This window comes from Impatiens glandulifera, chromosome 1, assembly GCF_907164915.1.
Source record: "Impatiens glandulifera chromosome 1, dImpGla2.1, whole genome shotgun sequence".
Classification (NCBI taxonomy): Eukaryota; Viridiplantae; Streptophyta; class Magnoliopsida; order Ericales; family Balsaminaceae; genus Impatiens; species Impatiens glandulifera.
Window position 1 is genome coordinate 61,041,765 of NC_061862.1, and position 72,089 is coordinate 61,113,853.

The 72,089-nt window shown below is 30.3% G+C and overlaps 1 protein-coding gene across 2 annotated transcripts; it reads left to right on the plus strand.

The window, feature by feature from the left end:
• The first annotated feature begins 35,495 nt into the window (after nucleotides 1-35,495).
• Nucleotides 35,496-41,632, plus strand: LOC124916519 (U-box domain-containing protein 13-like). 2 transcript variants are annotated; one of them, XM_047457259.1, is made up of 5 exons: nucleotides 35,496-35,948; nucleotides 37,939-38,055; nucleotides 38,333-38,794; nucleotides 39,682-40,785; nucleotides 41,369-41,632. In XM_047457259.1, the coding sequence occupies exons 1-5, from the start codon at nucleotides 35,679-35,681 to the stop codon at nucleotides 41,378-41,380; spliced, it is 1,965 nt and encodes a 654-aa protein (XP_047313215.1). In that variant the 5' UTR covers nucleotides 35,496-35,678; the 3' UTR covers nucleotides 41,381-41,632. The 2 variants fall into 2 exon arrangements, with proteins under 2 accessions (XP_047313215.1, XP_047313209.1); XM_047457253.1 differs by lacking the exon at nucleotides 41,369-41,632 and having other exon boundaries at nucleotides 39,682-41,123.
• The last annotated feature ends 30,457 nt before the right edge of the window (nucleotides 41,633-72,089 follow it).

The following is a 72,089-nucleotide window of genomic DNA, read 5'->3' on the forward strand; positions in this document are numbered from 1 at the left end:
CAAATTTGTTAGTAAAATTATATTTATATATATATATATATATATATATATATATATATATATATATATATATATATATATATATATATATCATATTTGTTATTTGAACTGAACAAAAATTAACAAAGATACCATTTTACATGTATGTTTTGATGAATAAGATTCCATTGAAGCATCGACAATATGATCTTTACTGCCACGGTTCTTCAAATGTCTAGGTAAACTCTGCCTCTTCAATCACCACGTATCATGGGCTTCACTTCCATCAAAAACAATTCTCCAACTCAATTTCTTCTGTAATTTGTCCTTCTGGTAAGTTTCAATTTATACTCAGAAATCATAATCATCATCGATCCACAAGAAGTAGGACTAGCTAGTACGAAACAATGATAAATACCTCCAATGGAAAAATAAACCGCAACACTGGATTTATAATTAGATGCCGATTGTACGCATGTTTTGAAAGTAATTTGAACGGAGACAGTTTGTCACATTCACCATAAGCTGTACATAGAAGATGATCAATTGATCATGAAGTCATGAATTGATTGAGTAGTACTACTGAAACTTCAAAAAACAAAACAGTACCTGAGCTGAGCTTTGGAAAAGTGTACGTTTGATCATGCAGTATTTATGGCCTTCAAGTGTGATGAGTCGTACTTTCTTGTTCGTATCAGATATTTAAATAACCTAAAGGGAGAAAATAATGATTATGGGTGATGATTTTGAAAAAAATGATAGATTTTTTTTTTGGTAAAAGAGCTAGTCATATATATAATAAAATTAATAATAATAATTTAAAATAGAAGATATTTTAGTATTTTGGTTAATGAATTGATTGATTTGATGGATGAGAGAGGGGGGTGATGTGATAATTGATTTTGTTGGGTTATTTGAAAAACCCGAATAAGAACAAGGCCTAAGTTGTATGTATGTTACAGGATTGACAAATTTCAGGTTTTCGGGATCGAAGTTGCCCCCGAAAAATCAAGTCTATGATTGACCCAAACTTGATTGATTCCGACCCGACGGGTACCCGACCTGGATCCAATTATTTAGATTTGAAGTTCAGATTTTTTTAAACATTTTTTAATCTACTTAATTTTTTTTATTCAATTAATAATTTAATATTTATTTTCACATTTTAAACTATTATTTTTACCCCTTTTAAAATAAAATAAACTAAAAATTAATTTTAAGCAATCTTATACACAAATTTAGAGAAAACTAATACATGTTACATCTATTGGTTTGAGTCAAATAGACATAAACTAGTTGCTTAACAATTATAGAATCAAATTTTCAATCTATTTAGAAAAGTCCAACAATAACATGAAATATATGTTTCTACTATTTTGGCACAAAATTACATATCTATCTAATATAGTAATATAACACAACTTAAATCCCCTTTTTTCATACCAATAGATCCAAAATCAATTTTAGCAAACAAAATATTAGATCTAGCCCAAACAAAATATAGATCTCTAAATATATCAAATTCAAAATATTATACTTAACCTAAACAAAATAATAGATCTCCAAAATATATCAAATTCAAAATACTAGATCTACCCAAATAAGAATAAGTCTCCAAAATATATCAAATTCAAATACTAGATCTAATCCAAGCAAAATAATAAATCTCCAAAATCTATCAAATTCAAAATACATTTTCTCAAAAATATATCAAAAATCTTGAAATCTTCATTCTACAATCCTCTCCTCAACGTCATCTACATCTGTAAAAATTCAAAAATAATTAGCTAAAAACATTTACAAATTATGATCGCAAATGATAAAATTATACCAAAATCTTTATCGCAATCTAGGTTCAAATCTATATCTGCGTCCATGAACGATTATTCATTTGGAGGTTCACCTACACATTATAATAATAATAATAAAAGTTGAATAATAATATAAGAAAAGAGAATAAGAACTTTATTGTTTTTCAAAATATTATTAACCATACCTGATAATCAACTTTTTGCACACATAAGAGCCTCCACCATCTCCACATTAAGCCTACTCCGATGATGACCAACAATTTTACCACTAGTACTAAACATAGACTCTGAAGGAACTGTTAACACTGGAATCGCCAACAAATCTCTTTCAATTGCTCGTAACATGGGATATTTAAAGTTACCATTCCAATAAGAGAGAACATCAATATTCATGATTGTTGGGAGTAATTTTTCCTCCAACTACATATCTAGCTCAGATTTCATTCGTGTGCTCATATATTCGTCGCTCTCACAAAAGATAGTAAAGTCCTGCAAGATAGATAGTACTCATTAATCGAGAATATTTGTGTGTCAGCTCGTGGTTAGTGGGGCAATTGGAAATATCATTGTAATATTCCTTCACAAATGATAAAATTTTTGACACACTTTATCTACTTGTGTTTTGCAGGCACTTGGGTAGAAATATGTAAAATAACATGAACCAAATTCAATTTACTTCCGGATCCATAATACAAGCAACAACCATCAAGATATGTGTATCTAACCAATATTGTCAAACTTTGACATCATTAAAATTGTCATATCTTGGATCTTTTCAAAGGGAGACTCTATCTATTAGCGAAGTCAGTTTAATCTCACATATTTTAGCAAAACCTATATGGACGTAGGATATTTTGTTGAAGAAAATATTTCAATCGCATTGAAAAATAGTTCAAGTCTTTCACATAATTCTTGGACAAGATCCCATTCATTATCATTGACTCAGTTTGTATTGTCTATCCTGAAGAGAGCATCGAAAAAATCAACTTATATTGCAAAGCAATTCTTAGATGAAAAAAGTTGAATTCTATCGAGTTGGACAATCAAGAAACAATTTATTACCTATGTGAATTACAAGTTGGCCTTACATTATCTTCAAATTCCTCATCCTTCTAGGCGAAGCCAACCTATACACGACATTATCACACACTTTCTCAATTGACGACTTAAATCACATCTAAACCCATCTTTCACAATCAAATTCAAATAGGTGCACAACAACGCATATGAACATAACCGTTAATAACAAATGACTTTTGTGTAACCTACCACCACATTTTGAACCATTAGATCATTTGTAGAGCAATTGTCACGGTGATGGTTGACAATTTGAAGTCCAAATTCCATTCCAACAATGTATTCGTTAACACATTAGCCAAGTTTTGTTTTTATGTGGATATGGTACGTATGTATGTGTATGTGTTTACCATATTATTATTCGTTATTAAGTTGAATCAACACATGAGATTCCTTCTGTATATGAATGAGAATAAGAATGCAATATTGATGAATTAATGTTTTCTCTTTAACCAGTTTATGCATTGTTTATCTCTTCAACTAATTTACACTACATTGGAACAAAAGTTATCTGCTTCAATCAAAAGACGAAAGGGCGGACTGATTTAGCTTAAATCGTCATTCAGATTTATGGCTTCGATTGAGCTAAGAAAGGGGATCCTTGCTCAAACTGGACTGACGTTCTTTGTCGGAGTGACCGTGTCATGGGATCCATATTTCAGGGTTTAAGCGAATGAGAATTGGTAGTCAAAATTTTCAATTCATTGTTGATGCATTATCAAACTGACTTTACTAGAATCCTTTAATGCTTCTAATTTTCTTTTCCGGTTCATCCCGACTATTCGGGCAACGCATTTTGTCTCTAAAGGTTTTTCGATTTTTGGTGTAGTACGAAGATAACTAGTTACAAAGAATTAGTGACATGAATTATTTATTTATAATATTATGTAGATAATAAGTTAACGACGTTTAAAACCGTTTAAGGCAAATCTTATTTGTTTAACTTTAAGAATAAAGAGTTTCAAATTTTGAGGTTTAAAAATAGATCCAAATCTCAATTGATCTAAGAGTCCTTAATTTGACAATTTGATTGGTATAAAATTATAACGAAGATTTTTTAGTTTAAAGCATGCGAGAGAAAAGTTAATAAAAAAAATTATAACTTGAATATTAATACTATTCAATGAACATGGAAGACTTTTTTTTGTAAAGAAATGAAAGTTTGGTAAATATAAAAAATTATAACTTGAATATAATACTAATTCATGAAAATGGAATCTTTTTTTTTTAGAAATGAAAGTTTGGTAAATATCAAGGGATTAGTAGAGTTAGAATACAAAAATGCACTTGAAATATACGTTTATTTTAAAATCCTATGTCTATTACAATTTTTTAAAATTGAATACATAAATATTAGTTTTCTTATATGGTTTTATATTTAGTACAATATCTAGATGGATCGGTCATTAATTATCTTTTATGCATAAACAAAAATATATAACACATGCAAATTCTTGTGACGTAATAATATGAAAGAAGTAAATATTCTTTCTGAAAAAAATGACTTTTAATAAAGAACTTTAATTTTGGCATTTAGAATTTATTTTTGTTTTGAAATTTGAATAGAGTTTGGTGACATTTCTTATGGAGGGTTTCATCTTTAGTTGCAAATGGTGTTTACATGGTAGGTTTGTAAACATGGCTTGTTGTTGGATTGACAATGAAAAAATAAATTGTTTTATTAATCATGGACTTGTTCTTCAATTAATTTAATTTTTTTTTGAAAACAATTACAAACTTTTCATTAAAATTCCAAAAATGGGAGGGTTAGAAATTAAAACTAGACAAACCCTAGCTATGATTAAAGAGGACAACTAAAATACCCTAAAAAAAACTGATTATTAGCATCTACATTCTAAAAAACAGAGATACAAAAGAAAAGACTACATTCAAACTTAACCATCCCGCATGGGCTTTTCGCATACCATCTATTTTTATTGAGATGATTCTTCCCCTTCCTTCTCCTTCCTCTTCATCTTCCTCTAACGATAAAGGAGAATGTATTGAAGAGGATGATGAGTATTGTTGATTCTCATTTTGAATTATCTCTTTGTACGAACCCGTTCTGATTTGATAAAAAAATTATTTCTAAGAATTTCAGGGCTTTTACCTTTGTTATTTTCAACTTGAATTTCTGTATTCTTGTCTTCATTATCTTCAGCTTCGACTTCAGACTTTCACATCGGTTTTGGAATCTTCTTTATCGGTTTTAGAATTCTCTATTTCAACTTTGAAACTCTAGGTGTTTCCTTTGAGTTTCCTCAACAACAACTTGATGTTCATATTCCATTTTCATCATAATCTTTTGCATTACAAAATTTTTTTTTCCTCTTCAACATGATTCCCTTTACTTTCTTTCTTTCGTTGTTTTTATTTTTCTCAGAATCCTTCTGCTTTCTTCCTCTGCGTTTTCCTCATTTTTGTCATTTTTTTATCACTATCCTTAACTTCCACAATATGCTATTCCATTCTTGATTCTTCCGTTTCATTTTATTTGCCTTTTTACTTCCTAGGCTTTCAAGATTTTTTGTTTTCCTCATTGTTTTTACACATTTAATACTAACATGTTGGAAGTATTGGCAGAAAATTACACATGTTTTGACCTCCATTCATATGAGATTTCCATGACTGTGGGCTTTCCATTCCTATCAACAATTGTCAGTTCTTTGACAGTGTACTTTGAGGATGCACTTCAATGTTTATTCTAGAAAAAATAAGGTGCTCTCCTCCTCGGTAATTGAGATCCATATATAATAGTTTCCCCAATCGACTAGCAAGTGGACTTAGAGCTTCTGCATTATACATGTGAGCTGGGCTGTTCCTAAGTTTGAACATATTTGGGCTATTTCCTTTTGTTTTGCTTAGAAGGTTCAAATCTTCAGGACCATCTCTCCAACTTCATACAATTGGGATCCAATATAAGTATGCCCAATTTTCAGATATCATCCAAGTTCGTTCCTTTTTGAATTGTAGAAAATAGAGATCATGGATGTTTGCAGAAACCTTCTCCAGTCCTTTCTGCTCTCATTGTTTCATTAAGTGATTCCTTAGTGTTTGAAAAAGATACACGGTTCTTTCCTATGTAGTTCCTAACAACTACATTTTCCCATTCTTTTACGCATTTCTCCTACCACTTTAGTGGGCAATTTAAATTCAAAAGGAGAGTTTAAAATCTCAACTTTTGTTTTAAACTCACCCAAGTAAATTTGACCTTTTTATGAATGATCTTCTGCTTTTTTTCTGCATTCTTTTTCCAAACTTCATTTACCTTCCAGTTGGAATTGCTCATAATAGTATAGGTCTTTGATTTTGGGGACTTCATTAGCTCCCTCATTGTTTTCAATGACCAGTTTACTATCTTTTCGTATTCTTCATTCTTTAGAAGATTCCAATCTTGAAGATAATGTATATTCAATTGGACGGTTGTTTGCTGTATTTTCTTTTTGTTGAGCAAAATCTCTCATTTCTTTGCATGCATCAGTAGATTTGTGATGTGATTTTTAAGTCCAAAGAGGTTTTCTCTTTCATTATACGCAACCTTCCATATCCTTCATTTCCCCTCTTTTCCTGCTGCATTTTCTTCAGAATTTATATCAGTAATTGGTTCTTAATTTTCCTGCATTTTTGTTTTTCCTGGATAATTTTCTTCAGCAATCATATCGATTTCTTTTTTCAGCTCCCTCCATTAAATTTTCCATTACAAATTCTCTAACTTCCTATTCTTCTTGCTTTTCTTTCTTCACATTTTGATGAATAGCAGAACATAACAATAATACAGAGCAATAAAGAATATGGTAACTAGAAACCCTAACTATTACATAACAGAGTAAACTAGAAACCCTAACTTTCCAACCAAGATTTGCAGATGAATAAACGACCTAGTTATTAGAGTCGATACTGTGTCGTTCGTGCCAATTGTGTCGACCGTGCCGATAGTGGTCGATTGTGCAGATGTGCCGGAATCGTGCGATTGTGGGCACGTTCTTGAATTGACAAGCTACTTTGAGCGACTAGCAATCGCGACCACAACAAGCAAAACCGGTGACCTTGATACCGTGTTGATCGTGTTGTTTTCCGTTTGTGTTGATCGTGCCGATCGTGTCGTTTTGTGCCAATCGTGTAACATATATTTTAATATTGGGTTATGTTACTAGATTATGATAAAAAAAATATTTCAATTAGAAGTGAAATAGATTTTTTCATTTTTGATGCTTCACATTGGGTATGATGACATACATTTCTTGATGTTTTCGTTTGTCCTGTCGATTAATATGCTTTTCATGGATTAGGGACTTTTCTGGTGATTGTACTGAAATTCTTTTTTTCTTTGAAATACATAAGAAAATGAAGAACACTCTAATCTCCTTTGTCTTTACTTGATGTATATATGAAATTATGAATGTCTTCTTAATTATTTAATTGCATAAGCCTTAGAAATGAAACTAATTAATCTTATTATTATTATTATAAGATTGTAGACGGCAAAGATGACCTCTAAGTTCCAAACACAACCATGTGCCACGGTTTCATCAAATGGGGACCTACTTTCAATCCTCCAATACCCCTATTAAGGTCTTGATTGCTTTCATATTATTTGATAATAAGAGTTTACTCTTTCAATTATAATAAGGGCATAATGGAATGAGTGAAAATGGATTTGTTTATAAAATTTTGCATCTTAAGGTCAAATTCTCAATAGTGTGAATAAGAGCATAGACGGATACACCCTAGGGCTGCCTTGGCTAAGCCTTATTCCAAAAGATGGAATAAGAGCAGAGAGATATCGAGATATTTGACATTAGGATTTTGAAATTAATTTTGTTTTAATTAAATTATATATTATTTTATTTATTTACTCTCTTTTATTTTGTTAAAAAAATATTTTATTAATAATTTAAAATTAATTTTTATTCAAGATAGATAAAAGAAATTAAAATAATTTAATATTTAATCAACACCAAACAAAAAAAAATACTGATTTTTCTAAAACTTTGATTAAACAGGAAAACTAAAAAATTTAAAATTAGACCAGGTTTATGATTATTTTGATTTCAGTTATTTTTAGGATTTGATTTGATAGGTTATTTGATGATTTTTATAATTTTTAAATATTTTTTTATCTCTTAGTTTTTTTTTTTTTCATATGTTTAATAATATTTTACAATAAAAAATTAAATTTTAAAATAATTAACAATAAAGTAGCAATATATTTTTCTAAACTTTAAAATAATAATAGTGATTCGTTTTACCTATATATTATTTAATTTTTTTAATTTTTTTTAATGAATTTAAAATATTTTTTTTAAGCCCACTCTAACGCTAATTTTTGGATCCGGTCCTGAATGAGAGTTCTCATAATTATTTTGAAAGTTTCGAGTATCATACCATTGTGATATGTTGTCTCCTTTATATTCATTATTATCATTGAAGCTTTTTAAAGATATGATGGTGTTTGAAAAAAAATGCGGGACTTATTCCTGGGGTAGAATGTGGGGGGCAAGAAGGACTTCATTCTCTGTATCTCATAAACTTTTTGTCCAATAATTCGCTATGCATGACTTAAGACACTAACATGAATTTCAAGCACTTTCCTTACATCATTGGTTATTCAATGCCTGCTTTGTCATACAAGTGAATCTTAGTAAATCTATTAGGTTTTCTCGGACTTGCCAATATTATGGGTTTCGATATCGGTGTCCTCTCATTGTTATATCTTGGTGAACCTTTAGGTACTAAAGCCTTTTGAGACCCGATCATCACTAAGATGAAAGGTAGTTATCAATTTAGAAAAACAAATTGATCTCAAAAGGGTGGTTCTCATCAAAAGTATCTGATATTTATGTCGATGTCTTTATTTGTTCTCCCAAAAAGTGTCCTAAAACGTGTGGCAGTGATATTAAAGAGAACTATGTGTAAATTTCTTTGAGGATCATCTAATCTTTATTCGATCATTTGGTCAGTTGGGATAAGGTCAAGCGATACAAGGACCGGGATGGTCTAGGTATTTAGGGTCATGTTTCTTTTCATAAGTCTTTCTCTCAAAATGATGTGGTAGATTTGCATCTGAGCTGGAAAGTTTTTGGGCATCTGATCAACGTAAATATGGTTAGAATTGGTCTAGATTGTTCACCAAAAAGCCTAATCGTCCTACGAGTTGTAACATTTGGAGTGGAATATATATTCTTTATGGAAGAGTTATCGCAAACAATCTAGATTCACCAGGGGATGATGCCTCAATTAACTTTTAGGATAATGCATGGTGTGTTGGGATTTTCTAAGAATATGTCATACATATAAGATAAAATTGCGAATTTAACATTTAAATTTTATGAAAACTATAATCCCTCCTTTTATTGATCGTCACAAGTTTCACCCGTTTATAAATTAATTAAACGCAACCGTATGGTGTTTATAGAATTACGATATTTTGTTAACATTTTAATGTTACGAAGATGATTATGATTCGAACTCCTTACGGTTTCTGGACTTCTCAAGAAGTGTTTGAAATACCTTCTCGAATCCCCACGAACAATCCGATGATCAGGACTTAGTTGACCCCTTCGTCTTCTAGTTCACAAACGCCTTTTTAGTGTTTATGACGTGATCCACGCGAAGACCAATTTACTAGAAAGACATTTACAAAAACAATTGATTAAACAATAGAACATGTTAATCTTCTTATCGTTTGTCAAATAAATAAAAAATGAGAGGAAAAGAAAACTCCAGGAAGAAAATGGAGATATTGAAATGAAAATGGATGGAATTACTCTCCAAAAGCATTCATTATTTATTCATCATCACAACTATTACAAATAATCACGATTGAAAAAACACCAAATCAATCATTATGCATATGACCATCAATACAATTCTTTGAATTTAAAATATTTGATTATATTTTATTAATAAATTATATAAAAATTATCATAAATAACTTATAAATATTCAATAATACCTTATAATAACATCTATTAACAGATTCAAAATTCATTTCTCGTTTTACATTTTCTATTGCGTGTGACTCATTAGGGCCCTAAAGTTTTTAGCTGATTATAATCAACAAATTAATTATAATTCAGTCACGAGGATATTATTAGCAAAACGCTTGTGACTCGTAATACTCTAGAAAGTTAATTAGTACTAATTTTGACGAAATGTCGAAAATATTTTCTACTATTTATCTGTGAATATTTATCTCATCACACCTTATACTCAACTGATCAGTTATTTGAGTATTATTATTAATTGTCAACTCACACTAGACCGAGATATCGCATCCAACCCAAAACTTTTTTCTTGCCATCCCAAAACTTATTACTCTTGCAATCTATTTTCAAGAGACCATCAACCCGAGAAGAATGTCATGGTCATGGACTATTGAGTAAGGTTTTGGCAAGAGGCATTTGAGTATATTCATTCTTGTTTCTGTTACAAGAGTTGTGATTCTCATATTGGCTACTCACAATAAAATCATATGTTTCACAAATACCAACCACCAACTCTTGAACGCCCTTTTACAGATCACTGTTGTCAAAGTATATGACTAACTTGAGCACCTCAAGTCTAGGATAATTCATAATAGTCTCATGCGGGACATTTCGGTGCGTCGTTAACTCATTTACAATCACCCGTATGTTCATTCAGATTATCAAATATAATCTCGAGTTATATGAATAGTCGTTTGATTAAATCAATTAATGTAACTTACACTAATCTTATCGATTTAGTGATGTCATATTTCATTATACCTATGATTAGGGATTATTTATATATGAACGTTATGACATATAATAAACGGCTTACTTTTATGACCACTGTCATAAACGCTTTTATACTAGTAACATATCATGGACATCCATTGATTCATATTAAGAAAACACTTTTCACCATTTCTCTTAAATACAATAGTATGAAACAAAGAAGATGCATATATTAATTCGAAATAATAATATTCAATTATCATAATTGGGTGTGAAGGTGATGGTCATGGAGCACTTATATCTAGCATGGTGCGGGTCTAAATGTATCGCTATGACGTTTCATGAACTTGCCTTCACTGCCATTTGTAGGAATGTCACTATTAAGGTCATGTTCGATTCTCGGACTAGCAATTTACTAGCCAAATATGATATAGAGGGAGGTTAAACACAATTGAGAGCTCTTCTTATTCTAGTGTTTTTATCATGGTATGGCATAAAGTGGTAAACCCGATCATACATGATGTTATGCGGTGACAATACATGAATTATTTCATGTGATGAATTATTATAGCTTGTATGTTGAGTTATTTCTGTACAATTACTGTTGGAAGAAATGATGGGAGTCCAAAATTCTTTATAAGATTTCGTTCTTTGGCTAGAGTGTTATTCATGGTGAGATTTTGACAGACGATATATGCATGAAAAAGGGTTGTATTATTATTAGTCGTTGTCAGATTTTCCTCATTGAGGTTGAAACGATGTCGCACTTTTTTCTGCATTGTTATGAGGTGACGAGTATTTATAGTCTTCTTTGGAGCATTACTATAATTCGATAGATATTGAAATGTTTGGATCGATGCAATTAATATGGCGGGTCTGAATCTTTGGGTTACTATCCTTATTATATTTTGTGGACTATTTGGCTAAAAATGAATTGTCATACTTTTAGTGATTGTATTATGATACTATCTGAAATTTGTTCTAAAAGTCTGTAAAATCGGTTAGGAAGTTAATCGTCCTTTTAGAAAACCTTCGTGCACATTATTTTACATCAATTTAATATGGATGTAAATACATTTAATTAATGTATAAGGTTGTCAATATTATAATTATAATTTATTTTATTAAAACTATATATTTTATATAGATTATTTACAATTTTATAAGATTAGCGTGTTTATAATATTTTTTTAAGCATACATAATAACCAAAATTGTTGTGATTGGACACAAAATTATTTTATAAATTTAAAAATAAACAAACTTTGGTACAAAAAATAATTATTATAACTTATTATTTATTTAATTATATATTTATAATATTTATATAACTGTTTATCTATATATAAATATTAATTAAAACAATTGTATTATAAACATTTATATGCATTTGATTTTAAAATCAATAATCTATATCCATACAAAGTTTTACAAATGTCTATGTTATGGTTTTATTTTTATTTATTTATTTTAACATTAAAAACCACAACTTAAAGTGTATGGCGTATTTTTCATATTTTAAAACCACTATAGCTAGTTATTTATTTATTTGTTTATAAATTATTTATAAAATTGAGAGTCTTGAATAATAAACTTAATTAATTATTTAATATTAGTTATTTTTTAAATATATGTTTAATTTATTTAATTATAAATATTAAAATCTATAATATACAATTATTTATATATATAAGTAATATCTTCTAGTATTTATTATTATGTTAAAACTTTTACTAGCCCTACAACTTATTGTCTAATCTAGATAGTGTCAATATTTTATTTGTTTTGCATAAATATGTAATTAAATACTTAATGTTTATTTCATTTTAAAATTTGTTTCCAACTAGACTAGACATATTGGGGGAGTATACCATCTGTTATTTAAAAAAAAATTTTTTAACACAAATATAGTTCAAAATTTAAAGAGTGATTCTTAAAAGACTAAAAACCACGAGTTTTATTCTCACTAACGTCCTAAATGAAATAAAAATGACGATGGTTGGGTGTCATTTTATTTTTTTACATTAAAAAAAAAATAAAACTAAATAAATTATAATATTATAAAATGTTAAATATAAATATAAAAATTCTAATTTAATACAATAATTATAATTATATAGTATAATATTTTTATATATTAATATATAATATTTAATTAAAATAATAGTAATATTTTATAAATAATTAATTCTCGAATTGAGAGTTACATATATTAAATAATACAAAATAATATCTCCAAAGTAAAAATAAAAATTAATAATAATATCAAATTGCATCAACAATTCAAAAAAAAATAAAAAAATAATTAAAAAAATATATTTGTTGATAATTACTCTAAAAAAACTTGAATTTGTAAACATTGAGTGTTGTAATAGAGTTACTCATAAATGATGAGAGGATACTTATAAGTTGAGGTGTTTATGTATTTGACCGGAATTTCATTTTGATTTTTGAATCGAATTTTAAACCAATTCGAATTTAAATATGGTTTTCGAATTGATTTTTGAGTTGGATTTAAACTCGAAGATCAAACCGAAAATCGAATTCATTTTTATTATTTATTTTAATTATATATTTGATTAAATATTATATAATTTATTAGGTATAACTAAATTATTATATACTAAATTATGTAAGTCTTTTAAGACACTAATCTTTGAAATTTGTTGATAGTGAAGGTAAAAAAAGTGTAAGTGCAATTATTATAATAAATAGTACAATTTTATAGGGGTGTTTAATATTTGTCTGTATTGAATATCCAATCTATTTGAATTCACCGAATTCGAATAAATCGAATTTTAATTTTAATATTCGGTTTGATTTTCAAATTGGCTTACAAAAAAATAAAAATTCAAAGGACCCGAACCGAGGAACTTTAATAACTCTAAAACCGAATCGATGAACACCCCTACTTATAAGAGGGCCTCCATATAAAGATCAAATTCAGTAACTCTTTATTGAAAAAATGTAAAAATAACTCCAGATCTTATAATTTCATCTCATTTGTTGCTAAAAATATGACGGACACAAATTCGAGAAAATAATACTAACGCAATCGGAGAGTATGAACAATAAACGATCCACCAACGACTGAAAAAGTATTATTCAAAGGAAAAAAATCGAGACAAAATATTCGAGCAAATTAAATATGATGTTGAACCAATAAAGAAAAAAAAATAAGACATTCACTCTGTTTTATCAAACTTTAGAAAGAAAAAAAAATTCTGCTTTGTAACATGCTATAGACATAGTACATCAGGATTTAATCTTTTTTTTCATTGCTTGTCTAATAATTCTTTTATACTTTCTCATTAATTTTAATATAATTTATTGTTTTAATTTTAAGAGTGTCAAATTATTTGAACTTTCTCATTAGTTTTAATACAATTTATTGTTTTAATTTCAAGAAAGTGTCAAATTCTTAGGTAATTCTTCAATTTCAATACAAACTCAATTAGATTTGTATAATTCTTCAAATATGGGAAATAAGGAAGAAAAAAAAACAGTTGCAAGATATAAATTAGAAGTCAAAATAGAGGGAATGGATACAATATTAGAAAATATGAAGAAAAAAAAAACACCTTAATTATTTGGAACATTTGAAAAAATAAAATAAAATACATTTGTAGCTTTGAAATTGTTAAGAATTCTCCAATTTCAACACAAAACCATTGATTTTGTCGAACATGTCTTTAGACATCTTTTAACACTCATGACCCATACACCGACATTGTCATGTTTTAATATAATAAATGATTTTTTTATTATTATGGAAAGAAGAGAGCAAGTACCTTTTTTTAAAAAAAATATTCTTATTGATTTAAAATAATAAAAAAAACAGTATAAGATGAATTAGTATAAGAAAATAATTATATTTCTATGCTCTAAAATATTTTGAAAATTCTCTTCTTACAATTCATTTCAAACCAAACAAGCTTGAGAATTAGCTATCAAGAGTTAATTGGTTGGTTAGTTTAGCGCAGACCAATATAGACCAACTCATTAATCCTCAGCTTTCACAGAGCTACAGCTGAGCCGATTTTTAAACTCCAGCCACACTCGTGGAACTATTTCTCTCCTTTTAATTAATATATATATTAACGTTAAAATAGGGCGGCAATTAAGACCATCCGAGCTCAAATAAGTTCGAGCTCGACTCGATTAAGTATTTATTAGCTCGAATCGAATGATTTTATAAATTTGAGTTCGACTCGACTTAACTATTTACCTACAAACTCGGTTTGACTTTAAACTTGAACAAAAATTAAATTTGCAAATATTTGTGAAGAAAAATATTTGTTTTAAATTTTAGGTTGTAATATTAAAATAAATAAAAATATATATTATTTATTATCAAGCAAAAAAAAGCTCGATAAACTATCGATCAAGTATATGGGATCGAACTCGACTCGAACTTGATTAAAGTTAAACTAAAGTCGAGGTTTAATCGAACAAATCGCGAGCGACTCCGAACAACTTAACTCATTTACCATCAAACGTTTAAATGATAAAGAAATATTCTTAAAAATAAATAAATAAATAAATGATCTCGGTCTGTTCTAACTTTCTATATTTGAAAGTCTTATTATTTTCAAACCATCTTTGATAAACATATTTAATTGAATAAAATACTTGACTGATTCAACTTTTACAGCAAACTTTGTCCAAAAGTCTTAAGAACAAATTAATTGACTTTAAATAGAAAATTGACAAAGCAACCGAAAGAACTTTGCTAAATTCACCACGGCATCGTACACATCATCGGGAAGTAGGCCACGTGTAGCTAGTGGAAGGAGATATTGTAATAGAATGTGACAATCGTGACTCTTCAATCCTGATATTTTTTTCTCCTCCATGTTTACACACGCCCCAATATTTGAACAAAAACCGTCGGGCATTTAATATCTTTCAAAAACTGACATAAACGTTTCTTATGTTCTGAGGGACAATGCATAGGGGGCCGGCGGACACCGAAGAACACCATCAACTTCAACCGGATGTAAGGAATGTTTTATGTTCATTATGACCAAATCTTTCCTTGCTTTAATTCCATCCTTGGTCTTTTCTTTGAAATTCATTAAAGTTCCCAACAAACTATCACATATATTCTTCTCAATATGCATTACATCCAAATTATGTCTCAACATCAAAGATTTCCAGTAAGGCAATTGAAAGAATATACTGAATTTGTTCCAATTATCACCTCGGGATTCATGTATAACTTTCGTTTTCTTAGGCAGGTACTTTGTCAAACAAATTCCTTTAGATCTCGCGCTTGCAATTGAATTTCGAAACCCGATAATAGTACAGGAGGATCTCTATGCTCCGTATGCCCGTCAAACGTATCGGTCTCTTTGCGCCATCGATGATTAGACGGGAGGAATCGTCGATGATTCATGTAACACTCCTTCTGGCAATTTGTTAACCTCAAAGACGCGGTGTTCTGATTACAAGACGGACATGCCAATTTACCCTTTGTACTCCATCCAGACAAATTTGCATAAGCCGGAAAATCATTAATAGTCCACATAAGAGCTGCCGTAGATTAAAATATTGTTTTCTGCTTGCATCGTATGTCTTCACACCGGTATTCCACAATTCCGTCAACTCTTCAATAAGTGGCTCTAGAAATACGTCAATACAATCACCGGGACTTTTTGGTCCTGGAATGAGCATTGAAAGAAGAAATTGTTTTTATCCATACATGTGGTAGGAGAGACGTTGTAAGGGATGAGAATAACTGGCCAAATGCTGTACGATGTTTTTCCGCTAGCAAAAGGTTGAAAACCATCACTAGCCAAACCAAGTCGCACATTTCGAGGTTCAGTTGAGAAATTTGGGTACAAGTTATCAAAGGTCTTCCATGTCATTGAATTAGCAGGATGCCTCAACACATCATCTTCGGGATTGTTATCTTTATGCCAAGTCATGTGTGGAGCAGTTTTGGAACACATGTATAATCTTTGCAACCTCGGTTTTAATGGAAAATAGCGCAGCGACTTGTTGGGTATATACTTACCATTCACCTTCGTTCGAATTGCACCATTAGATTTATTGACATTCCACCTAGAAAGCCCACAAACTTTACATTGCTGCAAATCCTTATCTCTTTACGAAAAAGCATACAATCATTCTTACACGCGTCAATTGTTTCGTACGATAGACCCATGTCTTTAATGAATTTCTTGCACTCATAATACGAATTCGGTAGTTGATTATGAATTTGCAGTATTTCCTCCTTCAATAAACTCAACAATAAATCAAATGACGTGTTTGTCCACTGACCTACATTCTTGATGTGAAGAAGTTTAAGAAGAGTTGAGGCTTTGGAAATGCGAGAACCTTCATACAAAGGTAGTTTCGAATCGTCCAACAATTTGTAAAACGTATTAGCATCATCAACGGGAGACTCATTTTCACTCGGCCGTTCATTATCAATGTTGACATTAGGGTACAAATCAGCAATAATATCTTCCATTAGATGATCCTCAGCAATAATATCTTCCATTAGATGATCCTCACAAACTTCAACAGGTTCGTCTTCCATGATATTAGTCGCGTTAGTTGTTGGTTCATTGATCGGTTCGTCTTCAATTTCATCATCTGATTCATCTTCCTCCACATTCTCGGTAACAGCATTTACAAGTTGATGTCCAATTGATCTCTTTTCACCGTGAAAATACCAAAACCCATAATTTTTTCTTATTCCGTATACAATAAGATGGGATCTAACCACACTCTTATTCTCATATACTCGATTTGCACACCTTACACAAGGACATGCAATCGATGATCTACCCGTAGACCTTTCAGCAAATTCTATGAATTTGTCAACCCCCTCACTATATTTAGGATCGGTACGAAATATAGTCATCCATGTTTTGTCTGGGATTTCCATCTAACCTAACATACAAATTAATAATCCAACAACCTAACATCAATAATCAAACATACAAATAATTAATAATATACTAATCCAAACATGGAATAACCTAATAAACCAATAATCCATCAATCCATCAATAATCTAACTTAATTAATCTACCAATCCAACAACCTAATATCATTAATCAAACATACAAATCATTTATTAATCTAATAATCCAAATATGCAATAATCTAATAAACCAACAATCCATCAATAATCTAACTTAATCTACCAATCCAATAATCTAACAATCAAATAATTTAACTTAGCATTCAATATTATCTAACCTAACATACAAATTATCCACTAACCTAACATCAATAATCTACTAACAATCTAACATTGAAGAACTAACCTGGATTTTGAAGTGCAAACTACAATCCGCGACAGCAAAGACAATGGCCAATTCAAACCCCGATAGAATTAAATGGATGCAACCTGATTCAACAGTTCAAATGCAAAAGTGATAATGAAAACCTGATTCAACAGTTCAACATATATAAGAAGTAACATGATTGAATACCTGATTATACCGTTCAAACGGCAGTGAAGAACGAATTCAACAGTTCAAAATCTAGGTCTGGGATTGGACAAGAAAATGTCAGTAAATTTCTTTCGAAAAACTCTTTCTTCTGTATAATATTTGTTAGATTCAGCACCAAAAAAAAATAATATGTTACCTTTAGTGATTTGCACTGTTGCTTGTTGACACTTAAGCAATCACGTTTAATATACCAAAGCACCCATAAAGAACCAGATCCTCAAAATATTGGAGTTTTAGGACTGCTTTCCAAGAAGTATTTGTGATCTGCAGAACAACAGAATCAAATTTTGGTTTATATGTTTCATAATAAACATTTTCTACCAATAAACAACAACAATGAATACAATAATAAGTCCTGCCTAATATCTAAGGTCATAATTAAGACATTAAAAATGCAACAAGTTGTACAGTAGTACAAGGTTTACTCATAATAATAAGACATTCAAAATGCAGCTTTTCATTGATCATATATAGCAGCGCGCATCACTAGTCCTAATCCTTGAGAGTAATGCAATCAGTGATAAGAACAAATGCTTTTGATTGGGAATATTCTAGAACAGAAGATTAAGTTTGCTAGGGTACAAATATTACATCTTCAATTTTCAGGATTAAGAAGAAACATAAATATGTTATTTTTCCACAATCAGATTGTATTCCAATATATAGCTAGAGAAGATAATCCATGATTATATCAACGGGCAGCGGATGATCGGAAATAATAATGTTTCAATCTGTAAGGGGGAAAGAAGGAAGGGCAAAATGTTTACCTTTCGTCAACGGCCGGCGGCGGCAATGAACTAGCGGCAACGGCGAAGAATGAACCGGGCGAGGCAAACAGCGGCGATGAAGGAAGCAGGCCGCGGCCGGCGGATTGCGGATCAAGAAGAGGAAAGAAGAAGGGAAGAGAGAACTTACTTGATGATCGGAGACTTCTACCGGCGGCGTATGATCGGAAGAAAAACGCAGGATGATCGGAAGAAAAACGGGAGCGCGCGGAAGAAAACGGAAGAAGAAAAGAAAGAAAGAAAGAAAGGAAGAAGGCGCGGGTTATTAATTGATATCTGTAACGGTTATTAAAAAACCGTTACAGATACAAGAAAAGAAGTTAAAAAGTCGGCTCACCATCTGTAACGATTATTCATAAACCGTTACAGATATGCAACACAAAGAACTAAAGCTGAAGGCTTATCTGTAACGGTTATAGTACTAAACCGTTACAGACAGTATATCAGTAACGGTTATGGTGGAAAACCGTTACAGATATGCAACAAGAATAACTTAAGCTGAAGGCCTATCTGTAACGGTTATCGTGGGAAACCGTTACAGATACTAGTTAAGAAGTTAAAAAGCCGGCTTCATATCTGTAACGGTTATATAGAAACCGTTACAGATAGTATATTAGTAACGGTTTTAAGAGTAAACCGTTACAGATACGCAACACAAAGAGCTTAAGTGAAGACTTTTCTGTAACGGTTTATATAAACCGTTACAGATATATTAATAACTGTAACGGTTTTATATAGCCGTTACTACTAAAAACTTTTAGTAAGGGCGTCCGACCGCCGTTACTAGAAGACATTACAGATGACCTATTTTCTACTAGTGAGAGGACGTCGTCGATGTTTCAGGGGCTTTTCATCGTCGTCGTCGTCTTCGGCTTGATCGATCGTCTTCGGGGGGTAGGGGAAGTTGAAAAGAGAGAGGGAGGGAAAGGAGAAGGAAAGGGAAACCGAAAAGAAAATCAATTTTTTTTTTTAAATAAAGGGAAAAAGTGAAAAAATGAAAAAATTAGTAAAGACATGCTATATATGGTAATAACCCTCTTATGAGAGTTATTTCATCAAATTTTCCCCTTACTCAAAATAACAAACAAACCCAATACTAGATTAATTAATTTTAAAAAAAATGTAAATTTTATTGATAAAGTTGAAAGGAAGTAACAAATTTGTTAGTAAAATTATATTTATATATATATATATATATATATATATATATATATATATATATATATATATATATATATATATATCATATTTGTTATTTGAACTGAACAAAAATTAACAAAGATACCATTTTACATGTATGTTTTGATGAATAAGATTCCATTGAAGCATCGACAATATGATCTTTACTGCCACGGTTCTTCAAATGTCTAGGTAAACTCTGCCTCTTCAATCACCAAGTATCATGGGCTTCACTTCCATCAAAAACAGATTCTCCAACTCAATTTCCTTCTGTAAATTTGTCCTTCTGTAAGTTTCAATTTATACTCAGAAATCATCATCATCATCGATCACAAGAAGTAGGACTAGCTAGTACGAACAATGATAAATACCTCCAATGGAAAATAAACCGCAACACTGGATTTATAATTAGATGCCGATTGTACGCATTTGTTTTGAAAGTAATTTTGAACGGAGACAGTTTTGTCATCATTCACCATAAAGCTGTACATAGAAGATGATCAATTGATCATGAAGTCATGAATTGATTGAGTAGTACTACTGAAACTTCAAAAACAAAACAGTACCTGAGCTGAGCTTTGGAAAAGTGTACGTTTGATCATGCAGTATTTATGGCCTTCAAGTGGATGAGTCGTACTTTCTTGTTCGTATCAGATTATTTAAATAACCTAAAGGGAGAAAATAATGATTATGGGTGATGATTTTGAAAAAATGATAGATGTTTTTTTTGGTAAAAAGAGTATTCATATATATAAATAAAATTAATAATAATAATTTAAAATAGAAGATATTTTAGTATTTTGGTTAATGAATTGATTGATTTGATGGATGAGAGAGGGGGTGATGTGATAATTGATTTTGTTGGGTTATTTGAAAAACCCGAATAAGAACAAGGCCTAAGTTGTATGTATGTTACAGGATTGACAAATTTCAGGTTTTCGGGATCGAAGTTGCCCCCGAAAAATCAAGTCTATGATTGACCCAAACTTGATTGATTCCGACCCGACGGGTACCCGACCTGGATCCATTATTTAGATTTGAAGTTCAGATTTTTTTAAACATTTTTTAATCTACTTAATTTTTTTTATTCAATTAATAATTTAATATTTATTTTCACATTTTAAACTATTATTTTTACCCCTTTTAAAATAAAACAAACAAAAATTAATTTTAAGCAATCTTATACACAAATTTAGAGAAAACTAATACATGTTACATCTATTGGTTTGAGTCAAATAGACATAAACTAGTTGCTTAACAATTATAGAATCAAAATTTTCAATCTATTTAGAAAAGTCCAACAATAACATGAAATATATGTTTCTACTATTTTGGCACAAAATTACATATCTATCTAATATAGTAATATAACACAACTTAAATCCCCTTTTTTCATACCAATAGATCCAAAATCAATTTTAGCAAACAAAATATTAGATCTAGCCCAAACAAAATAATAGATCTCTAAAATATATCAAATTCAAAATATTATATCTAACCTAAACAAAATAATAGATCTCCAAAATATATCAAATTCAAAATACTAGATCTAACCCAAATAAAATAATAGATCTCCAAAATATATCAAATTCAAAATACTAGATCTAATCCAAGCAAAATAATAAATCTCCAAAATCTATCAAATTCAAAATACATTTTCTCAAAAATATATCAAAAATCTTGAAATCTTCATTCTACAATCCTCTCCTCAACGTCATCTACATCTGTAAAAATTCAAAAATAATTAGCTAAAAACATTTACAAATTATGATCGCAAATGATAAAATTATACCAAAATCTTTATCGCAATCTAGGTTCAAATCTATATCTGCGTCCATGAACGATTATTCATTTGGAGGTTCACCTACACATTATAATAATAATAATAAAAGTTGAATAATAATATAAGAAAAGAGAATAAGAACTTTATTGTTTTTCAAAATATTATTAACCATACCTGATAATCAACTTTTTGCACACATAAGAGCCTCCACCATCTCCACATTAAGCCTACTCCGATGATGACCAACAATTTTACCACTAGTACTAAACATAGACTCTGAAGGAACTGTTAACACTGGAATCGCCAACAAATCTCTTTCAATTGCTCGTAACATGGGATATTTAAAGTTACCATTCCAATAAGAGAGAACATCAATATTCATGATTGTTGGGAGTAATTTTTCCTCCAAATACATATCTAGCTCAGATTTCATTCGTGTGCTCATATATTCGTCGCTCTCACAAAAGATAGTAAAGTCTGCAAGATAGATAGTACTCATTAATCGAAGAATATTTGTGTCACTCGTGGTTAGTGGGGCATTGGAAATATCATTTGTATATTCCTTCAACAAATGATAAAATTTTTGACACACTTTATCTAACTTTGTTTTCCATTCACTTGGGTAGAAATATGTAAAATAACATTGAACCAAATTCAATTTACTTCTCGGATCCATAATACAAGCAACAACCATCAAGATATGTGTATCTAACCAATATTTGTCAAACTTTGACATCATTAAAATTGTCATATCTTGGATCTTTTCAAAGGGAGACTCTATCTATTTAGCGAAGTCAGTTTAATCTCACATATTTTAGCAAAACCTATATTGGACGTAGGATATTTTGTTGAAGAAAATATTTCAATCGCATTGAAAAATAGTTCAAGTCTTTCACATAATTCTTGGACAAGATCCCATTCATTATCATTTGACTCATGTTTGTATTGTCTATCCTGAAGAGAGCATCGAAAAAAATCAACTTATATTGCAAAGCAATTCTTAGCATGAAAAAAGTTGAATTCTATCGAGTTGGACAATCAAGAAACAATTTATTACCTATGTGAATTACAAGTGTCCTTACATTATCTTCAAATTCCTCAATCCTTCTAGGCGAAGCCAACCTATACACGACATTATCACACACTTTCTCAATTGACGACTTAATCACATCTAACCCATCTTTCACAATCAAATTCAAAATATGTGCACAACAACGCATATGAACATAACCGTTAGATAACAAATGACTTTTGTGTAACCTACGCACCACATTTTGAACCATTAGATCATTTGTAGAGCAATTGTCAACGGTGATGGTTGACAATTTGAAGTCCAAATTCCATTCCAACAATGTATTCGTTAACACATTAGCCAAAGTTTTGTTTTTATGTGGATATGGTACGTAATGTAATGTGTATGTGTTTACCATTATTTATTATTCGTTTATTAAGTTGAATCAACACATGAGATTCCTTCTGTATATGAATGAGAATAAGAATGCAATATTGATGAATTAATGTTTCTCTTTAACCATTTTATGCATTGTTTATCTCTTTCAACTAATTTACACTACATTGGAACAAAAGTTTCTGCTTCAATCAAAAGACGAAAGGGCGGACCTGATTTAGCTTAAATCGTCATTAGATTTATGGCTTCGATTGAAGCTAAGAAAGGGGATCCTTGCTCAAACTGGACTGACGTTCTTTGTCGGAGTGACCGTGTCATTGGGATCCATATTTCAGGGTTTAAGCGAATGAGAATTGGTAGTCAAAATTTTCAATTCATTGTTGATGCATTATCAAACTTGACTTTACTAGAATCCTTTAATGCTTCTAATTTTCTTTTTTCCGGTTCCATCCCCGACTAATTCGGGCAACGAATTTTGTCTCTAAAGGTTTTTCGATTTTTGGTGTAGTACGAAGATAACTAGTTACAAAGAATTAGTGACATGAATTATTTATTTATAATATTATGTAGATAATAAGTTAACGACGTTTAAAACCGTTAAGGCAAAATCTTATTTTGTTTAACTTTAAGAATAAAGAGTTTCAAATTTTGAGGTTTAAAAAATAGATCCAAATCTCAATTGATCTAAGAGTCTTAATTTGACAATTTGATTGGTATAAAAATTATAACGAAGATTTTTTAAGTTTAAAGCATGCGAGAGAAAAGTTAATAAAAAAAATTATAACTTGAATATTAATACTAATTCAATGAAAATGGAAGACTTTTTTTTGTAAAGAAATGAAAGTTTGGTAAATATAAAAAATTATAACTTGAATATTAATACTAATTCAATGAAAATGGAACTTTTTTTTTTAAGAAATGAAAGTTTGGTAAATATCAAGGGATTAGTAGAGTTAAGAATACAAAAAAATGCACTTGAAATATACTGTTTATTTTTAAAATACTATGTCTATTACAATTTTTTTAAAAATTGAATACATAAATATTTAGTTTTTCTTATAATGGGTTTATATTTAGTACAATATCTAGATGGATCGGTCATTAATTATCTTTTATGCATAAACAAAAATATATAACACATGCAAATTATTGTGACGTATAAATATGAAAGAAGTAAATATTCTTTTCTGAAAAAATGACTTTTAATAAAGAACTTTAATTTTGGCATTTAGAATTTATTTTTGTTTTGATATTTTGAATAAGATTTTGGTGACATTCTTATGGAGGGTTTCATCTTTAGTTGCAAATGTGTGTTACATGGTAGGTTTGTAAACATGGGCTTGTTGTTGATTGACAATGAAAAAATAAATTGTTTTATAATCATGGACTTGTTCTTCAAATTAATTTAATTTTTTTTTTTGAAAACAATTACAAACTTTTCATTAAAATTCCAAAAATGGGAGGGTTAGAAATTAAAACTAGACAAACCCTAGCTATGATTAAAGATGACAACTAAAATACCCTAAAAAAACTGATTATTAGCATTCATACATTCTAAAAAACAGAGATTACAAAAAGAAAAGACTACATTCAAACTTAACCATCCCAGCATGGGATTTTCGCATACCATCTATTTTTATTGAGATGCATTCTTCCCCTTTCCCTTCTCCTTCCTCTTCATCTTCCTCTAACGATAAAAGGAGAATGTATTGAAGAGGATGATGAGTATTGTTGATTCTCATTTTGAATTATCTCTTTGTACGAACCCGTTCTGATTTGATAAAAAAAATTATTTCTAAGAATTTCAGGGCTTTTACCTTTGTTATTTTCAACTTGAATTTCTGTATTCTTGTCTTCATTATCTTCAGCTTCGACTTCAGATTTCACATCGGTTTTGGAATCTTCTTTATCGGTTTTAGAATTCTCTATTTCAACTTTGAAACTCTAGGTGTTTCCTTTTGAGTTTCCTCAACAACAACTTGATGTTCATATTCCATTTTCATCATAATCTTTTGCATTACAAAATTTTTTTTTTCCTCTTCAACATGATTCCCTTTACTTTCTTTCTTTCGTTGTTTTTATTTTTCTCAGAATCCTTCTGCTTTCTTCCTCTGCGTTTTCCTCATTTTTGTCATTTTTTTATCACTATCCTTAACTTCCACAATATGCTATTCCATTCTTGATTCTTCCGTTTCATTTTATTTGCCTTTTTACTTCCTAGGCTTTCAAGATTTTTTGTTTTCCTCAATTGTTTTTACACATTTAATACTAACATGTTGGAAAGTATTGCAGAAAATACACATGTTTGACCTCCATTCATATGAGATTTCCATGACTGTGGGCTTTCCATTCCTATCAACAATTGTCATGTTCTTTGACAGTGTACTTTGAGGATGCACTTCAATGTTTATTCTAGAAAAAATAAGGTGCTCTCCTCCCTCTGTAATTGAGTCCATATATAATAGTTTCCCCAATAGACTAGCAAAGTGACTTAGAGCTTCTGCATTATACATGTGAGCTGGGATGTTCCTAAGTTTGAACCATATTTGGGCTATTTCCTTTTGTTTTGCTTAGAAGGTTCAAATCTTCAGACCATCTCTCCAACTTCATACAATTGGATCCAATATAAGTATGCCCAATTTTCAGAATATCATCCAAGTTCGTTCCTTTTTTGAATTGTAGAAAATAGAGATCATGGATGTTTGCAGAAACCTTCTCCAGTCCTTTCTGCTCTCATTGTTTCATTAGTGATTCCTTAGTGTTTGAAAAAGATACACGGTTCTTTCCTATGTAGTTCCTAACAACTACATTTTCCCATTCTTTTACGCATTTCTCCTCCACTTTAGTGGGCAATTTAAATTCAAAAGGAGAGTTTAAAATCTCAACTTTTGTTTTAAACTCACCCAAGTAAATTTGACATTTTTATGAATGATCTTCTGCTTTTTTTCTGCATTCTTTTTCCAAATTTCATTTACCTTCCAGTTGGAATTGCTCATAATAGTATAGGTCTTTGATTTTGGGGACTTCATTAGCTCCCTCATTGTTTTCAATGACCAGTTTACTATCTTTTCGTATTCTTCATTCTTTAGAAGATTCCAATCTTGAAGATAATGTATATTCAATTGGACGGTTGTTTGCTGTATTTTCTTTTTGTTGAGCAAAATCTCTCATTTCTTTGCATGCATCAGTAGATTTGTGATGTGATTTTTAAGTCCAAAGAGGTTTTCTCTTTCATTATACTCAACCTTCCATATTCCTTCATTTCCCCCTATTTTCCTGCTGCATTTTCTTCAGAATTTATATCAGTAATTGGTTCTTAATTTTCCTGCATTTTTGTTTTTCATGGATAATTTCTTCAGCAATCATATCGATTTCTTTTTCAGCTACCTCCATTAAATTTTCCATTACAAATTCTCTAACTTCCTTATTCTTATTGCTTTTCTTTCTTCACATTTTGATGAATAGCAGAACATAACAATAATACAGAGCAATAACAGAATATGGTAACTAGAAACCCTAACTATTACATAACAGAGTAAACTAGAAACCCTAACTTTCCAACCAAGATTTGCAGATGAATAAACGACCTAGTTATTAGAGTCGATACTGTGTCGTTCGTGCCAATTGTGTCGACCGTGCCGATAGTGTCGATTGTGCAGATTGTGCCGATCGTGCCGATTGTGGGCACGTTCTTGAATTGACAAGCTACTTTGAGCGACTAGCAATCGCGACCACAACAAGCAAAACCGTGACCTTGATACCGTGTTGATCGTGTTGTTTTTCCGTTTGTGTTGATCGTGCCGATCGTGTCGTTTGTGCCAATCGTGTAACATATATTTTAATATTGGGTTATGTTACTAGATTATGATAAAAAAAATATTTCAATTTAGAAGTGAAATAGATTTTTCATTTTGATGCTTCACATTGGGTAATGATGACATACATTTCTTGATGTTTCGTTTGTCCTGTCGATTATATATGCTTTTCATGGATTATGTGACTTTTCTGGTGATTGTACTGATAATTCTTTTTTTCTTTGAAATACATAAGAAAATGAAGAACACTCTAATCTCCTTTGTCTTTACTTGATGTAATATATGAAATTATGAATGTCTTCTTAATTATTTAATTGCATAAGCCTTAGAAAATTGAAACTAATTAATCTTATTATTATTATTATAAGATTGTAGACGGCAAAGATGACCTCTAAGTTCCAAACACAACCATGTGCCACGGTTTCCATCAAATTGGGGACCTACTTTCAATCCTCCAATACCCCTATTAAGGTCTTGATTGCTTTCATATTATTTGATAATAAGATTTTACTCTTTCAATTATTAATAAGGGCATAATGGAAATGAGTGAAAATGGATTTGTTTTATAAAATTTTGCATCTTAAGGTCAAATTCTCAAATAGTGTGAATAAGAGCATAGACGGATACACCCTAGGGCTGCCTTGGGCTTAAGCCTTATTCCAAAAGATGGAATAAGAGCAGAGAGATATCGAGATTATTTGACATTAGGATTTTGAAATTAATTTTGTTTTAATTAAATTATATATTATTTTATTTATTTACTCTCTTTTATTTTGTTAAAAAAAATATTTTATTAATAATTTAAAATTAATTTTTATTCAAGATAGATAAAAAGAAATTAAAAATAATTTAATATTTAATCAACACCAAACAAAAAAAAAATACTGATTTTTCTAAAACTTTGATTAAACAGGAAAAACTAAAAAATTTAAAATTAGACCAGGTTTATGATTATTTTGATTTCAGTTATTTTTAGGATTTGATTTGATAGGTTCATTTGATGATTTTTATAATTTTTAAATATTTTTTTATCTCTTAGTTTTTTTTTTTCATTATGTTTAAATAATATTTTACAATAAAAAATTAAATTTTAAAATAATTAACAATAAAGTAGCAATATATTTTTCTAAACTTTTAAAAATAATAATAGTGATTCGTTTTACCTATATATTATTTAATTTTTTTAATTTTTTTTAATGAATTTAAAATATTTTTTTTAAGCCCACTCTAACGCTAATTTTTGGATCCGGTCCTGAATGAGAGTTCTCATAATTATTTTGAAAGTTTCGAGTATCATACCATTGTGATATGTTGTCTCCTTTATATTCATTATTATCATTGAAGCTTTTTAAAGATATGATGGTGTTTGAAAAAAAATGCGGGACTTATTCCTGGGGTAGAATGTGGGGGGCAAGAAGGACTTCATTCTCTGTATCTCATAAACTTTTTGTCCAATAATTCGCTATGCATGACTTAAGACACTAACATGAATTTCAAGCACTTTCCTTACATCATTTGGTTATTCAATGCCTGCTTTGTCATACAAGTGAATCTTAGTAAATCTATTAGGTTTTCTCGGACTTGCCAATATTATGGGTTTCGATATCGGTGTCCTCTCATTGTTATATCTTGGTGAACCTTTAGGTACTAAAGCCTTTTGAGACCCGATCATCACTAAGATGAAAGGTAAGTTATCAATTTAGAAAAACAAATTGATCTCAAAAGGGTGGTTCTCATCAAAAGTAATCTGATATTTATGTCGATGTCTTTATTTGTTCTCCCAAAAAGTGTCCTAAAACGTGTGGCAGTGATATTAAAGAGAACTATGTGTAAATTTCTTTGAGGATCATCTAATTCTTTATTCGATCATTTGGTCAGTTGGGATAAGGTCAAGCGATACAAGGACCGGGATGGTCTAGGTATTTAGGGTCATGTTTCTTTTCATAAAGTCTTTCTCTCAAAATGATGTGGTAGATTTGCATCTGAGCTGGAAAGTTTTTGGGCATCTGATCAACGTAAATATGGTTAGAATTGGTCTAGATTGTTCACCAAAAAGCCTAATCGTCCTACGAGTTGTAACATTTGGAGTGGAATATATATTCTTTATGGAAGAGTTATCGCAAACAATCTAGATTCACCAGGGGATGATGCCTCAATTAACTTTTAGGATAATGCATGGTGTGTTGGGATTTTCTAAGAATATGTCATACATATAAGATAAAATTGCGAATTTAACATTTAAATTTTATGAAAACTTATAATCCCTCCTTTTATTGATCGTCACAAGTTTCACCCGTTTATAAATTAATTAAACGCAACCGTATGGTGTTTATAGAATTACGATATTTTGTTAACATTTTAATGTTACGAAGATGATTATGATTCGAACTCCTTACGGTTTTCTGGACTTCTCAAGAAGTGTTTGAAATACCTTCTCGAATCCCCACGAACAATCCGATGATCAGGACTTAGTTGACCCTTCGTCTTCTAGTTCATCAAACGCCTTTTTAGTGTTTATGACGTTGATCCACGCGAAGACCAATTTACTAGAAAGACATTTAAAAACAATTGATTAAACAATAGAACATGTTAATCTTCTTATCGTTTGTCAAATAAATAAAAAATGAGAGGAAAAAGAAAACTCCAGGAAGAAAATGGAGATATTGAAAATGAAAATGGATGGAATTACTCTCCAAAATCATTCATTTATTTATTCATCAATCACAACTATTACAAAATAATCACGATTGAAAAAACACCAAATCAATCATTAATGCATATGACCATCAATACAATTCTTTGAATTTAAAATATTTGATTATATTTTATTTAATAAATTATATAAAATTATCATAAATAACTTATAAATATTCAATAATACTTATAATAACATCTATTAACAGATTCAAAATTCATTCTCGTTTTACATTTTCTATTGCGTGTGACTCATTAGGGCCCTAAAGTTTTTAGCTGATTATAATCAACAAATTAATTATAATTCAGTCACGAGGATATTATTAGCAAAACGCTTGTGACTCGTAATACTCTAGAAAGTTAATTAGTACTAATTTTGACGAAATGTCGAAAATATTTTCTACTATTTATCTGTGAATATTTATCTCATCACACCTTATACTCAACTGATCAGTTATTTGAGTATTATTATTAATTGTCAACTCACACTAGACCGAGATATCGCATCCAACCCAAAACTTTTTTCTTGCCATCCCAAAACTTATTACTCTTGCAATCTATTTTCAAGAGACCATCAACCCGAGAAAGAATGTCATGGTCATGGACTATTGAGTAAGGTTTTGGCAAGAGGCATTTGAGTATATTCATTCTTGTTTCTGTTACAAGAGTTGTGATTCTCATATTGGCTACTCACAATAAAATCATATGTTTCACAAATACCAACCACCAACTCTTGAACGCCCTTTTACAGATCACTGTTGTCAAAGTATATGACTAACTTGAGCACCTCAAGTCTAAGGATAATTCATAATAGTCTCATGCGGGACATTTCGGTGCGTCGTTAACTCATTTACAATCACCCGTATGTTCATTCAGATTATCAAATATAATCTCGAGTTATATGAATAGTCGTTTGATTAAATCAATTAATGTAACTTACACTAATCTTATCGATTTAGTGATGTCATATTTCATTATACCTATGATTAGGGATTATTTATATATGAACGTTATGACATATAATAAACGGCTTACTTTTATGACCACTGTCATAAACGCTTTTATACTAGTAACATATCATGGACATCCATTGATTCATATTAAGAAAACACTTTTCACCATTTCTCTTAAATACAATAGTATGAAACAAAGAAGATGCATATATTAATTCGAAATAATAATATTCAATTATCATAATTGGGTGTGAAGGTGATGGTCATGGAGCACTTATATCTAGCATGGTGCGGGTCTAAATGTATCGCTATGACGTTTCATGAACTTGCCTTCACTGCCATTTGTAGGAATGTCACTATTAAGGTCATGTTCGATTCTCGGACTAGCAATTTTACTAGCCAAATATGATATAGAGGGAGGTTAAACACAATTGAGAGCTCTTCTTATTCTAGTGTTTTTATCATGGTATGGCATAAAGTGGTAAACCCGATCATACATGATGTTATGCGGTGACAATACATGAATTATTTCATGTGATGAATTATTATAGCTTGTATGTTGAGTTATTTCTGTACAATTACTGTTGGAAGAAATGATGGGAGTCCAAAATTCTTTATAAGATTTCGTTCTTTGGCTAGAGTGTTATTCATGGTGAGATTTTGACAGACGATATATGCATGAAAAAGGGTTGTATTATTATTAGTCGTTGTCAGATTTTCCTCATTGAGGTTGAAACGATGTCGCACTTTTTTCTGCATTGTTATGAGGTGACGAGTATTTATAGTCTTCTTTGGAGCATTACTATAATTCGATAGATATTGAAATGTTTGGATCGATGCAATTAATATGGCGGGTCTGAATCTTTGGGTTACTATCCTTATTATATTTTTGTGGACTATTTGGCTAAAAATGAATTGTCATACTTTTAGTGATTGTATTATGATACTATCTGAAATTTGTTCTAAAAGTCTGTAAAATCGGTTAGGAAGTTAATCGTCCTTTTAGAAAACCTTCGTGCACATTATTTTACATCAATTTAATATGGATGTAAATACATTTAATTAATGTATAAGGTTGTCAATATTATAATTATAATTTATTTTATTAAAACTATATATTTTATATAGATTATTTACAATTTTATAAGATTAGCGTGTTTATAATATTTTTTTAAGCATACATAATAAACCAAAATTGTTGTGATTGGACACAAAATTATTTTATAAATTTAAAAATAAACAAACTTTGGTACAAAAAATAATTATTATAACTTATTATTTATTTAATTATATATTTATAATATTTATATAACTGTTTATCTATATATAAATATTAATTAAAACAATTGTATTATAAACATTTATATGCATTTGATTTTAAAATCAATAATCTATATCCATACAAAGTTTTACAAATGTCTATGTTATGGTTTATTTTTATTTATTTATTTTAACATTAAAAACCACAACTTAAAGTGTATGGCGTATTTTTCATATTTTAAAACCACTATAGCTAGTTATTTATTTATTTGTTTATAAATTATTTATAAAAATTGAGAGTCTTGAATAATAAACTTAATTAATTATTTAATATTAGTTATTTTTTAAATATATGTTTAATTTATTTAATTATAAATATTAAAATCTATAATATACAATTATTTATATATAATAAGTAATATCTTCTAGTATTTATTATTATGTTAAAACTTTTACTAGCCCTACAACTTATTGTCTAATCTAGATAGTGTCAATATTTTATTTGTTTTGCATAAATATGTAATTAAATACTTAATGTTTATTTCATTTTAAAATTTGTTTCCAACTAGACTAGACATATTGGGGGAGTATACCATCTGTTATTTAAAAAAAAAATTTTTTAACACAAATATAGTTCAAAATTTAAAGAGTGATTCTTAAAAGACTAAAAAACCACGAGTTTTATTCTCACTAAACGTCCTAAATGAAATAAAAATGACGATGGTTGGGTGTCATTTTATTTTTTTACATTAAAAAAAAAATAAAACTAAATAAATTATAATATTATAAAATGTTAAATATAAATATAAAAATTCTAATTTAATACAATAATTATAATTATATAGTATTAATATTTTTATATATTAATATATAATATTTAATTAAAAATAATAGTAATATTTTATAAATAATTAATTCTCGAATTGAGAGTTACATATATTAAATAATACAAAATAATATCTCCAAAGTAAAAATAAAAATTAATAATAATATCAAATTGCATCAACAATTCAAAAAAAAATAAAAAAATAATTAAAAAAATATATTTGTTGATAATTACTCTAAAAAAACTTGAATTTGTAAACATTGAGTGTTGTAATAGAGTTACTCATAAATGATGAGAGGATACTTATAAGTTGAGGTGTTTATGTATTTGACCGGAATTTCATTTTTGATTTTTGAATCGAATTTTAAACCAATTCGAATTTAAATATGGTTTTCGAATTGATTTTTGAGTTGGATTTAAACTCGAAGATCAAACCGAAAATCGAATTCATTTTTATTATTTATTTTAATTATATATTTGATTAAATATTATATAATTTATTAGGTATAACTAAATTATTATATACTAAATTATGTAAGTCTTTAAGACACTAATCTTTGAAATTTGTTGATAGTGAAGGTAAAAAAAGTGTAAGTGCAATTATTATAATAAATAGTACAATTTTATAGGGGTGTTTAATATTTGTCTGTATTGAATATCCAATCTATTTGAATTCACCGAATTCGAATAAATCGAATTTTAATTTTAATATTCGGTTTGATTTTCAAATTGGCTTACAAAAAAATAAAAATTCAAAGGACCCGAACCGAGGAACTTTAATAACTCTAAAACCGAATCGATGAACACCCCTACTTATAAGAGGGCCTCCATATAAAGATCAAATTCAGTAACTCTTTATTGAAAAAATGTAAAAATAACTCCAGATCTTATAATTTCATCTCATTTGTTGCTAAAAATATGACGGACACAAATTCGAGAAAATAATACTAACGCAATCGGAGAGTATGAACAATAAACGATCCACCAACGACTGAAAAAGTATTATTCAAAGGAAAAAAATCGAGACAAAATATTCGAGCAAATTAAATATGATGTTGAACCAATAAAGAAAAAAAAAATAAGACATTCACTCTGTTTTATCAAACTTTAGAAAGAAAAAAAAAATTCTGCTTTGTAACATGCTATAGACATAGTACATCAGGATTTAATCTTTTTTTTTCATTGCTTGTCTAATAATTCTTTTATACTTTCTCATTAATTTTAATATAATTTATTGTTTTAATTTTAAGAGTGTCAAATTATTTTGAACTTTCTCATTAGTTTTAATACAATTTATTGTTTTAATTTCAAGAAAGTGTCAAATTCTTAGGTAATTCTTCAATTTCAATACAAACTCAATTAGATTTGTATAATTCTTCAAATATGGGAAATAAGGAAGAAAAAAAAACAGTTGCAAGATATAAATTAGAAGTCAAAATAGAGGGAATGGATACAATATTAGAAAATATGAAGAAAAAAAAAACACCTTAATTATTTGGAACATTTGAAAAAATAAAATAAAATACATTTGTAGCTTTGAAATTTGTTAAGAATTCTCCAATTTCAACACAAAACCATTGATTTTGTCGAACATGTCTTTAGACATCTTTTAACACTCATGACCCATACACCGACATTGTCATGTTTTAATATAATAAATGATTTTTTTATTATTATGGAAAGAAGAGAGCAAGTACCTTTTTTTAAAAAAAATATTCTTATTGATTTAAAATAATAAAAAAAAACAGTATAAGATGAATTAGTATAAGAAAATAATTATATTTCTATGCTCTAAAATATTTTGAAAATTCTCTTCTTACAATTCATTTCAAACCAAACAAGCTTGAGAATTAGCTATCAAGAGTTAATTGGTTGGTTAGTTTAGCGCAGACCAATATAGACCAACTCATTAATCCTCAGCTTTCACAGAGCTACAGCTGAGCCGATTTTTAAACTCCAGCCACACTCGTGGAACTATTTCTCTCCTTTTAATTAATATATATATTAACGTTAAAATAGGGCGGCAATTAAGACCATCCGAGCTCAAATAAGTTCGAGCTCGACTCGATTAAGTATTTATTAGCTCGAATCGAATGATTTTATAAATTTGAGTTCGACTCGACTTAACTATTTACCTACAAACTCGGTTTGACTTTAAACTTGAACAAAAATTAAATTTGCAAATATTTGTGAAGAAAAATATTTGTTTTAAATTTTAGGTTGTAATATTAAAATAAATAAAAATATATATTATTTATTATCAAGCAAAAAAAGCTCGATAAACTATCGATCAAGTATATGGGATCGAACTCGACTCGAACTTGATTAAAGTTAAACTAAAGTCGAGGTTTAATCGAACAAATCGCGAGCGACTCCGAACAACTTAACTCATTTACCATCAAACGTTTAAAATGATAAAGAAATATTCTTAAAAATAAATAAATAAATAAATGATCTCGGTCTGTTCTAACTTTCTATATTTGAAAGTCTTATTATTTTCAAACCATCTTTGATAAACATATTTAATTGAATAAAATACTTGACTGATTCAACTTTTACAGCAAACTTTGTCCAAAAGTCTTAAGAACAAATTAATTGACTTTAAATAGAAAATTGACGTGATAAGAAGAGTCAGCCGAGCCGTATCCTTTCCAGCTTAAGCTAAGCTGGATCCACTTGCAGCTAAGTTGTAACGGCGAATCCTACGGTTAACTCTTAACCATGGTTCACTTTCTTCTTCTTCTCTTATTAGCCGCGCCATGACCGAGAATTCTCTTCTCTCTCTCTCTCTCTATCTAATGGAGATGGCGATTCTGTCTAGCTATTCTTGCTAGATTTCTGCTTTTGTCCACCACAATTAGCAGAGATACGTAGCTAAACTAACAAAGACTCAATCTGAGAAGTGTATATTGTATCAATCCTTAGACTCCAGAAGCTATGGAAGAGGAGAAAGGAGCTCTTGCACAGAATCTGGTTGAAATCATCGATGAGATATCTTCGATATCAGACTTCAGAAGTTCGGTGAAGAGACAATTCTGTAATTTAGCTAGAAGACTGAAGCTATTGACGCCGATGTTTGAGGAGATACGAGATGGCAAGCAGTCCTTGCCGAAGGAATCCTTAGAGGCCTTGAGCTCCTTGAAGGAATCGCTTGAATCGACTAGAGAATTGCTCAGATTCGGAAGTGAAGGAAGCAGGATTTACCTGGTAGAGAAACATATACGCATATCTAAACACACACACACACACACACACACACCACATGATTGAGGATTATCCGATCGATTCATTTTCTTCCTGATTTGTTTGATCTGCTTAAGTTAGAATGATTTATTTCTCTATTTGGCAATTGATACTGATTTTCTCTTAGAAAGATCTGTTTACTAGTTTGAAAGCTCCGCCGATTGCAGAAGAAGATACACCAGTTCGATTTCTCGAGAGAAATCTCCAACTTCTTAATACCTGACAACAATTGTAGAAGAAGATACAACAGTTGACCGCGTGATTTCTTCTCTATATCTAAAATGATATTTTCATTTGATTTCCTTGATCTGATCTAAAACGTTGAGTATAGAATCACACTTTACTATAGATTGCCTTATTGCATTAGCAACTAGGAAGAGTAATCTTTTGAGGAAACCTTAGAGGTTTGACTGAGGAGATATTGAATTAGGTTTGCCTATTTGGTTCTTGGACCAGCTTTTATTAGTATTTGAGAAAGTTGAACTATTCCAAATGCATTAAAATCTGGTTATGGTCAAGAGTTGTGTAGATCAAATTGGTGATTAGCAGTTACTTGTATATGCTGCTGCCTTATTAGATGTCTCATTGTTCTCAAATTGCACTTTTTCGGATCACTTACACAAGTCTCTCCTAATGTCAAACAGTATCTTGAGAATAATCACAGTTGGATTTACCGCGCTTAGCAACATAGTTCTTACATTTGAATTCATAACTGTCCTTGTATATATGTGCTAGACTGTTAATTGTCACTATATATATAGTGGCGATTTTTGCTCAATTGCAGTGTGTTATGGTTTAAATGTTATAGCTTGGATGGTATTTAAATGAAAGATAATATGTTGCACTTTATTTTAATTTAGTTGTATAAACTAGGGTAAATATACAATACTATTTGTTTCAAGTTGACAAGAATGTTTTTCTCTATTCGGATTTGCGATGAAAACATTGACGTCAAACTTTCTTCTTTTTCCTTAATCAAATTGGTGATTAACAGTTACTTGTATATGCTGCTGCCTTATTAGATGTCTCATTTTTCTCAAATTGCACTTTTGGGATCACTTTCACAAGTCTCCTAATGTCAGCAGTATCTTGAGAATAATCACAGTCGGATTTACCGCACTTAGGAACATAGCTCTTACATTTGAGTTCATAACTGTCCTTATATATATGTTGTGTAAATCAAATTGGCGATTACAGTTACTTGTGTATGCTGCTGCCTTATTAGATGTCTCATTTTTCTCAAATTGCACTTTTGGGAATACTTTCACAAGTCTCCTAATGTCAGCAGTATCTTGAGAATAATCACAGTCGGATTTACCGCACTTAGCAACATAGTTCTTGCATTTGAATTCATAACTGTCCTTTATATATATGTGCTAGACTGTTAATTGTCGCTATATATAGTGGCGATTTTTGCTCAATTGCAGTTTATTATAGTTTAAATGTTAACGCTTGGACGGTATTTAAATCAAAGGTAGTATGTTCACTTTATTTTAATTTGGTTGTATAAACTAGGGTAAATATACAATTCTATTTGTTTCAAGTTGACAAGAATGTTTTTCTCTATTAGGATTTGCGATGAAAACATTGACGTCAAACTTTCTTCTTTTTCCTTAATAGTACCTAGATGAGCATGATCATCTAGTAAATGCTTGTTTATATGTCCACTTCTAGTGGTGGATGTTTGTAATGGCTTACAATTTCTCTCTAATTCAACCAATCCCACCTTTTGGAAACACTTAAAATTTTTGTTTTTTCATCCGGATCCAGATGTAAAGCAACCATAAACTCTTGAAAGTGTGCCTGATTTAGTTTAGTTTTCAAACATAATCTCATTCATATATGTTTCTGGATCATGAATTTTCGTACTCAGGTGTTACCATAAAATCTATCCAACTCAACAATTATTTGTGTTCATGCTTGATAAATTTCCAAAATCCAACTCTACTTGCAGGTTCTAAAGATGGAAGAAACTATGAATAGATTCCAAGAAATAACAGCTAACCTTGAACAAGCTCTTGGTGGAATTGCTTATGAAAAACTTGATATATCAGATGAAGTTACGGAGCAGGTGAGAGGTCATCCTCATAATGATTTAACTGTAGTTTTCAGAAAGATATGCATACCCATTTGGAAACACTTATTGTTTCTGGATCCGTTTTCACACATAGGAACATCAATAAAAAAAATTATGTATCCAGATACAAAAATAGTAAGTGTTTCCAAATGGGTAGATCAATCAGATTTGGTCCTGATATATTATGTGCGATTTGCTAACGAATTATCATCTGAACTGTATTATTTCAATTTTCTTTTTGTAATTCATTTGCCTTTTGATGTATATCCAGGTCGAGCTTGTCCTTGCTCAGTTCAAAAGAGCAAAAGGCAGGATAGATGCCCCCGATGTTGATCTACAAGAGGATCTTGTATCCCTTTACAATAAGATCAATGATCCATCTACAACAGATCCAGCTGTCATAAAGAGAGTGGCTGAGAAACTTCAGTTGATGGGACTGGATGACCTTACACAAGAATCAATAGCTTTGCATGAGATGGTGTATGCCAGTGATGGGGATCCAGGGGAGAGCATGGAAAAGATGTCCATGCTACTTAAGAAGGTCAAAGATTTCGTGCAGACTGAGAATCCTAACTTTGACGCTTCTTCAAGGTGTAAGTCCTCCAGCCCAGCCAGCTGTAGCGGTCAAGCTTCATTAGATGAGAGCAATACATCTATTTTCATACCCAATGATTTTCGTTGTCCCATATCTTTGGAGTTGATGAGAGATCCGGTCATTGTCTCCAGTGGGCAGGTATGAACATGTTCATTTCCATTTCTATTGCTAGAGAATCTTGCATAAGAATGTTGTTTCCAATGCCACCATAATTTACCCATATGCCTGTTTCTATTAGATGAAATGCCCAATTTGAAAACACTTCAATTTTTTTTGTTTCGGTTATCTGGATACAGATTCAAATCCATATGAGAAACAACTAAATTTCTTAATCTGTCTTTCACTAAGACTGAATTAAGTGTTAGAATGTTCCATGCTGAATCTAAGTGCGTAATGAGTTAAATCTAGACAATAAATGTTGTATAATCCAAATGAAAATATCTAAATTTTAAATACTTTATATATAATTTGTTTTGATAAAGTTGAAACTAATATCGAAAAAGTACTTATTAAAAAAATATCAAGGTTAAAGGTGTTGTTTAAACGCTCTTACTAGATTTTCGTATTAAGTCATTCATATACTTTAGCGTGTTAAGTAAGATATTTTAGCTTAAAAGGAACTAATGTTTTACTCTTATAATAACATAATTTGATTAATTTATTGTGGTTAAATTTGAATTTTGCATGTTCATACTATATTACCTTGTTAAGTCTTTTATAGTTGCCAAACTAAGTTAGATTTTCTAGTTTAATTTTTCTAACTTTCATATTAGTCAGTTTGCTTGTCTGAATACGGCTAGGTTCAGTTCAATCTGGGATTGACAGCTTTGGCGTGCATGAATGAATTGCTTGAACTTAGAATACTCTTTTTCTTCTTTTCGAATTCTACCATTTAATCAAAAACTCAGATGATTAACTTGCTTTTGATTCTTTCTTTTTGAATCGATGAAATTTTGAGTTGATTCTAAATTGTTATTTCGGTTGAATATCCTTTAACTGCCTGAATTTGTTTTTCTTTTCTGTAGACATACGAGAGATCCTGCATTGAGCAATGGCTAGATCAAGGACACGGAACCTGCCCGAAAACTCAACAAACTCTAGCCAGCACGGTCCTCACTCCCAACTATGTCTTACGTAGCCTCATAGAACAATGGTGCGAATCAAACGGCATCGAACCGCCAAAGCGCCCCACAAACACATCATCAACTTCCTCGCCGGAAGAAACCAATCTAGAAGTTCTATTACGTAAACTCTCATCCCACAGCCCCGAGGACCAACGATCTGCCGCAGGCGAAATCCGGCTTCTTGCCAAACGCAACGCCGATAACCGCATCGCCATTGCCGAAGCCGGCGCCATTCCCTTTCTCGTAAATCTCCTCTCCACCCCCGATTCCCGAACCCAAGAACATGCCGTAACCGCCCTTCTCAACCTCTCCATATGCGAAGACAACAAAGGAAGCATCGTTTCCTCGGGGGCAGTCCCGGGTATCGTACACGTCTTGAAGAAGGGAAGCATGGAAGCTCGAGAAAACGCAGCTGCAACTCTATTTAGCTTATCGGTTATCGACGATAATAAGGTTACGATCGGGGCTTCGGGTGCGATCCCTCCGTTGGTGACCCTTCTGAGCGAAGGAACGCAACGTGGGAAGAAAGATGCAGCGACTGCGTTATTCAACTTGTGTATATTCCAAGGGAATAAAGGGAAGGCGATTAGGGCCGGGGTTGTTCCAACATTGATTCGTCTTCTGACGGAACCGCAGGGCGGGATGGTGGATGAGGCGCTTGCGATTTTAGCTATATTGTCGAGCCATCCCGAGGGTAAGGCAATTATAGGAGGTGCGAAGGCTTTGCCGATTTTGATTGATGTTATTAAGAATGGTTCTCCGAGGAACAAGGAGAATTCGGCTGCAGTTTTGGTTCATTTGTGCGGTGGGGATCAGCAGCAATATATGGTTGAGGCGCAAGAGCTTGGTTTGATGGGGCCTTTACATGATTTGTCGCAGAATGGGACTGATAGGGGTAAGCGAAAAGCGATTCAGCTGCTGGAACGGATAAATAAGTTTGTTGAGCAACCGAAGGGTCAAAACAACAACAACAATGAGGTTGAAGCTGAAATAGTGAACCAGGAGGTACGTAATACAAACTTGGACAATGTTGTTATTGAAAGCCGAGTAATTGCATAGTGTTCTAATCTATTTGAGTGTGTTTTCGTTTGATTGATAGAGGAATGAATGAATGAACGAACTAATGACACACAAATATAGCAAACAAATTATAGAGAGAAAGAAATCTGTGTTTATTTGTATTATTGCTGCGTGTACTTAATCAATCATCTATCTATCTATGATCATCATGTTCTTCATTACATTTTAATTTTAATTGGAGAGGATTATGATTCTGTATATGCTTCAAAAATGTTGGATTTGGTGAGCTAAACAATTTTAGTATCATCCTTTATTTTACTATATTTGCACCCTGTCCCAATCTAATGATTATTTCCTTTAGTATCTTTGAGGATGATGGTATTCTCTTCAGTGTCATATTTTTGGTTAAACAATTTTATATTTGTGGTTGGAAAATCCAAATTAAAATGGCTATGACGGTGTGGTGTCGTTTGAACTGAACTGTGAGTATATCATCGACGACGGGAAAATGAGCTTTTTAGCCATAGCACCTAAACAGATTTTTGAAATGGTTTTGTTCTTTCTTTAGGTCGCAGGGTAGGAAGCTGGAGTCGAGGCTATATTTGGAGGGATGATTTCTTGATCTGACACATTCACAAAAGCTAGACCAGGGAGAGGGATCATCAGGAACAGCAACTAGAATTTTTCCAGTCATTTGAAAATTGAATTCCAAAGGTCCCCACCAAATAAGGCCAACTCAAAATAATAATTTAAATATATATATCTATCAAAATTTGAACTCCTAATATTATAAAAAATAAAATAACTGATAAATTGTTATTATTTTACTCAATTTTTTTTTTTTGCATCAAACCCTGATCACTCTATCCTTCCACTGACGAAAATATACTGACATTCATGGAGGAACCTGAGAATTTTTCAACGATTTTACTCACAGAATTTGAGATGAAACTAATAAACGTAAAAAAATTGATAAAATTAGTAAACGTCAAAAAAAATTATTGAAAGAAGAAAATATGTAGAACAAAATTTAGTAACATCGTTTTTCATCGTTTTTATAAAAGTAAACATGTTAATTCGGTTAGAAATTGTTATTTGTGTCAAAATAAATAAATAAATAAAAATGGACAGATATTTCATTTGAATTTGCGACAATAGTTTCTGTCCGGGTTGTTGGGTTTTGCAACAACAAAACTATGGATCTTCTTAGAAATCAAAACCTGTAGCAAATCAGATTCCAAATCGTTTATGACGATAAACAGATTACCAAGAACTGAAATAGCACAAAGCAATAAACGACAACACAATATACGTGGTTCGGTCAAAATCGACTTACGTCCACGGGAGGGATAAGTTTCACTAAATCAAACAAATGTCAATAGTAGAAACTTACATGCCCTGCTCTCAAATGAAATAAGTGATTACACTAGGAATGATTGGACTACTCCACAATCAAAAACTCCCCCAATCTCTCACTCTGGATCAGCCAAAGAACAAGAAGAAGAAGGAAACCAGAAAACCCTAGATCTGTAATTCACTCTCTCTCTATTTACTCTGTTATGAGAAAAATACCCAAAAAAAAGTATTTATACTCTAACCCGTTTTCATAAGAGAAAACCCTGATCCGTTTACCCGGAATTTAAAACCCGCCCGCAATGGCAAGGAACACCAACAATTCTCCCCCTTCCGAGCCATGGGAGAATGTTGCTATAAACATTCATCATCGTGACGCTTCTGCCAGAACCATTCCGGCTTTGGCACAACATATCTCATGCTTTCCTCTTGGCAAGCCCTTTGTCATCATATCTGACCCGTTCTCATCTGTGTGCACTTTCTCCAAGTATAACTCCTTCTTCTCGAGCACTTCACAGATCCAATGGTACCTTCTTTGGATGTGTTTTGAACGTGAATGGAAACTTGGATTCTTGCTCACATGTATAGCACTCTGTGAGTCACTAAACACCACAAACCTGTCTTGTGCAATGCCAATTTCTTTCAACAATTCTTTCATCCATCTCATTTCTTTACAACATTCAGTAATGACAATATATTCAGCTTCTGTAGTAGAAAAAGCAACACATTTCTGTAGACGAGACTGCCATGATACAGCTCCTCCTCCAAAAGTAAACAAATACCCTGAAGTTGATCTCATTGTGTCAATATCACCACTCATATCTGAATCAGAAAACCCTTCAACATGTGACTTTCCAGTACCATAACACAAAGCGTATTTGGATGTCCCTCGAAGATATCTCATTAGCCACTTAACCACTTCCCAGTGTGTCTTACCAGGATTTGAAAGAAAACGACTAAGTACTCCAACTGCATGAGCTATATCCGGTCTTGTACAGACCATTGCATACATCAAACTGCCTATTGCTGAAGCATATGGAACACTGCACATTTCTTGTCTTTCCTCTTCATCCTTGGGAGACATTGCCTTGTTTATTTTCAAGTGTGTAGCCAATGGACAAGCAACTGGCTTTGCCTTGTCCATACAGAATCGTTTTAGAATCTTCTCAATATATCTCTCTTGAGATAACCATAGCCTTTTCTTCACCCGATCACGAATGACCTGCATTCCAAGAATTTGTCTTGCTTGACCCAAGTCTTTCATCTCAAAGACTTAGCCAAATCCTTTTTCAACTTGGCAATCTTGAGCTTGTCTCTCCCAGCAATCAGCATGTCATCAACATATAGGAGAAGTATAATAAAATCATTAGAAGAAAACTTTTGCACAAAGACACAGTGATCTGTAGACATCTTCATGTACCCATGGATGGTCATGAACGACTCAAACTTAAGATACCACTGCCTTGGTGCTTGCTTCAAACCGTACAAACTTTTGACAAGTTTGCACACCTTGCTTTCCTCACCTTTCTTATTATAACCTTCAGGTTGCTCCATATAAACATCTTCATCCAAATCACCATGGAGAAATGCAGTCTTGACATCAAGTTGTTCAACCTCAAGATCCATACAAGCAGCTAGACTTAACACCACCCGGATAGAAGTCATTTTCACTACCGGTGAGAAAATCTCATCATAATCGATTCCATGCCTCTGGCCAAAACCTTTGATAACCAGCCTAGCCTTGTATCTTGTCTTGCTATCATCACCTTCTTGCTTGATCTTGTACACCCATTTATTTTGTAATACTTTTCTGTTCTCTGGTCTTTCAACTAGATCATATGTGCCATTTTTCAGCAATGACTTCATCTCTTCATCCATGGCAGCTAGCCATTCTTTCTTATGAGCATCCTCAAGAGCCTCCTTATAGCATATAGGCTCCCCACAATCAGTTAGAAGAATATATATACTCTGTAACAGGATACTTAGAACTTGATCTTTTCTCCCTAGTAGACCTCCGAAGTACCTCTGTTTGTTGATTCTGTTGATTTCCATCTTCTTGTTGAACTTCAAAATCAACCTCAACATTATCACCAAGATCAGTTTCAGTATTAGTATCATTTCCATGGCCTACAGCTTGACCCTGAGGAACATCATCATCACTATCTGAGTCTGAAGCTACATGTGGCCTTGTCTCCTCAACATCATGAGACAACTCAAGACCAGAAAAGTCACGTATGTATGCATCAAGCTTTTCACCATCTTCAAAATTCTCAATAGTCTGATCTTCAAGGAATACCACATCCCGGCTTCTCAAAACCTTCTTATCAACTGGGTCATAACACCTGTATCCCCACTTTTCATCACCATACCCCAAAAATATGCATTGTCTGGTTTTTGCATCTAGCTTAGACCTCTCATCTTTTGGAATATGCACAAAAGCTCTACAACCAAAAATACGTAAATAGTCATAATTAACATTTTTACCTGACCAGACGCTTTCTGCACACTTATTATTCAATGGCTTGGAGGGAGAACGGTTGATCACATACACTGCAATGCTCATGGCTTCAGCCTAGAAATGCTTAGCCAACCTGGCATGAGAGAGCATACTCCTCATCCGTTCCAACATTGTTCTGTTCATCCTCTCTGTCACACCATTTTGTTGTGGAGTCTTGGGCACAGTCTGTTCATGTCGAATACCCTGCTCTTTGCAATAATCATCAAATGAGCCTATGTACTCTCCCCCATTATCTGACCGCACCCTCATCAGTTTTCTTCCTGTCTCTCTTTCAACCAGCTTGTGAAAGACCTCAAACCTTGCTGCAACCTCATCCTTGGACTTTATAGCATAATCCCAAACCTTCCTAGATGCATCGTCTATGAAGGTTACAAAATAGGAAGCACCACCTATGGATTTAATCTTCATAGGACCACAAACATCTGTATGGACCAGTTCAAAGACATTCTTTTTCAGTTCAACTTTTGACTTACTGAAGGAGACTCTGTTCTGCTTACCCTTCAAGCAATGCTCACAATTTTCAAGATGAGCATCCTTAAGATTCAGCAACTCATTCCTCTTGATCAAAACATTCAGCCCCTTTTCACTAATGTGACATAATCTCTTGTGCCACAACTCAGAGGATGATTCCATCAAAACAGAATATGCTGCATCATAGACAATTTTCAAATTTGTCTTGTATAAGGAACAACAATTCTTACCTCGTGCAACGACCAATGAACCCTTGCTTAGCTTCCATGCTCCACCACTGAAAACATTATGGTAGCCTCCATCATCAAGCATACCTGCTGAAATCAAATTCATTCTCAAATCAGGAACATGTCTTACATCTCTCAATGTTAGGAAGCAGCCCATGTTTGTCTCAATTCTAACATCACCCAGACCAACTATCTTGGACACACCACTGTTACCCATGCGAACCTCACCATAATCACCAGCTTTGTAGGACTGGAAGTAACCTTTGTGTGGAGTTATATGGAATGAGGCACCTGTGTCAACAATCCATGCTGTTTCATTTGAAGATGTGCTAAGACATGAGTCTTGATAGTTAGAAGCATATGTCAGTTCACCATCTGAAGCATAAACAGATGTATCTGCACTCTGTTCTTTCTTTTCTCTGGGCTTCATTGTACCCTTCGCTTTATCATTTTTAAATTTCCAGCACTCATTTTTCCAGTGACCCATTTTGCCATAGTAATGGCAAGCACCATCCTTCTTTGGAGCTCTAGACTTGCTTCTAGACTTTCCCCTGCTCGAACCACTTCTATTATCTTTTGATCTTCCTCTATCAGCCACAAACATATCAGACTTAGAGGGTTTATCCCCCTTTCGATTCTCCTCATCAAGTAAGGAACTGGTGACAAATGCCATGTTGACTTTACCATTTGGTGCTGAGTTGCTGAGAGTGATAATAAGTGTCTCCCAACTTGCAGGAAAAGATCCAAGGACTAAAATTGCTTGCACCTCATTATCAAAGTTTATCTTCATACTACTCAGCTGATTCAAAATATTTTGAAATTCATTCAAGTGCTCAGCAATTGATTTATTATCAATGTACTTCAGATTCACCAGCCTTCGTACCAGTGCTGCTTTATTCCCTGCTGACCTCCCAGCATAGAGAGCTTCAAGTTTGCTCCACACACCATACGCTGTAGTCTCATTCTCAACATGGTGCACAACATTTATACCAACCCAGGAACGAATAAAGCTGCAGGCCTTTCTATCTATCTTTTTCCAATCAGCCTCTTTTATAGTCTCGGGTCTAACACCCTCATTTTCAATTGCTTCATTCAAATCATCTGAAACTAACAAATCACTGATCATCAGTTTCCATTGCCTGTAGTTTGTACCATTTAGACTCACCATATCAGGTCTAGATTTCCCCATTATTATTGCCTTAACAACTGACAAAAACACCAGCAAAGAAACCAGTTGATCTCTTCTATGAATTTCGCCAAATAACCAGCAGAGCACTCTGCTCCAATGTTAAAACAGATAACCAATTAATACTGCTCTGATACCACTGTTGGGTTTTGCAACAACAAAACTATGGATCTTCTTAGAAATCAAAACCTGTAGCAAATCAGATTCTAAATCGTCTATGACGATAAACAGATTACCAAGAACTGAAATAGCACAAAGCAATAAACGACAACACAATATACGCCGTTCAGTCAAAATCGACCTACGTCCACGGGAGGGATAAGTTTCACTAAATCAAACAAATGTCAATAGTAGAAACTTACATGCCCTACTCTCAAATGAAATAAGTGATTACACTAGGAATGATTGGACTACTCCACAATCAAAAGCTCCTCCAATCTCTCACTCTGGACCAGACAAAGAACAAGAAGAAGAAGGAAACCAGAAAACCCTAGATCTGTAATTCACTCTCTCTCTATTTGCTCTGTTATGAGAAAAATACCCAAAAAAAAGTATTTATACTCTAACCCGTTTTCATAAGAAAAAACCCTGACCCGTTTACCCGGAATTTAAAACCCGCCCGCAATGGCAAGGAACACCAACACGGGTCGCTAACCTAATTTTTCCTTATGATTCAACTTGGGTCTATTAATAGGTAAGAAATCATCAATATCATATTTATGTTATTATTTTACAAACTAAAATGTTCAATTAAAGTATTTTGTTATAAAGTTGCAAACTAAAATGTTCAATTAAAGTATTTTATTGTTTATGTTATCATTTACTTATTTTCCATTTTTCTCTCTCCACACCAAAATAAATAGAGTTTTCCGAAGATACCTCCTAAGGATAAGAGACATAAGACTAAAGAGAGCGCCAACAATGAATCTTTTGTGTACTACTTTTTTTTACTCAGAATTGTCTAATGGTCTCGTTACATATGGATTCGACCCGCACTAGTGATGAAAGCGGAGCTTTTTAAGCGAGGATAATCAATTTATGTCTCGCTTTGATACCGCTTTCGTTCCCCTTGGGCATAGTTGAGGGTACCATTATCTCTCGTTATCAAATCAATCAAATTTTTAGCACGAGATTTTGAGTCTCGCGTGTCTACTATTTCACCACCAAGGCATATTAAAAGTTAATCTTATACCATGAATATGATCTATCTATCTTGTTAAGACCATATGAATTGATGAAAACCCCAGATTCAGACTGCAACCACAATGATTCAATAAAAACCCTAAATAGAGTCCAATAATTCTCTAAGTAAGAATTATTGGATCATCACTTATTTGATGAATAGTTATAATCACTAAGAATAAAAAAAAATTGTCTTTATGGTAAAAATAAGCATAAATAAGAATTTGAAAAACTCACTTTTTTACCATTACAAGGTTCATTCGAATATGAAATCCAATCCTGGAAATATAGCATCCTCTTTTTTTTACTTGAACTGCTTACACCCGATAACTTAAAAAACTTAAACTCCTAATCCACCCTTTACTTTCAGTCGATTTATCCCCCCTTTCTTTCAACTGTCTTAACACTTCACGATTCTTCTTAAAAAAAGAGTAAAGAAGAAAAACTATGAGATAAAATTGGTCAATTTCACAAGATGAAAATAACGCATTCTTATAGAGATTTTCAGGGCGGTTAGTTTCCCGTTTATTGAGACCTGAAATAATGATGTTTCCATAAAGTAGAGATTCAGAAACAAGTTCACGAATACCATCAATATATAATAGAGGAGCAACAATGAAGGCAATAATAAATACAGAAGTTGATAATGAGTATTCATATATTCAATACCCGTGGATATCCGATGATTGTGGTTCGAGTATTTTAAATTGGGATCAGGTTTGAAGTCGAGAATGAGAAGGAGAGAAGGTTACCTGATTGAGTCCGGGGATGAAAAGTGTGCGAAATTTAAACTACTATATTAATATTAAAAAAATAGATTTTTTTAATGCTTAAGGTGACTTTTGATATTCAACATCATTTCACTTCATTACAATTAATATATATAATTTATGAGAAAAATACTAAATTTATTATTAATGTTGTGGTAATTTTATGTTGTTTATATATGCTTAATGTTGGTAAAAAATTTCAAATTCGATAAGTTGACAATGAAAAAAGACGGTGTTGTTAGAATTTTGCCATGTGTCAATCAGTCATGTATGATACACACGTGGCTTTATTTAATTTTAATAATTATTAACTAAAAAAAACTAATCAAACATGACTTATCTCTAATTAACTCACTCATTCACCATAACTCTTCCTCTCCCCCCTCACTCTTCATCTTCTTTCTTCTTCACCCTCTCTTCTAGTATCTTCTTCCCACCTAGATACATGCTTATCTAATAAGGAAATTAATCCTCTCCTTTAGCCTAGCGGAAACAAGAGGTGGATATCCTCAGTTTTCTTGGAGGTCCTGAGTTCGAGCCTGTCAAGCAGTAAGTTTTGCGCCTAGTCAAATACGTCAACGGAAGGGATAATTTCACTAAATCAAAAAAATGTCAATAGTAGAAACTTACATATCACGATCTTAAATGAAAAAAATGATTACACTAGAATAATTAGAATACTTCACAATCAAAATCTCCCCCAACCTCTCTCTCTAGATCAGCCAAAGAACAAAATAAGGAACTAGAAAAACCCTAAACATGTTCACTCTCTCTCAACCTTACAAAATACCAAAAAATGTATTTATACCCTAACCCGTTTTCATAATAGAAAACCCTGACCCGTTTACTTATCCATAAGTTAAAACCCGACCCAATGACAAGGAACACCTCAACAATTCCCCCAATTCTGAGTCATGGGAGAATGTTGTTATATTCATCATTGTGACACCCCTGCCAGAACTATTCCGGCTTTGGCACAACATATCTCATGCTTGCTTCTTAGCAAGCCCTTTGTCATCATATATGACCCGTTCTTATTTGTATGCACTTTCTCCAAGCATAATTCCTTCTTCTCGAGCACTTCACGAATCAATTATTACCTTCTTTTGATGTCTTTTGAACGTGAATAGAAACTTGGATTCTTGCTCACATGTATAACACTTTTTGAGTCACTAAGCACCACAAACTTGTCTTGTGCTATACTTGTTTCCTTCAATAATTCCTTCATCCATCTCATTTCCTTACAACATTCAGTAACTACAATATATTCAACTTTTGTAGTAGATAAAGTAACACATTTTTGTAGACGAGACTATCATGATACAACTCCTCCTCCAAAGGTAAACAAATACCCCAAAGTTGATCTCATTGTGTCGATATCATCACTCATGTCTGAATTAGAAAACCCTTCAACATGTGGCTTTCCAGTACCATAACACAAAGAATACTTGGAGGTCCCTCGAAGATATCTCATTAGTCACTTAACTACTTCCTAGTGTGCTTTACTAGGATTTGAAAGGAACCGACTAGCTACTCCAACTACATGAGCTACATTCGGTCTTGGCAGACTATTGCACACATCAAACTACCTATTTCTGGAACATATGAAACCTTGCACATTTCTTGTTTTTCCTCTTCATCCTTGGGAGACATTGTCTTATTTATTTTCAAGTGTTTAGCCAATGGATAAGCAACTGACTTTGTCTTGTCCATACAAAATCTTCTTAGAATCTTCTCAATATATCTCTTTTGAGACATCCATAGCCTTTTCTTCACCCGATCACGAATGACCTGTATTCCAAGAATTGTCTTGCTGGACCCAAGTCTTTCATCTCAAAAGACTTGGCCAAATCCTTTTTAAACTTGACAATCTTGAGTTTGTCTCTCCCTACAATCAACATGTCATCAACATATAGAAGAAGTATAATAAAATCATTAAAAGTAAACTTTTGCACAAAGACACAATGATCTGTAGACGTCTTCATGTACCCATGGATGGTCATGAATGACTCAAACTTGAAATACAACTACCTTGGTGCTTGCTTCAAACCGTACATACTTTTAATAAACTTGCACACCTTGCTTTCCTCACCTTTCTTATTGTAACCTTTAGTGTGATCCATATAAACATATTCATCTAGATCACCATAGAGAAATGCAGTCTTGAAATCAAGTTGTTCAACCTCAAAATCCATACAAGTAGCTAGACCTAACACCGCCCGGATGAAAGTCATCTTCACTACAAGTGAGAAAATCTCATCATAATCGATTCCATACCTCTAGCCAAAACCTTTGACAACTAGCCTAGCCTTATATATTGGCTTATTATCATCACCTTCTTGCTTGATCTTGTACACCCATTTATTTTGTAATATTTTTTTGTTCTTTGGTCTCTCCACCAGTTTATATGTACTATTTTTCAGCAATGACTTCGTCTCTTCATCCATGATAGCTAGCCATTCTTCCTTGTGAACATCCTTAAGAGCCTCCTTATATCATACATGCTCCCCACAATTAGTTAGAAGGACATACTCTATCGTCGGGTACTTAGAACTTGATCGTTTCTCCTTAGTAGACCTCTTAAGTACTTCTGTTTGTTGATTTTATTGATTTCCATGTTTTGTTGTACTTCAAAGTCAGCATTAAATCACCCAGATCAGCTTCTGTATCATTTCCATGTCCTACAACTTGACCCTGAGTAACATCATCATCACTATCTAAGTCTGAAGCTACATGTGACCATGTCTTCTCAACATCATGAGACATCTCAAGACAAGGAACATCGCGTATGTGCACTTCAAACTTGTCACCATCTTCAAAATTCTCAATAGTCTGATCTTCAACGAATACCACATCTCGGCTTCTCAAAACCTTCTTGTCAACTGGATCATAAAACTTGTATACCCACTTTTCATCATCATAACCTAAAAATATCCATTTCCTGGTTTTTGCATCTAGCTTAGACCTTTCATCTTTTGGAACATGCACAAAGGCTCTACAATCAATAACATGTAAATAGTCATAACTAACATCTTTACATAACCAGACGCTTTCTACACACTTATTATTCAATGGTTTAGAGGGAGAACGAATGATCACATACACTATAGTGCTCATGGCTTCATCCCAAAAATACTTAGCTAACCTGGAATGGAAGAGCATACTCCTCATCCCTTCTAATATTGTTTTGTTCATCCTCTCTGCCACTCCATTTTGTTGTGGAGTCTTGGGTACAGTCTATTCATGTCAAATACTCTACTATTTGCAATAATCATAAAATAAGTCTATATACTCCCCCATTATTTGACTGCACCCTCATCAGTTTTCTGCTTATTTTTCTTTCAACCATCTTGTGAAAGACCTTGAACCTTGTTGCAAGCTCATCCTTGGACTTTATAGCATATGCCCAAACCATCCTAGATGCATTGTCTATGAATGTTACAAAATAGAAGCACCACATATGGACCCAACTCAAGTACATTCTTTTTCAGTTCCAACTTCGACTTATTAAAGGAGACTCTATTCTGCTTACCCTTCAAGCAATTCTCACAACTTTCAAGATGAGCATCCTTGAGATTCAGCAACTCATTCCTATTGATCAAAATATTCAACCATTTTTCACTTATATGACATAGTCTCTTATGCCACAACTCACATGATGGATCGATCATGACAGAATATGCTGCATAATAGATAATTTTCAAATTTGTCTTTTATAAGGAACATCATTTCTTATCTCGTGCAACAACCAAAGAACTTTTTCTTAGCTTTCATGCTCCACCACTGAAAATATTATGGTAACCTCTATCATTGAGCTTACCTACGAAAATCAAATTCATTCTTAAATCAAGAATATGTCTTACATCTCTCAATGTTAGGAAACAACTCATGTTTGTCTCGATTCTAACATAACCAAGACCAACTATCTTGGACACACCACTGTTATCTATACGAACCTCACCATGATCACTGACTTTGTAGGACTGAAAGTAATTAACCTTTGTATGGAGTAATATAGAATGAGGCACATGTGTTAACAATCTATGCTGTTTCATTTGAAGACATGTTAAGACAAGAGTCTTGATATTTAGAAGCATATGTTACTTCACCATCCGAAGCATAAACATATATATCTGCACTATATTCTTTCTTTTCTTTAGGCTTCACCATACCCTTTGCTTTATCATTTTTAAATTTCTAGCACTCGTTTTTTCAATGACCCATTTTTCCACAATAATGAAAAGTACCATCCTTTTTCGGAGCTCTAGACTTGCCCTTACTCAAACCACTTCTATTATCCTTTGATCTTCCTCTAACAGTTACCAACATATCAGACTTAGAGGGTTTATCCCTCCTTTTATTATCCTCATCAAGTAAGGAACTAATGACAAATGCCATGTTGACTTTACCATTTGGTGTTGAGTTGCTGAGAGTGATAATGAGTTTCTCTCAACTTGTAGGCAACTTTCTCTAAAAGAGGAGAACACAAGAAAAAAATAGCTTAACAATGACTAAAAGTGCTTGCACCTCATCAACAAAGTTTATCTTCATACTACTCAGCTGATTCAAAATATTTTGAAATTCATTCAAGTGCTCAACAATTGATTCATTATCAATGTACTTCAGGTTCAACAGCCTTCATACCAGTGTTACTTTATTCCATGCTGACCTCTAGGCGTAGAGAGCTTCAAGTTTTATCCACACACCATACGTCGTAGTCTCGTTCTCAACATGGTGTACAACATTTATACCAACCCATTAACGAATAAAGCTACACACCTTTCTATTTGTCTTTTTCTAATCAACCACTTTTGTACACTTAAGTCTAACACCCACATTTTCAATTGCTTCATTCAAATCATTTAAAACTAACATATCAATAATCATCAGTTTTCATTGCTTATAGTTTGTACCATTCAGACTCACAATATAAGGTCTAGATTTCCCATTATAATAGTCTTAACAAATGACGAAACCCTAGAAAAAAAACTAGATGATCTCATCTTTAAATTTCGTCGAGTAACTAGCAGAACACTCTACTCTAATTTTAAAAAAGGCAACCAATCAATATTGTTTTGATACCACCATTGGGTTTTACAGCAACAAAATCACAGATCTTCTTAGAAATCAAACAAATAATAAATCAGTATCCAAATCTTCTATGATGAACAAAAGATTTACCAAAACTGAAATAACACAAAAAAAGAACAAGACAATATACGTGGTTCGATCAAAATTGACATACGTCCACAAAAGGGATAAATTTCACTAAATCAAAGAAATGTCAATAATAGAAACTTACATACCCTACTCTCAAATGAAAGATGTGATTGCACTAGGAATGATTGAAATACTCCACAATCAAAAGCTCGACTAACCTCTCTTTCCGGATCAGTTAAAAACAAAGAAGGAACCATAAAAACCCCAGATCGTTCACTCTCTCTCAACCTTACTGTCATTAAAGAAAAATACCAAAAATTTATTTACACATGTAGACATGGAAATTCAACATACCCAAATTTATAATAAAATTTATAATTTTAAAATGTTATTTTGAATTTTTTTAATTCAAAATAACCTAAGGGAATAATTAAATCCTAATTAAGAGTCAATTATTGTAATAATTAAATCCTAACTAGGAAAATTATTTAAAATTCCAAAAATAATTTAAATTTAAAATATTGTATTTATTTTACCCAAATTAATCCAAAGAATGGGTTAAAAATATTTAATTACGGTTTAATCATGACTTATGTATAATTTATGACTTAATTCTTTTTAAATAAATACCCCAAAATTCCAAAATATATCAGAAAAATTAAAATATGAACATATTTTTTATTATGTTGATATAAATATTTTTTGTGAAATTTTTGGTGAAGAAAAACGTGAAAATGGATTTAAAATAATTTTTTTATAAGAATTAAATCTGATAATCCGGTGTGGCCAAAATTTTATTAAATTTCTACAGCAGGAACATGGACCATCAGATGAGTTCTCATGCATCATCTAACAGTCCAGACACTCCCACGCAGCTCGTTATAACGAAGTCGCACGTGCCCGAGACGCAACAAATCAACTAACGGGACCTTACGTCCGTTAGCTCAGCGCCAATGGAACGCTGAAGAAACAGAAACGGCACCATGAAACGACGCTGTTTCAAGTCATCTTCTTCGTTGGAATAGGCCGCTCGTCAGAATCACGACTCGTCGCCGCGTTTCTTACAAAAGGGATAACTCCGTTATTTCTCCATCTCATCCCTTCATTTTTCTTTCTACGTGCTCGTCTTATCCTCTCCATCAATAACCTTACAGCTAGGAAGGACACCTCAGCCTATATCTAGGCTGTCACGAAGAAGATATGATTTAGAGATAAGAACTAAAATCGACAAATTCAACTCGAATTACCCCTCTTCAACCAACCTAGCTCGACTATAAATAGTTCATAAGTCCTTCTACATCAAATCATCAAACAATTACAGCCTATCCCAATCCAAATCAAAACTTTGAAGATTCTGACGAATTGATTTTTTTGAAAACCTGCTCTAACGATCCAAGTTTCAACCCAAGCTTCGGGAAAGCTTCCAACACATCCAAGGAGTGTTCTCCAATTGTTGGTATGCATCCATATCATTCGTATCATGATCTGTAATTGAAAGTTTGAATTTTTCAAAATTTTCAAGTTTGATCGGTTTGAACTGTTTTAGGACTTAGTTATGTGTGTTTTTTTGTTTAGAGTCACTCCCTATATCATTTATGAACTTTCCGTTGAAAGAAATCAGATCAAATATACCTAAATAATTTTTTTGAAAAGTTAGTTTGAAAATCTGGATTTTTAAAATTCATGTTCTTGAGCTTTAATCTTTAATTTTTTATTCAAATAACTGCTAAACATGTTTGTAAACATGTTGGGATGAATTTCCAATGACTGTAACATCATTTTGATCATGTTTGATCAAATTTTATTTTTGAAATTTTTAGATTTTGATTCCATCTTTAAAAATTGTTTTAATGATGTAATGATGTTCTTGTTTTGGTTATGTTCAACTACGTTCATCATTTCAAAGCTAATGTAACAAAAATCAGGCCTAGAAATAACCTAATTTAAAAAATCCCAAAATTTGTAAAGATCCAATAATCGTGATTTATGTTAGGGTTTTTGTTCTTCGTGATCATATGAACCAACTATAGCTTACAGATCATGATCTGAATCAAAAGCTATGGGATATGAAACTTTTGATCAAATTAAGAACACGCCGCTCTTATAGGACTAAGTATTCTAAGACTAGGACCGAGAGACAGGACCGGTACTCTTCGGTCCTGACCGAGAGCAAGGGCCAGTAAAATTCACCTAGGATTGAGACCAAAGACTGGTGTTCTTGAGTCAGGACCGATAACTAGGAATGATGTTCTTGAGTAAGGACCGATGATTCCAATTGAAGATTCTAGCCCAGGACCGATGAACTCGACTGGGACCGAGAATCCCAGGTCCTTCGACCGAGAGGACCGATGCTGGGACGAAGCCTCCCAAGATCAGGATCGAGTCGCCTGACCTCCGACTGAGTCTTCCTCGACCCAGGCCGAGCCCTTCCGGTCTAAACCGAGCCCCATGAGCCTAGATCGGCTAAAACCAAACCCAGATCCTAAGACCCCGGTCCTAAGGCCTGTTTGGTTCCACTTTTCAAAATCCAAAATTATTTTTGTAATTTTATGACCCCAATTCATTTTCAAATAATCCTGAGGTATGAAAATGATTTCAAAATATTTCTGGGATGTTACCCAAACAAATATTTTGATGAAGGCCCCATTTTGCGTTTATGTTTAAACCCTAATCTGATTTTTGATATTTTTAGGTACTTATCACCCGATCTTATATCTCAAATCCTATATCTTATATTATACGCAAACGCTTACAGATATGCATGTTTTAAATAATTTTATATAATTATTTATATTTCCATACCGACCCTTGCCTATGACCCCCGGACTAATAATTCGAAAATAAATATTATAAATAAATCTTCAGCCAGACAGAATTTATGAAAAATAAAACTATTTTTTAACGGGCATAGAGGACATAACTCGAAAGCACTTTCCTAAGTGTAATGAAACAACGAATCCCTTTTACGAAACTCTAGTGCTATTACGATTTTACACGTAAACCCAATGATTTTATTTTTAAATCTCCAAACCATGCGCCAATGATACATTTTTGTACAAATCATTTTCGTAAATAATGTTTTATTTAAAAGTGATTTTTGGCGTATAAACCGAGGCTATATTTTTATACCTTTGACAAAGCTCAGTACAAGTTTGACTTTTAAAACCTCTCGTCTCCCAATTCACGAGGGGAGGGATTTAGGGACACGATGACTTAAAAGTAAACATAACGAAAGAGACATTTTTGGACCCGCACAATATCCTAACCTGTTTTCATAATAGAAAACTCTGACTTATTTATTTACTCGGAAGTTAAAACCCGGCCCAATGACAAAGAACACCTCAACAAGATTAAGCAATATTTCCATTCAAAATCAAGATATTCAGCCAAAATAGAAACTAATCAAATAACTAAATCATTAACAAATTCCCTATTTTAGCATTTATTTACACATGACCGAAGAATTCGATTAGAAGAGAACACATAGGCGCGTCAACAAATCCAAGCTTGATGCAATTTGTAGAAGATTGAGCCCGATCGTCGTCAGGCCATTGCAACTCAGGGGAGGATGGGTATATGATTTGGGCTATGGAGGTGAATAAGAGAGAGGAGTATAGAGAGAAAGAGAAAAGTTTGAGGGAATTATGAAGGCTAAACGTTCTTATCTGTATACTCGTCTAAATGAATTGTTAATTAATTGAATAATAATAATAAGATTAGGTTTTGACATAACTTAAAAGATGAATATGTTGGGATTTTAAATTAATTCATAAATTTCAATAATGAATGGAAATGAGAATTTGGGCAAATAAAATCAAATAAAATTCAAACGAAATTCAAACGTGAATTAAAGTAAAATTTGATCCAAATAATTAAATTATTATAATTAATTTGTTGTTTATAATTAACATTTAATGACTCGAAGAACAATGATCAAATTAAATATATTTAATTTTGTTAATTTTCATTATAACCTTCATGATATTATTGCTATCAATTTATTAGCAATTTAAAAAATGATTTGACGTGTTTTTTCTATTGAAAAAAAAAATGCAAACGACAATGAAGAGGCAATCAAAGTTAACCGTTGGATCACAGATTAATGATTGTGTTTATTTTTATGAAACTTTATCTTTTCAACAATATAAAACTCTAATCTGTAATTTCAAACCACATTATTATCTTATTCTTTTTCACTCTAGAATTCCAAAAGTCCTATCCTTATTTTGTGAGTGATCTTTGAGTTCTTTGAGTTCTTCGTTCGACATTTTTTGTTGAAACCCGATGATAGTTCAAGTACGTTGGTCAAGTTCGATGCGTAGTGATTTCAATGTAGAATCACTACTAGATTCGTTGTACCCTGAGAGACAGTCATCTGCGATAAGCTCCAGCACAAACGGAAAACGATGAAACTGTTTTAAGAAAAATGTGTTAAACACGTGCCTCGAATCAACCATCTTAATCGGTGATTTCGTTTTTTTTAGATTGTATTTAATTAATTGATTTGTAACATTATTCTATTATGATTATTTGAAGACAAAATAACTAATAGAATAAAGATAAATTCTACCATTTGACCTGCAAACTCAATTAGGGCATTAGAAGAATATTAAAATAGAAACTCAAGAACATAAGAGATTATGTTGAATATGATACTAGAAAGAAAGAAAGGGTGAAGAATAAGAAAGAAGATGAAGAGTGACGGGGAGATTGGGGAGAGGAAGAATTACAGTGGATGAGTGGGTTAATTAGATATTTTAATGTTTAATCAGTTATTTTAGTTAATAATGGTTAAAACAAAATAAGGCCACATGTACCATACGTGATTGACACATGCCAAAATTTTAAGTTTAACACAATTTTTTTTTACCGTCGTTTAAGTATATAAACAACATATTTTTAGGTCAACATCACATTTTTAACATTTCTCTCTTATTAATCTTTATCTTCACATTTTTTTAATAACAAAATTTTATTTATCTATTCTCACTTTTCATCTTCAATATTTTTCTTAACTTGTTTATGTAAATTTTATTTTCTCTAATTTTTCTTTAATTTTAATAACAACAAAATTGTTGTATTCTTTAACCATTACAACAAAAATATGTAGACAAGTAATGTTTTTTTTTTATTTTGGTATTATTAATTTTAAATTTATTTATGATTTAATAAAGTTATATTTGTTTTTTTTTTCAACATTTATAATTCTATACATATTTATTCGGTAATGAAGTATTTGTCGGAGATTAGATACCCGATGAATCGAGGACGATGATACAAATAGAGATACGCGTTGAGTTCGAGTTCGGGATCGGATAGTAAAATAAAAATCAGGTTCAGGGATAAATACTACTCTACCCGACAGGTAGGATATCCGTTATCATTCCTAATTGTAAACGACTAATGACTAAATACATCTAGCCAATTGAATCAAAGACAATTTATATTTTGGAAGGTTCTAGATTCTCTATTTTCCATCAGAAAGGTAGGACCTTCTACAAGGCCAGAACTTGTGCTTCTTCATCTCATCAGACCTTGCCTTCTTTCACATTTTTCTCCTATTATATATGTTAGATATATTATCTTTAAATTACAAAAATATATATAAAAAAATACAATGTTATAAATAAATGAAATGTATATGAAAAACGAAATCACTAATTGAGATATTGATTTGAAGCATGTTAAACACATTTCCAGTTTAATCGTCTCCCGTTTGTGATGGAGCTTATCGCAGATAGTTGTCTCCTAGGGTACAACGAATGCATAAGTGATTCTGCACTGAAATCACTACGCATTGAACTTGATCAACATACCTAAACTATCACCGAATTCAAAAGAAAGTGTAGAGAGAAAAATATCTTAGAATTTTTAGAGAGAGAATGGTATAGATAATGTGATGGGGTAAAATGAATAAAGAATGAATATATATTGCTGAAAATTAAACATTCAAATAAAATCATCCAAACGTTTATTGGAAAGAAATATTGCCCATTCATTTTCCAATTAATCCAAAACTAATTAACATCATTGCCTATAAGTCCATACGTAGCCCATTGATAGGCTAATTAAAGTTGAATGTTTATCATAACATTAAACTTTAATTTTCTAATTAAGCATTAAATATTAATTAACACTTAATATTTAATTATAATTTGAATAAATTCACCGTTAATTCATGTTTGAATTTAGTGTGAATTTTATTTCATTTTAATCTTATTTCCATTCATTAATGGAATTAGTTTAATTCCAACAATCCCCACATTAATGAAAATTAAAAGATTAACCTAATGAAATGTTCAAAAGTTTAATTCTACATAGGATAAATATGTATAACCCTTTGAACATTCTCTTATGAAAATATATAACTTTACTAGCCGATTAGTAGACTTAATGTCCTCGAACTATTCTGATATTTGTGTAAATGATTACACACTTTCATATAGAAATATCCCTAATACATATTAAGCTCTCATGGTTGTATTCATTTAGGCCATGGAACAAGTATCTAGTTCGGTAAGAGGGTCTGTAATTGAGCCGTGCAATTACTTCGAAGCGACCCCACTTCTCTCTCACATAGGTGATCTCTTTGATCACAAAGAATCATTAAAAGCGATATGATTATCTTAATCAAAATATATATCGTTTCATTATAGAAATAATCATCAACAATAACTTTCCAAGTCAGTACAATTAGGTTGTCCCATTGAACCTAGTTCTTGGAATCTCTAGTCTACATATGTTGAGTTTTCCTTCATACCAACTTATAATAGGATAATTTCTCAAAAGACTTTCAAACTAAATATCTATTCAATAATTTGGTTAGTGGATCCACAATGTTATCTTTGACTTACATAGTCAAATTTGATAATTCTCATAGAGAGTATAGTCTAATGACAATATGTTTAAGACATGTATGTGTAGACTTGTCATTGACTCTAAGATTGTCCAATTTCATATTATTATCACAATAATTAGAAATTTTCGTTGGCACATTCTTATATTATTTTGGAACATCTTCTAATAAAAGCATAATCACTCTCGCACATGCCTACCATTTAAACATTTTTTAATGAAAATATTATTTACTTGGCTAACTAGTAGACAAAATCTCTTTGAACTATTTTACATTCGTGTAAATGATTACATATTTTTCATTGAAATTTTTATTTTCTGACATAAATTAAAAATATATATTATAACGTTTAATCTATCAATCATAATTTTTTAAAAATATTTTCATACGTAAATTGCACTTCCAAGTGTAAACATATTCACTTATAGAAGTAAAGTCTTTTATTTAATAATATCAATATATTATTTGATAACAACATGATATTTCATGTAGTGCAATTCACATCCTTAGTGCATTTAATCATTTTTTATCGTAATTTTCAATGATAATGAAATAATATTTATTGTCTTCATGATATATATATATATATATATATATATATATATATATATATATATATATATATATATATATATATTTTTCACATACACTTTTAATCAAAGTAGGCTTAAATTTTCATATCATTATTATAAAACTTGTTATAAGGCATACAAAGACTTTATAAAAATTTTTTTTATCTATTTCATAAAATCATTTTGAAGACATTGGTTCTTCAATTTTTCATGAAAGTAATGTCAAAGAAATGATACATTTCTTGATTTCAAAATCCTCAAATTTGAAATATCGATTTGAGCACCAACTAAGTAAATATAAACAATAGATTTTTTTTGTTATTTTATTTATTTTTGTAAAGTTACAAAACTTTATATTTTGTATAGAACATATTTATCTAACAATAAATTATCTTTTTATTTATCATAATACACACAATAATTTTTGTGTTATTATCAATAAAACATTTTCCCCCACATTCGTGTTGGTATCCTTTTAAATCACACACATATGTGCTAGTTAAATCAATAATTTTCTAATCAAGAGATTTTCACACAATTCTTTAACAAATTTTATTTTGTTATACTTAATATAATAAATAAGATAACTATTATTGTGAATATTTAAATGAATAAATCATTCATATATAATTTATATACAAGAGATAAGAATGTTTACTCATATAAATCATTCTTTACCTAACCTCTACATAAGAAATTAAAATATTTAATCAATTAAAATATTTATTTCAACACTTATTTTCTATAAAAGAAATTAGAATATTTAATCAAATAAATATTCACCCTATCATATGATTTCTACAAAAAAAAATCATAATGTTTCAAGCATCTTTGGTCGAAGCCGCTTAAACATTTATATTTGTTGCACGTTTGCATCCCATAATATCGACACATTTGCCACATTATTTTTAAAATAAAACACGACTTTTTCTTTTAATTATTAGGTTTCAAAAATATTAAATTAAACAAGTATTTACAATAAAATTGAATAATGTATATTAAATATATAATCGAATAGTTTAGAAATATAATCAAACAAACGATATGTCATATATATTATAATTACTTCATATATCATTAAGCAAATACTTTTATAAAATATATCAATAATTAATTATTATATTGAAAATTTATCTTTAATCAAATACAAAATAACTAATTATTATAAATAATTATTCATGTCATCAATTCGTCAATTTCTTAATTAATGATGTCTTTTTAACTTTCCATAGAAGTTTTTTTAGTCCAAAAGACACATAATATTATGATAAATTTTCATAATTTTATTATAAATTTTCTATTAAAATGAAATAGATGTACAATATTCACAAATGTATTTCATGACTTAATTGAAGTAATTACATTATCGTGTTTTGACCGATAATCCACCTGAAGTGACAATGCTCAAAATAAATTTATGTGATCATTCTTACCAAGATAATTTTCGCGAAGATAATTTTAACTCACATAGTTGTCTCTTTGAATACATTAATATAATGACTTATAACACAAATGATATAATTCTATGTCGTCTAATAATTAATCATACAATTTCTATAAAAGAAATTAAAATTCTTCAAAATATCATTGACAAAGTCATTTTGACAAATTAAATTTCTATATAAGGAATCATTAATTCCAACATCTATGATTAAATTCATCTAAGGCTATCTCATTTATCTCATAATTTTTACACAAAAAATTGGAATGGTTTTAACATCAATGAAATCATTGACTATCCCATTTATCTCATAATTTCTATACAAGAAATTGGAATGGTTTCGAACAGGGGGACCTCCTTCCATCACGCACTCTTGCATCCGAACTTTGAACCACTGCTCCAACGCGCCCTTTAATCATTTTATCACTTTTGCGACATATTGTCTTCTTTCAGGAGACAACTTATTCTTCATATATATATATATAATGATTAATTTTAAAGTGTTCGGATTGTCGGATCGAGAGATGTGGTTAATTTGAGTATATATGTGAAAGTAAATGGTACTTGGGTCGAATTATAGGATGACCCGCTCATAAACTTAAAATGGTTAAAATAAAAATAAAAATGTTATTTATGTGTTTCAAACTTAAAACCTAACAATACAAGTACAATCATTTAACCAACTAGGCTAATAAGACTTTAATTTAAAATTCAACACAAAATTTGATGAACGTGAGACAATCTTAACAATATAAAACAATATAAGTTCAAATTTTAACTAACTAACTAATTTATATATATATATATATATATAACAAGTACAACCATTTAACCAACTAGGCCCATAAGACTTTAAATTTTAAATTCAACACAAAATTGGATGAACGTGGGACAATCTTAACAATATAATTTCAACTTTTAACTAACTAATATATGTATATAATGATTAATTTCAAAGTGTCCAGATTGCCGAGTCGAGAGTTGTGATTAATTTAGATATATATGTGAGAGTAAATGGATATTTGGGTCGGATTGTGGGTTGATCCGCCCATAAATTTAAATGGTTAAAAATAAAAATAAAATTAAAAATGTTATATGTATGTTTCGGACTTACAACCTAACAAAATAAGTACAACATTTTAACCAATTATGAATGAAATGTGGTTTGCCGATTGATAATATGTCGGTAATAATTGAAAGTGGTTAAAAAATATGAATCAAATATTTGATTGATCAAAGTGTGAGGTCATGATGCAAAATGTCAATTGAGATTGATGGTTTATTTTCTTAGGGATAAGAGACGTGTTAAAGTGTGATTGAGATGTGGTTTATCGAGAGATAAAAGGTCGGTAACAAATTATTGTGAAGTGACGAGATTAGAGATCGAATAAGATTGGTGATTAGTTTGTTGAAGAATAAGAGATGTGTGAAACTGTGATTGAGATTGATGGTTGATTTTTTGAGTAATATATATATATATATATATATATGAATGAGTGAAAAAAAGAGTTTAATTAATTAGGAAACAACTTATTTATTTATATATATATATATATATATATATATATATATATATATATATATATATATATATATATATAAAAGAAATGATTAGGTGAGGGAATGACTTGGCATAATCTTATTCGTTGAAAAAATCAAATAATTTTTCTATTTTTTCTATTTCCTCCCACTTTTACATTTTTCAACCAATAAGGTGATGACAAATCATTTTCTCATCAAATTCTCTCTCTATCCCTCCTCTCTCTCTCTCTCTATATATATATATATATATAATAAACCTTAATCGTGAAAAAGAGAGTTGAGTTAATTAAAAGAGATATTGACATATTTTTTATTTTTTATTTTAATAATAAATTTAAATAAATAAAATTAATAATTCAAAATTTATTTTAAATAATAATAAAAAATCAGCATTAATAATATAATAATAATTAATTTATATATATATATATATAAACATTAGTGAAAAATTAATAAATTTTAAAAATAAATATTTGATTTTAATATATTAAAATAAAACTATTTATTAAATATTTTAAATATACAAATATTATATATATATATATATAAAAGTATTTTTTTAATTATTAGTCATATAAATTATATATGCATACACAAATATTATAAATAAATTAAAAAATCTTAAAATAATTTTTTTAAATACTACATAAGAATCAATACTACATAATAGAGACCATGGTTCAAATCTCGTTGAGGAGATAATTGGAATGATATTGGTTAAAATTTGTGATGAAATTGGTGGTTGGATAAATGACATTCACGAATGGTTTATCAAAATGAATAAAATGAGAGTGTTTTGTTTTTTATCGAAATAAGTAAGGACTCCCTATTAGAGGTCAATTGGGAGATTGATGTATCAAAGTTTGTTTTACCAAATTTAATAAAATGTGGAATAAGAATATTTTATTTTTATTTTAACATATTATTTATAATTTATTAAAAATTTTAAATATTGAATACATATTATAAAATTATAATTATTTTTTTATTATTTTTTTTATATTTTTGATGCACACGGAAAATTCTTATTAAAGATGCTCAAATTTTTAGATAGTTAAGTACGTATATTTATTTTTATCTATTTTAGCCATATTTCTTTTTAATGGAGATATTTAGTGTGGTTTTAATTGAAACGTTAATTTGAAAATTTTTATTATTCAAAATAGATTGAATTAAATAACTTAAAATGTTGAAAATAATGGAAAATGTTTTTAATTGATTATTTTTATAATATAAAGAGAGAAAAGTAGAAGTTTTTTAAAATATGATGTGAATACATTAATTTAAACTAAAAAAATTTAATCTTTTTAGAGACTTCTATCTATAATCCCTAAATAAATGATTTTGATGGTTTATAAAGTGGAAGCCAGATGGAAAGAAGAATTGGAAAAAATTATTTTCCTTGCCTTCGACCAATTTAATTTTCTTTATCTTCACATTGTTCATCTAGAAACATTTTTATTTTTTATTTTATATAATTTTTATAATGTAGGTATTATAGTTTAATAATTATCACTGAGATATTACACCATTTTTAATCCGTCTTTCAAATTCTTTTCCTTACAATAAGTTTGAAATAATAAACTATTACTTGAGATTATATAAACACAAATTCAAAATGATATTTAAAAAGAGTTATAAAACTTATTTTACCACTTTATACCCATAATAATATATTTTTTAACATTTATATATTACAATCTCATTAGTTAATTAATTCACATGGTCATCATTAGCCATTTTACAAAAATTAAGTAAGATTTAAATTTAAATTCATTTTAATAAACGAAATGTTGAATTTTTTCAATATTGGAACAAATCATTATGGTCATTTTTACATTCATATTATGGTACAAGCTCGAAATTAACATGTATATAGAGTAGAAACATTTTCACTTCTGAACTAACATGTATATTAAAAATTATATAATACATAAGAAAAAGAAGCATTTTTTTATAATTACAAATAACCTTCAAGTTCTACACCAAAACATTAGGAACGGGCATGTCCTGCCTCATATGACTTCCTAAAGTTCTCATCCTTAATTATTTTATCTCAAACTCCAATTAATCCGTAAATCATTTCTTATGTCTCTACTCTTTCATCACAAGTAATCATATTTCTCTTCAATCATTGTGTCTACATTGACCTACACACTCATATTTAAAAGTATTATTTAGAATTAAAGTACTTAAGTTAAATAAGAGAATATAAATATAAACAATGATGTTATTATTAAGAAATAAAAATGTAATAATTTTACACTTGAAACAAATATGAAATACAATAAAAACAATATAACTATTTGAAATTTATGCTATATTAATAGTAAGTTATATGTCTATATGTCTATGATGGTTTATATAGACATATCACAAATTAGCTAACTTAGATTAAGATATACATGAGTTTGATGTTCGCAAATATCAAATACAAATATAGAGAAATCTTACTAACTTGTAATTAGTCTATACAAGCCAACATAAACCTATACCATATTATTGATACTTCCAACATATTCTAAACCTCGAAACACATAAACACATAAATATTTTTATCGTATTTTTGGAAATGCGAAATGATTGCCTATTAATGCTTGATAAAATTATTGTTCACATGTGTTCCTTCTCTAGCTATTTCAAGTAATAAAGACTCTTAAATATAAGAGAGTAGGTTAATGAAAGAAAATAAATTAATTGACATAATCAAGCTGACAACGTGACGAGTGTGGACTCTTCGAATATGTTTGTCGTGGATTTATCATGGCTTCTAGATGTTGATTCTAAGAAATGAGAAATTATTACATTAACATCTACTTCTTGTTGCAAAAACACAATTTTAATAATTAAAATACAATATTTATTTTATTTTATGTAGATCTACATATAAAATTAAGAGAATATGTTAATTAAAAATAATGAGAAATACGAAATAAATTATAGAGGACGAAATTAGAGAAGATTTGAGAAAAAAATGAAAAGTATAAAATGAATCATAGAGGAAGAAATTAGAGAAGATTTGAGAGTTAGTAAGAATGTTAAAACAACTTCTTTATTTATATATCTCTATAGAGTATTCTAGATACTATTTAAATTTAAAATAAAATAAAATAATAAATCAACATTAAAATTTATTAATTTTCTGATAATCATATTTGGTATCTAGAAATAACATTAACATTTATGTATGTAATATAAAAATAAATTTATGTAATTAATTAAAAAGAACATAATTTTGTGTTTAGATAGAGATATATTTAATATTTTTAATTTATTTTCATATATTCTTGTTGTATTCATACTTGAATTCTATAAATAAATTTTATGTGCGTAATATAAAAATATATTTACATAATTTATTAAAAATAACATAAATTTGTGCTTAGATAGAGATTTATTTTTTATTTTTTATTCATTTCCATATATATCTCTTTAAAGATATTTTCATACAATAAACTTAAATTTAAAAATATTATACTAATTAAAAGTAAAATATGTAATCTATATATATATAATGATACTTAATTTTTAAAGTGTCCGGATTGTCGGGTCGAGAGCTGTGGTTAATTTGGATATATGTGAGAGTAAATGGATACTTGGGTCGGATTGTGGGTTGACCCACCCATAAACTTAAAACGGTTAAAAATAAAATTAAAAATGTTATAGATATGGTTCGAACTTACAACCTAACAAAACAAATACAACATTTTAACCAACTAGACTAATAACACTTTATATTTAAAATTCAACCGAAAATTTGATAAACTCTTGGCATTTTAACAATATAAGTTTAACTTTTTAACTAACTAATCTATATATATAATGATGCTTAATTTTTAAAGTGTCCGGATTGTCGGGTCGAGAGCTGTGGTTAATTTGGATATATGTGAGAGTAAATGGATACTTGGGTCGGATTGTGGGTTTACCCACCCATAAACTTAAAACGGTTAAAAATAAAATTAAAAATGTTATAGATATGGTTCGAACTTACAACCTAACAAAACAAATACAACCTTTTAACCAACTAAACTAATAACACTTTATATTTAAAATTCAACCGAAAATTTGATAAACTCGTGGCATTTTAACAATATAAGTTTAACTTTTTAACTAACTAATCTATATATATAATGATGCTTAATTTTTAAAGTGTCCGTATTGCCGGGTCGAGAGCTGTGGTTAATTTGGATATATATGAAAGTAAATGGATACTTGGGTCGTATTGTGGGTTGACCCACCCATAAACTTAAAACGGTTAAAAATAAAATTAAAAATGTTATAGATATGGTTCGAACTTACAACCTAACAAAACAAATACAACCTTTTAACCAACTAGGCTAATAACACTTTATATTTAAAATTCAATCGAAAATTTGATAAACGCGTGATATTTTAACAATATAAGTTCAACTTTTTAACTAACTAATCTCTATATATATATATAATGATGCTTAATTTTTAAAGTGTCCAGATTGTCGGGTCGAGAGCTGTAGTTAATTTGGATATATGTGAGAGTAAATAGGTACTTGGGTCGGATTGTGGGTTGACCCGCTCTTAAAATGTTTACCGTAATATTTTTTTCGTGCAAATTCACGAGATACATGCTAGTACAATATAAACACACTAAATTAATTAACATAAAGAAAAACGTGACATATCTTTTAACTATAAAAATGAAATATTCTTAATGTTTGGTTATACATTAAATCTTTTTATTTAATATACTAATGCCTATCTAAATGGAGAATTTCAATTTTTTTTAATTATACTCAAATATTTAATCAGAATAAATTTAACTTGGAATATAATGAGTTTTAAATCAATAGTTTCTTTTTAAACTCACTCTAAGAAAACATATCTTTATATTAAAAGTTTTAAAATTTTAATTAAAGATTTATTTTACTTCATATTTAACAATAATATCATCATAATTAATTCAAATTTTATAATATTATAAGTTTTAACAGTAATATATATATTTTAATAATTTATATAAAATAATCAAAACATAGCTAGATTAAGATATATTTGGGTTAATAGTCAAACTAGTTAAATTTTAAAAAATATTTTTATAAACGTCGAACACATATATAGCAAAATCTACTCAATAATATACCAGACTATATACCTACTATTATGCTTCCAAAAAATTGTAAACCTCCAAACATTTGGATTTTTTGTCGTATTCTGTATAAATTTGAAACTTTTAAGTTTTTTTATCGTATTCCGTATAAGTGTGAAACTCTTGAATTGATTTGTTGTATTATGTATAAGTGTGAAATAAATATATTTCATTTAAATTAGTAATAGATCATAAGTCTTTGAAATAAGAAAGGAGTGTAATGATAAATATGAACCCTTATTATTATTAAAAATAAAATAATTTTTTATTATTCATTATATATAGATAGAATAATAATGTTTAAAGAAAGGTTATCGGTCCTTCAACACAACCCCTTATCCATTTTCTGAGAGTAAATAAATAAGGTTGATTATTTGCATGTTGATCCGCCTTTTAAAAATATAAGATTAAAATATATTAAATATATTTGCAAGAAGAATTGAAAAAAGCATGTCTGAGTAATGCTCTCTAACCAATTTGAGAGGATTTAGAGGATATTGTTGATATGAATATATTTATTTATATATTTTAATATATTTCAATAATAAATCAATGTTTGATTATTGTATTGTAATATAAAATTATAATTATTTAGATGAGTATATTGTTTGAAATTCTGATTAACGATGCTTAAATTTTTGGATAGTTAGGTACATTTATTTATTTTATCTATTTTCAGTAATATTTCTTTTTAAAAGAGAAATATTTGATTTTATTTTAATTGAAACGTTAATTTAAAAATTTGTATTACTAAAAAAAGATTGTATTAAATAACTCAAAATTGAAAATAATGGGAAAAAATTTTAATTGATTAATTTTATAATATAAATAGAGAAACGCATAAATTTTTAAAAATATGATGTGATTATATTAATTTAAACTAAAATAATTTAATATTTTTAAAGATTTCTATACAAATGATCCCTAAATAAATGATTTTTGGTGGTTTATAAAGTTACAGCCAGATGAAAAGAAGAATTGGAAAATTTATTTTCGCAGCTTTCGACTAGAGACCACTTTAATTTTAATCTTCACATTGTTCATCTTGAATCTTTTTATATGTTTTATTTTATATAAATTTTGTAACGTAGGTATTATAGTTTAATAATTATTACCGATATATTATACCATTTTAATCCGTGTTTCAAATTCTTTTCCTTATTTGTAAGTTTGAAATAATAAACAATTACTTAAGATTATATAAACACAAATTCATATTGATATTTAGAAAGAGTTAAAAAACTTATTTTTACCACTTTATACCCATAATCATTTATTTTTAACATTTATATATTACAATCTCATTAGTTAATTAATACACATGATCATCATTAAGGCCATTTATTTTTAACATTTATATATTACAATCTCATTAGTTAATTAATACACATGGTCATCATTAAGGCCGGTCCCGAGTTTTGGGCTGAACCAGCTCCCGGTAGAAAAAAAAAATGTCGATATTTTTTTGTTTTCTTAGGTCTAGTTTAAAATTTTGATTAAAAAATGATTTTTGGTAAGGTTTGAACACATAACAAAATAAAAACTCTAAGTTCTTATCTTAAACAACTAAGCTACAATATTTTTAAAAAAAAAATACAATAAATTTGACTAAATATCCCACTAATCGAAATAAATGGGCTGCCTTAACTCAAGGGCTTTCTGGGCTTACCCAAGGCCGGCTATGGTCATCATTAGCCATTTTTTACGAACTATGTAAGATTTAAATATAAATTCTTTTTAATAGAATGAAATGTTGAATCTCTTCAAGATTGAAAAAAAAAAATTATGGTTATTTTTACATTCATATTCAAGTACAAGCTCCAAAATTAACATGTATATAAAGTAAAAAAATTATTTTCTCTAAACTCATACAAATAATTATTTAACATTAATCTAATCATATTTAATGATAACTGATATCAATCTGTATTTTAGCAAAGTGAACATAGAGATTGATAAATAAATCATTTTCACTTCTAAACTAACATATATATTAAAAATGATATAATACATAAGAAAAAGAAAACAAAATTTTGTAATTACAAATAACCTCAAAGTTTTACACCAAAACATTAGAAACGGGCATGTCCTGCCTTATGTGGCTACCTAAAGTTCTCATCCTCAATTATTTTATCTCAAACTCCAATTAATCCGTAAATCATTTCTCATGTCTCTACTCTTTTATCACAAGTTAATCATATTTCTCTTCAATCATTGTGTCCACATTGACTTACACACTCATATTTAAAAGTGTTATTTTGATTTAAAGTACTTAAATTAAATAGGAGAATATAAATACAGACAATGATGGTATTATTAAGAAATAAAAATGTAATAATATTGCACTTGAAACAAACATGAAATACAATAAAAACAAAATAATTATTTGAAGTTTATGCTACGATATGTATTAATAGTAAATTATATGTCTATGATGGTTTATATAGAAATGTTATAAGTTAGTTAAATTAAGATATACATGGGTTTGATGTTCGCAAATATCAAACACGGATATAGAGAAATCTTACTAACTTGTAATTAGTCTATACAAGCCAACATAAACATATACCATATTATTGATACTTCTAACATATTCTAAACCTCAAAACACATATATATATATATATATATATATATATATATATATATATATATATATATATATATATATATATATATATATATATATATATATATATATATATATATATATATATATATATATATATTTATCTTATTCTTTTCAAATGCAAAATGAATGCCTATTAATGCTTGATAAAATCATTGTTCATATGTGCACCTTCTCTAACTATTTCAAGTAAGAAAGACAAATAAATATAAAAGAGTAGGTTAATGAAAGAAAATAAATTAATTGACATAAACAAGTTG

Excerpts from the sequence above, each read along its gene's own strand:
- LOC124916519 (XM_047457253.1), top strand. The coding sequence starts at position 35,679 with ATGGAAGAGGAGAAAGGAGCTCTTGCACAGAATCTGGTTGAAATCATC. Across the intron at positions 35,949-37,938 it reads AAGGAAGCAGGATTTACCTG|GTTCTAAAGATGGAAGAAAC; the intron begins GTAGAGAAACAT and ends CTCTACTTGCAG. Across the intron at positions 38,795-39,681 it reads TCATTGTCTCCAGTGGGCAG|ACATACGAGAGATCCTGCAT; the intron begins GTATGAACATGT and ends TCTTTTCTGTAG.